General features: G+C 47.4%; 1 protein-coding gene and 1 long non-coding RNA gene across 2 annotated transcripts; one reads left to right on the forward strand and one right to left on the reverse strand.

Moving 5' to 3' along the window:
- Positions 1–14,238: 14,238 nt before the first annotated feature.
- LOC117183735 (uncharacterized) lies at positions 14,239–15,030 on the forward strand. The gene is made up of 2 exons (XR_004468887.1): positions 14,239–14,554; positions 14,611–15,030. It is a non-coding gene; the product is annotated as an uncharacterized lncRNA (long non-coding RNA).
- A 7,901-nt stretch (positions 15,031–22,931) lies between these two features.
- Positions 22,932–24,498, reverse strand: LOC117183673 (uncharacterized). Its single transcript, XM_033378366.1, has 3 exons — positions 24,400–24,498; positions 24,304–24,315; positions 22,932–24,245 (listed from the first exon to the last, which is right to left on the reverse strand). Exon 3 carries the CDS (start codon positions 24,229–24,231, stop codon positions 23,047–23,049), a length of 1,185 nt encoding a protein of 394 aa, XP_033234257.1. The 5' UTR covers positions 24,232–24,245; positions 24,304–24,315; positions 24,400–24,498; the 3' UTR covers positions 22,932–23,046.
- Positions 24,499–71,406: the final 46,908 nt, after the last annotated feature.

Raw genomic sequence — 71,406 nt, forward strand, 5'->3', positions numbered from 1 at the left:
CAGGGGCTATAAATTTCCCCCTCTGGAGAAAAGTTTTCCGCCAGCGGATATAAATTTCCCGCCACCGGAGATAAGTTTTCTGCCAGCGGACAGACGTATTTTGTCAGCAGAGATAAGTTGTCCGGCAGGGGCTATAAATTTCCCCCTCTGGAGAAAAGTTTTCCCCCAGCGGATATAAATTTCCCGCCACCGGAGATAAGTTTTCCGCCACCGGAGAGACGTATTTTGTCAGCAGAGATAAGTTGTCCGGCAGGGGATATAAATTTCCCGCCACCGGAGATAAGTTTTCCGCCAGCGGAGAGACGTATTTCGTCAGCAGAGATAAGTTGTCTGGCAGGGAATATAGATTTCCCGCCGCCGGAGATAAGTTTTCTGCAAGCGGAGAGACGTATTTTGTCAGCAGAGATAAGTTGTCCGGCAGGGGCTATAAATTTCCCCCTCTGGAGAAAAGTTTTCCCCCAGCGGATATAAATTTCCCGCCACCGGAGATAAGTTTTCCGCCACCGGAGAGACGTATTTTGTCAGCAGAGATAAGTTGTCCGGCAGGGGATATAAATTTCCCTCCACCGGAGATAAGTTTTCTGCCAGCGTAGAGACGTATTTTGTCAGCAGTGATAAGTTGTCCGGCAGGGGATATAAATTTCCCGCCACCGGAGATAAGTTTTCCGCCAGCGGAGAGACGTATTTCGTCAGCAGAGATAAGTTGTCCGGCAGGGGATATAAATTTCCCTCCACCGGAGATAAGTTTTCTGCCAGCGTAGAGACGTATTTTGTCAGCAGTGATAAGTTGTCCGGCAGGGGATATAAATTTCCCGCCACCGGAGATAAGTTTTCCGCCAGCGGAGAGACGTATTTCGTCAGCAGAGATAAGTTGTTCGGCAGGGGATATAGATTTTCCGCCACCGGAAATAAGTTTTCCGCCACCGGAGAGACGTATTTTGTCAGCAGAGATAAGTTGTCCGGCAGGGGCTATAAATTTCCCCCTCTGGAGAAAAGTTTTCCGCCAGCGGATAGAAATTTCCCGCCACCGGAGATAAGTTTTCTGCCAGCGGAGAGACGTATTTCGTCAGCAGAGATAAGTTGTCTGGCAGGGAATATAGATTTCACGCCGCCGGAGATAAGTTTTCCGCCAGCGGATAGACGTATTTTGTGAGCAGAGATAAGTTGTCTGGCAGGGAATATAGATTTCCCGCCACCGTAAATAAGTTTTCCGCCAGCGAAGAGGTGTATTTTGTCAGCAGAGATAAGATGTCCGGCAGGGGATATAAATTCCTCGCCGCCGGAAGTAAATGTTCTGCCAGCGGAGATAAGTTTTCCAGAGGGGGGGAGAAAAGTTTTCCGCCAGCGGATATAAATTTCCCGCTACCGCAGATAAGTTTTCCGCCAGCGGAGAGATGTACTTTGTCAGCCGAGATAAGATGTCCGGCAGGGGATATAAATTTCCCGTCGCTGGAAGTAAATGTTTTGCCAGCGGAGATAAGTTTTCTGCCGGCGGAGAAACGTAGGTCGTCTGCGGAGATAAGTTGTCCGGCAGGGGGTATAAATTTCCCCCTCTGGTCAAAAGTTTTCCGGCAGGGGATATAAATTTCCCGCCACCGGAGATAAGTTTTCCGCCAGCGGAGAGACGTATTTCGTCAGCAGAGATAAGTTGTTCGGCAGGGGATATAGATTTTCCGCCACCGGAAATAAGTTTTCCGCCACCGGAGAGACGTATTTTGTCAGCAGAGATAAGTTGTCCGGCAGGGGCTATAAATTTCCCCCTCCGGAGAAAAGTTTTCCCCCAGCGGATATAAATTTCCCGCCACCGGAGATAAGTTTTCCGCCACCGGAGAGACGTATTTTGTCAGCAGAGATAAGTTGTCCGGCAGGGGATATAAATTTCCCTCCACCGGAGATAAGTTTTCTGCCAGCGTAGAGACGTATTTTGTCAGCAGTGATAAGTTGTCCGGCAGGGGATATAAATTTCCCGCTACCGGAGATAAGTTTTCCGCCAGCGGAGAGACGTATTTCGTCAGCAGAGATAAGTTGTCCGGCAGGGGATATAGATTTTCCGCCACCGGAAATAAGTTTTCCGCCAGCGGAGAGACGTATTTCGTCAGCAGAGATTAGTTGTCAGGCCGGCGATATAAATTTTCCGCCGCCGGAGGTAAATGTTCTGCCAGCGGAGATAAGTTTTCTGCCGGCGGAGAAACGTAGTTCGTCAGCGGAGATAAGTTGTCCGGCAGGGGCTATAAATTTCCCCCTCTGGAGAAAAGTTTTCCGCCAGCGGATAGAAATTTCCCGCCACCGGAGATAAGTTTTCTGCCAGCGGAGAGACGTATTTCGTCAGCAGAGATAAGTTGTCTGGCAGGGAATATAGATTTCACGCCGCCGGAGATAAGTTTTCCGCCAGCGGATAGACGTATTTTGTGAGCAGAGATAAGTTGTCTGGCAGGGAATATAGATTTCCCGCCGCCGGAGATAAGTTTTCTGCCCGCGGAAAGACGTATTTTGTCAGCAAAGATAAGATAAGATAAGATAAGATGTCTGTCAGCGGAGAAAAGTTTTCCGCCAGCGGATATAAATTTCCCGCTGCCGCAGATAAGTTTTCCGCCAGCGGAGAGATGTATTTTGTCAGCAGAGATAAGTTGTCCGGCAGGGGATATAAATTTCCCGCCACCGGAGATAAGTTTTCCGCCACCGGAGAGACGTATTTTGTCAGCAGAGATAAGTTGTCCGGCAGGGGCTATAAATTTCCCCCTCTGAAGAAAAGTTTTCCGCCAGCGGATATAAATTTCCCGCCACCGGAGTTAAGTTTTCTGCCAGCAGAGAGACGTATTTTGTCAGCAGAGATAAGTTGTCCGGCAGGGGCTATAAATTTCCCCCTCTGGAGAAAAGTTTTCCGGCAGGGGATATAAATTTCCCTCCGCCGGAGATAAGTTTTCTGCCAGCGTAGAGGCGTATTTCGTCAGCAGAGATAAGTTGTCCGGCAGGGGATATATATTTCCCGCCACCGGAAATAAGTTTTCCGCCAGCGGAGAGATGTATTTTGTTTTCCGAGATAAGATGTCCCGCCGCCGGAAGTAAATGTTTTGCCAGCGGAGGTAGGTCGTCTGCGTAGATAAATTTCCCGCCACCGGAGATAAGTTTTCCGCCACCGGAGAGACGTATTTTGTCAGCAGAGATAAGTTGTCCGGCAGGAGCTATAAATTTCCCCCTCTGAAGAAAAGTTTTCCGCCAGCGGATAGAAATTTCCCGCCACCGGAGATAAGTTTTCTGCCAGCGGAGAGACGTATTTCGTCAGCAGAGATAAGTTGTCCGGCTGGGGATATAGATTTTCCGCCACCGGAAATAAGTTTTCTGCCAGCGTAGAGACGTATTTTGTCAGCAGTGATAAGTTGTCTGGCAGGGGATATAAATTTCCCGCCACCGGAGATAAGTTTTCCGCCAGCGGAGAGACGTATTTCGTCAGCAGAGATAAGTTGTCCGGCAGGGGATATAAATTTCCCTCCACCGGAGATAAGTTTTCCGCCAGCGAAGAGGTGTATTTTGTCAGCAGAGATAAGATGTCCGGCAGGGGATATAAATTCCTCGCCGCCGGAAGTAAATGTTCTGCCAGCGGAGATAAGTTTTCCAGAGGGGGGGGAGAAAAGTTTTCCGCCAGCGGATATAAATTTCCCGCCGCCGGAGATAAGTTTTCTGCCCGCGGAAAGACGTATTTTGTCAGCAAAGATAAGATAAGATAAGATGTCTGTCAGCGGAGATAAGTTTTCAGCCGGCGGAGAAACGTAGGTCGTCTGCGTAGATAAGTTTTCCGCCAGCGGAGAGACGTATTTTGTCAGCAGAGATAAGTTGTCCGGCAGGAGCTATAAATTTCCCCCTCTGAAGAAAAGTTTTCCGCCAGCGGATAGAAATTTCCCGCCACCGGAGATAAGTTTTCTGCCAGCGGAGAGACGTATTTCGTCAGCAGAGATAAGTTTTCCGCCAGCGGATAGAAATTTCCCGCCACCGGAGATAAGTTTTCTGCCAGCGGAGAGACGTATTTCGTCAGCAGAGATAAGTTGTCTGGCAGGGAATATAGATTTTCCGCCGCCGGAGGTAAATGTTCTGCCAGCGGAGATAAATTTTCCAGAGGGGGGGAGAAAAGTTTTCCGCCAGCGGATATAAATTTCCCGCCACCGGAGATAAGTTTTCTGCCACCGGAGAGACGTATTTTGTCAGCAGAGATAAGTTGTCCGGCAGGGGCTATAAATTTCCCCCTCTGGAGAAAAGTTTTCCGACAGCGGATATAAATTTCCCGCCACCGGAGATAAGTTTTCCGCCACCGGAGAGACGTATTTTGTCAGCAGAGATAAGTTGTCCGGCAGGGGATATAAATTTCCCTCCACCGGAGATAAGTTTTCTGCCAGCGTAGAGACGTATTTTGTCAGCAGTGATAAGTTGTCCGGCAGGGGATATAAATTTCCCGCCGCCGGAGATAAGTTTTCTGCCCGCGGAAAGACGTATTTTGTCAGCAAAGATAAGATAAGATAAGATGTCTGTCAGCGGAGATAAGTTTTCAGCCGGCGGAGAAACGTAGGTCGTCTGCGTAGATAAGTTTTCCGCCAGCGGAGAGACGTATTTTGTCAGCAGAGATAAGTTGTCCGGCAGAGGATATAGATTTCCCGCCACCGGAAATAAGATTTCCGCCTGCGGAGAGACGTATTTCGTTAGCAGAGATAAGTTGTCTGGCAGAGGATATAGATATTCCGGCACCGGAAATAAGTTTTCCACCAGCGGAGAGACGTATTTCGTCAGCAGAGATAAGTTGTCAGGCAGGGAATATAGATTTCACGCCGCCGGAGATAAGTTTTCCGCCAGCGGATAGACGTATTTTGTGAGCAGAGATAAGTTGTCCGGCAGGGGATATAAATTTCCCTCTCTGGAGAAAAGTTTTCCCCCAGCGGATATAAATTTCCCGCCGCCGGAGATAAGTTTTCTGCCAGCGGACAGACGTATTTTGTCAGCAGAGATAAGTTGTCCGGCAGGGGCTATAAATTTCCCCCTCTGGAGAAAAGTTTTCCCCCAGCGGATATAAATTTCCCGCCACCGGAGATAAGTTTTCCGCCACCGGAGAGACGTATTTTGTCAGCAGAGATAAGTTGTCCGGCAGGGGATATAAATTTCCCGCCACCGGAGATAAGTTTTCCGCCAGCGGAGAGACGTATTTCGTCAGCAGAGATAAGTTGTCTGGCAGGGAATATAGATTTCCCGCCGCCGGAGATAAGTTTTCTGCAAGCGGAGAGACGTATTTTGTCAGCAGAGATAAGTTGTCCGGCAGGGGCTATAAATTTCCCCCTCTGGAGAAAAGTTTTCCCCCAGCGGATATAAATTTCCCGCCACCGGAGATAAGTTTTCCGCCACCGGAGAGACGTATTTTGTCAGCAGAGATAAGTTGTCCGGCAGGGGATATAAATTTCCCTCCACCGGAGATAAGTTTTCTGCCAGCGTAGAGACGTATTTTGTCAGCAGTGATAAGTTGTCCGGCAGGGGATATAAATTTCCCGCCACCGGAGATAAGTTTTCCGCCAGCGGAGAGACGTATTTCGTCAGCAGAGATAAGTTGTCCGGCAGGGGATATAAATTTCCCTCCACCGGAGATAAGTTTTCTGCCAGCGTAGAGACGTATTTTGTCAGCAGTGATAAGTTGTCCGGCAGGGGATATAAATTTCCCGCCACCGGAGATAAGTTTTCCGCCAGCGGAGAGACGTATTTCGTCAGCAGAGATAAGTTGTTCGGCAGGGGATATAGATTTTCCGCCACCGGAAATAAGTTTTCCGCCACCGGAGAGACGTATTTTGTCAGCAGAGATAAGTTGTCCGGCAGGGGCTATAAATTTCCCCCTCTGGAGAAAAGTTTTCCGCCAGCGGATAGAAATTTCCCGCCACCGGAGATAAGTTTTCTGCCAGCGGAGAGACGTATTTCGTCAGCAGAGATAAGTTGTCTGGCAGGGAATATAGATTTCACGCCGCCGGAGATAAGTTTTCCGCCAGCGGATAGACGTATTTTGTGAGCAGAGATAAGTTGTCTGGCAGGGAATATAGATTTCCCGCCACCGTAAATAAGTTTTCCGCCAGCGAAGAGGTGTATTTTGTCAGCAGAGATAAGATGTCCGGCAGGGGATATAAATTCCTCGCCGCCGGAAGTAAATGTTCTGCCAGCGGAGATAAGTTTTCCAGAGGGGGGGAGAAAAGTTTTCCGCCAGCGGATATAAATTTCCCGCTACCGCAGATAAGTTTTCCGCCAGCGGAGAGATGTACTTTGTCAGCCGAGATAAGATGTCCGGCAGGGGATATAAATTTCCCGTCGCTGGAAGTAAATGTTTTGCCAGCGGAGATAAGTTTTCTGCCGGCGGAGAAACGTAGGTCGTCTGCGGAGATAAGTTGTCCGGCAGGGGGTATAAATTTCCCCCTCTGGTCAAAAGTTTTCCGGCAGCGGATATAAATTTCCCGCCACCGGAGATAAGTTTTCCGCCAGCGGAGAGACGTATTTCGTCAGCAGAGATAAGTTGTTCGGCAGGGGATATAGATTTTCCGCCACCGGAAATAAGTTTTCCGCCACCGGAGAGACGTATTTTGTCAGCAGAGATAAGTTGTCCGGCAGGGGCTATAAATTTCCCCCTCTGGAGAAAAGTTTTCCGCCAGCGGATAGAAATTTCCCGCCACCGGAGATAAGTTTTCTGCCAGCGGAGAGACGTATTTCGTCAGCAGAGATAAGTTGTTCGGCAGGGGATATAAATTTCCCTCCACCGGAGATAAGTTTTCTGCCAGCGTAGAGACGTATTTTGTCAGCAGTGATAAGTTGTCCGGCAGGGGATATAAATTTCCCGCTACCGGAGATAAGTTTTCCGCCAGCGGAGAGACGTATTTCGTCAGCAGAGATAAGTTGTCCGGCAGGGGATATAGATTTTCCGCCACCGGAAATAAGTTTTCCGCCAGCGGAGAGACGTATTTCGTCAGCAGAGATAAGTTGTCAGGCCGGCGATATAAATTTTCCGCCGCCGGAGGTAAATGTTCTGCCAGCGGAGATAAGTTTTCTGCCGGCGGAGAAACGTAGTTCGTCAGCGGAGATAAGTTGTCCGGCAGGGGTTATAAATTTCCCCCTCTGGAGAAAAGTTTTCCGCCAGCGGATAGAAATTTCCCGCCACCGGAGATAAGTTTTCTGCCAGCGGAGAGACGTATTTCGTCAGCAGAGATAAGTTGTCTGGCAGGGAATATAGATTTCACGCCGCCGGAGATAAGTTTTCCGCCAGCGGATAGACGTATTTTGTGAGCAGAGATAAGTTGTCTGGCAGGGAATATAGATTTCCCGCCGCCGGAGATAAGTTTTCTGCCCGCGGAAAGACGTATTTTGTCAGCAAAGATAAGATAAGATAAGATAAGATGTCTGTCAGCGGAGAAAAGTTTTCCGCCAGCGGATATAAATTTCCCGCTACCGCAGATAAGTTTTCCGCCAGCGGAGAGATGTATTTTGTCAGCAGAGATAAGTTGTCCGGCAGGGGATATAAATTTCCCGCCACCGGAGAGACGTATTTTGTCAGCAGAGATAAGTTGTCCGGCAGGGGCTATAAATTTCCCCCTCTGAAGAAAAGTTTTCCGCCAGCGGATATAAATTTCCCGCCACCGGAGTTAAGTTTTCTGCCAGCAGAGAGACGTATTTTGTCAGCAGAGATAAGTTGTCCGGCAGGGGATATAAATTTCCCGCCACCGGAGATAAGTTTTCCGCCACCGGAGAGACGTATTTTGTCAGCAGAGATAAGTTGTCCGGCAGGGGCTATAAATTTCCCCCTCTGGAGAAAAGTTTTCCGGCAGGGGATATAAATTTCCCTCCGCCGGAGATAAGTTTTCTGACAGCGTAGAGGCGTATTTCGTCAGCAGAGATAAGTTGTCCGGCAGGGGATATATATTTCCCGCCACCGGAAATAAGTTTTCCGCCAGCGGAGAGATGTATTTTGTTTTCCGAGATAAGATGTCCCGCCGCCGGAAGTAAATGTTTTGCCAGCGGAGGTAGGTCGTCTGCGTAGATAAATTTCCCGCCACCGGAGATAAGTTTTCCGCCACCGGAGAGACGTATTTTGTCAGCAGAGATAAGTTGTCCGGCAGGAGCTATAAATTTCCCCCTCTGAAGAAAAGTTTTCCGCCAGCGGATAGAAATTTCCCGCCACCGGAGATAAGTTTTCTGCCAGCGGAGAGACGTATTTCGTCAGCAGAGATAAGTTGTCCGGCAGGGGATATAAATTCCTCGCCGCCGGAAGTAAATGTTCTGCCAGCGGAGATAAGTTTTCCAGAGGGGGGGAGAAAAGTTTTCCGCCAGCGGATATAAAATTTCCCGCTGCCGGAGATAAGTTTTCTGCCCGCGGAAAGACGTATTTTGTCAGCAAAGATAAGATAAGATAAGATGTCTGTCAGCGGAGATAAGTTTTCAGCCGGCGGAGAAACGTAGGTCGTCTGCGTAGATAAGTTTTCCGCCAGCGGAGAGACGTATTTTGTCAGCAGAGACAAGTTGTCCGGCAGAGGATATAGATTTCCCGCCACCGGAAATAAGATTTCCGCCTGCGGAGAGACGTATTTCGTTAGCAGAGATAAGTTGTCTGGCAGGGGATATAGATATTCCGGCACCGGAAATAAGTTTTCCACCAGCGGAGAGACGTATTTCGTCAGCAGAGATAAGTTGTCTGGCAGGGAATATAGATTTCCCGCCGCCGTAGATAAGTTTTCCGCCACCGGAGAGACGTATTTTGTCAGCAGAGATAAGTTGTCCGGCTGGGGCTATAAATTTCCCCCTCTGGAGAAAAGTTTTTCGCCAGCGGATATAAATTTCCCGCCACCGGAGATAAGTTTTCTGCCACCGGAGAGACGTATTTTGTCAGCAGAGATAAGTTGTCCGGCAGGGGCTATAAATTTCCCCCTCTAGAGAAAAGTTTTCCGACAGCGGATATAAATTTCCCGCCACCGGAGATAAGTTTTCCGCCACCGGAGAGACGTATTTTGTCAGCAGAGATAAGTTGTCCGGCAGGGGATATAAATTTCCCTCCACCGGAGATAAGTTTTCTGCCAGCGTAGAGACGTATTTTGTCAGCAGTGATAAGTTGTCCGGCAAGGGATATAAATTTCAGGCCACCGGAGATAAGTTTTCCGCCAGCGGAGAGACGTATTTCGTCAGCAGAGATAAGTTGTCCGGCAGGGGATATAGATTTTCCGCCACCGGAAATAAGTTTTCCGCCAGCGGAGAGACGTATTTCGTCAGCAGAGATAAGTTGTCCGGCAGGGGATATATATTTCCCGCCACCGGAAATAAGTTTTCCGCCAGCGGAGAGACGTATTTCGTCAGCAGAGATAAGTTGTCAGGCCGGGGATATAAATTTTCCGCCGCCGGAGGTAAATGTTCTGCCAGCGGAGATAAGTTTTCTGCCGGCGGAGAAACGTATTTCGTTAGCAGAGATAAGTGGTCTGACAAGGGATATAGATTTCCCGCCGCCGGAGATAAGTTTTCTGCCAGCGTAGAGACGTATTTCGTCAGCAGAGATAAGTTGTCCGGCAGGGGATATATATTTCCCGCCACCGGAAATAAGTTTTCCGCCAGCGGAGAGACGTATTTCGTCAGCAGAGATAAGTTGTCTGGCAGGGGATATATATTTCCCGCCACCGGAAATAAGTTTTCCGCCAGCGGAGAGACGTATTTCGTCAGCAGAGATAAGTTGTCAGGCCGGGGATATAAATTTTCCGCCGCCGGAGGTAAATGTTCTGCCAGCGGAGATAAGTTTTCTGCCGGCGGAGAAACGTAGTTCGTCAGCAGAGATAAGTTGTCCGGCAGGAGTCTATATATTTCCCGCCACCGGAAATAAGTTTTCCGCCAGCGGAGAGACGTATTTCGTCAGCAGAGATAAGTTGTCAGGCCGGGGATATAAATTTTCCGCCGCCGGAGGTAAATGTTCTGCCAGCGGAGATAAGTTTTCCAGAGGGGGGGAGAAAAGTTTTCCGCCAGCGGATATAAATTTCCCGCCACCGGAGATAAGTTTTCTGCCACCGGAGAGACGTATTTTGTCAGCAGAGATAAGTTGTCCGGCAGGGGCTATAAATTTCCCCCTCTGGAGAAAAGTTTTCCGACAGCGGATATAAATTTCCCGCCACCGGAGATAAGTTTTCCGCCACCGGAGAGACGTATTTTGTCAGCAGAGATAAGTTGTCCGGCAGGGGATATAAATTTCCCTCCACCGGAGATAAGTTTTCTGCCAGCGTAGAGACGTATTTTGTCAGCAGTGATAAGTTGTCCGGCAGGGGATATAAATTTCCCGCCGCCGGAGATAAGTTTTCTGCCCGCGGAAAGACGTATTTTGTCAGCAAAGATAAGATAAGATAAGATGTCTGTCAGCGGAGATAAGTTTTCAGCCGGCGGAGAATCGTAGGTCGTCTGCGTAGATAAGTTTTCCGCCAGCGGAGAGACGTATTTTGTCAGCAGAGATAAGTTGTCCGGCAGAGGATATAGATTTCCCGCCACCGGAAATATGATTTCCGCCTGCGGAGAGACGTATTTCGTTAGCAGAGATAAGTTGTCTGGCAGAGGATATAGATATTCCGGCACCGGAAATAAGTTTTCCACCAGCGGAGAGACGTATTTCGTCAGCAGAGATAAGTTGTCTGGCAGGGAATATAGATTTCCCGCCGCCGTAGATAAGTTTTCCGCCACCGGAGAGACGTATTTTGTCAGCAGAGATAAGTTGTCCGGCTGGGGCTATAAATTTCCCCCTCTGTAGAAAAGTTTTTCGCCAGCGGATATAAATTTCCCGCCACCGGAGATAAGTTTTCTGCCACCGGAGAGACGTATTTTGTCAGCAGAGATAAGTTGTCCGGCAGGGGCTATAAATTTCCCCCTCTGGAGAAAAGTTTTCCGACAGCGGATATAAATTTCCCGCCACCGGAGATAAGTTTTCCGCCACCGGAGAGACGTATTTTGTCAGCAGAGATAAGTTGTCCGGCAGGGGATATAAATTTCCCTCCACCGGAGATAAGTTTTCTGCCAGCGTAGAGACGTATTTTGTCAGCAGTGATAAGTTGTCCGGCAAGGGATATAAATTTCAGGCCACCGGAGATAAGTTTTCCGCCAGCGGAGAGACGTATTTCGTCAGCAGAGATAAGTTGTCCGGCAGGGGATATAGATTTTCCGCCACCGGAAATAAGTTTTCCGCCAGCGGAGAGACGTATTTCGTCAGCAGAGATAAGTTGTCTGGCAGGGAATATAGATTTCCCGCCGCCGTAGATAAGTTTTCCGCCACCGGAGAGACGTATTTTGTCAGCAGAGATAAGTTGTCCGGCTGGGGCTATAAATTTCCCCCTCTGGAGAAAAGTTTTTCGCCAGCGGATATAAATTTCCCGCCACCGGAGATAAGTTTTCTGCCACCGGAGAGACGTATTTTGTCAGCAGAGATAAGTTGTCCGGCAGGGGATATAAATTTCCCCCTCTGGAGAAAAGTTTTCCGACAGCGGATATAAATTTCCCGCCACCGGAGATAAGTTTTCCGCCACCGGAGAGACGTATTTTGTCAGCAGAGATAAGTTGTCCGGCAGGGGATATAAATTTCCCTCCACCGGAGATAAGTTTTCTGCCAGCGTAGAGACGTATTTTGTCAGCAGTGATAAGTTGTCCGGCAGGGGATATATATTTCCCGCCACCGGAAATAAGTTTTCCGCCAGCGGAGAGACGTATTTCGTCAGCAGAGATAAGTTGTCAGGCCGGGGATATAAATTTTCCGCCGCCGGAGGTAAATGTTCTGCCAGCGGAGATAAGTTTTCTGCCGGCGGAGAAACGTATTTCGTTAGCAGAGATAAGTGGTCTGGCAGGGGATATAGATTTCCCGCCGCCGGAGATAAGTTTTCTGCCAGCGTAGAGACGTATTTCGTCAGCAGAGATAAGTTGTCCGGCAGGGGATATATATTTCCCGCCACCGGAAATAAGTTTTCCGCCAGCGGAGAGACGAATTTCGTCAGCAGAGATAAGTTGTCCGGCAGGGGATATATATTTCCCGCCACCGGAAATAAGTTTTCCGCCAGCGGAGAGACGTATTTCGTCAGCAGAGATAAGTTGTCAGGCCGGTGATATAAATTTTCCGCCGCCGGAGGTAAATGTTCTGCCAGCGGAGATAAGTTTTCTGCCGGCGGAGAAACGTAGTTCGTCAGCGGAGATAAGTTGTCCGGCAGGGGCTATAAATTTCCCCCTCTGGAGAAAAATTTTCCGCCAGCGGATAGAAATTTCCCGCCACAGGAGATAAGTTTTCTGCCAGCGGAGAGACGTATTTCGTCAGCAGAGATAAGTTGTCTGGCAGGGAATATAGATTTCACGCCACCGGAAATAAGTTTTCCGCCAGCGGAGAGATGTATTTTGTCAGCAGAGATAAGTTGTCCGGCAGGGGATATAAATTTCCCGCCACCGGAGCTAAGTTTTCCGCCACCGGAGAGACGTATTTTGTCAGCAGAGATAAGTTGTCCGGCAGGGGCTATATATTTCCCGCCACCGGAAATAAGTTTTCCGCCAGCGGAGAGACGTATTTCGTCAGCAGAGATAAGTTGTCAGGCCGGGGATATAAATTTTCCGCCGCCGGAGGTAAATGTTCTGCCAGCGGAGATAAGTTTTCTGCCGGCGGAGAAACGTAGTTCGTCAGCGGAGATAAGTTGTCCGGCAGGGGCTATAAATTTCCCCCTCTGGAGAAAAATTTTCCGCCAGCGGATAGAAATTTCCCGCCACAGGAGATAAGTTTTCTGCCAGCGGAGAGACGTATTTCGTCAGCAGAGATAAGTTGTCTGGCAGGGAATATAGATTTCACGCCACCGGAAATAAGTTTTCCGCCAGCGGAGAGATGTATTTTGTCAGCAGAGATAAGTTGTCCGGCAGGGGATATAAATTTCCCGCCACCGGAGCTAAGTTTTCCGCCACCGGAGAGACGTATTTTGTCAGCAGAGATAAGTTGTCCGGCAGGGGCTATAAATTTCCCCCTCTGAAGAAAAGTTTTCCGCCAGCGGTTATAAATTTCCCGCCACCGGAGTTAAGTTTTCTGCCAGCGGAGAGACGTATTTTGTCAGCAGAGATAAGTTGTCCGGCAGGGGATAGAAATTTCCCGCCACCGGAGATAAGTTTTCCGCCACCGGAGAGACGTATTTTGTCAGCAGAGATAAGTTGTCAGGCCGGGGATATAAATTTTCCGCCGCCGGAGGTAAATGTTCTGCCAGCGGAGATAAGTTTTCTGCCGGCGGAGAAACGTAGTTCGTCAGCGGAGATAAGTTGTCCGGCAGGGGATATAAATTTCCCGCCGCCGGAAATAAGTTTTCCGCCAGCGGAGAGACGTATTTCGTTAGCAGAGATAATTTGTCTGGCAGGGGATATAGATTTCCCGCCACCGGAAATAAGTTTTCCGCCAGCGGAGAGACGTATTTCGTCAGCAGAGATAAGTTGTCCGGCAGGGGACATAGATTTCCCGCCACCGGAAATAAGTTTTCCGCCAGCGGAGAGACGTATTTCGTTAGCAGAGATAAGTTGTCCGGCAAGGGATATAAATATCCCACCGCCGGAGATAAGTTTTCTGCCAGCGGAGAGACGTATTTCGTCAGTAGATATAAGTTTTCCGGCAGGGGATATAAATATCCCGCCGCCGGAGATAAGTTTTCTGCCAGCGGAGGAACGTAACTCGTCTGCGGGGATAAATTGTCCGTCGGGGGATATAAATTTCCCGCCGCCGGAGTTAAGTTTTCCGCCAGCGGAGAGACGTATCGTCGGCAGAGATAATTTGTCTGTCAGGGGATATTGTTGGATATAATTGTACCGTTTTAGTTTACCGTTCTATATATAAGCGATATATAAAACGGAGCTGATACAAGAGACACGTAGTGGTTCGGTTAAACGTTTATTTGAGAGTGAGTAAAGTGGTATATGCATTATGAGCACGATACAATACAGTGTTGCCAGATAATTGTTGCTTATTCAAACAATAGTATCGATTACATTTTTAACACTTCTTCTTAAGCTACATATTATCATTTTAAACTAACTACCGCATGTTTAACTTTGTCATTCCAAGTAATTTAACAAAGTCGTCGTGTTTTTTCTTGCTTAATAAACATTTTGTTAGTAGATCTGCAACATTGCCGTTTGTCGATACGTATTCTAGTATAATTTCATTACATTCTTCTTTTTCGCGATCAAAATGATACTTAATATCAATGTGCTTCGTGCGTTTGTGATGTACCGGATTTTGAGCAATATGTTGCGAACTGATGTTGTCGTCATAGATGGTTAAAGGCTCTGTAACAGTTGACCAACCAATCTCGTCGAGAAGTCTTCGTAAATAAATAGCCTCTTTAGCAGCCATAGATAGTGCTATGTATTCAGCTTCAGTGCTGCTCAACGCGACAACACTTTGCTTAGTTGAAGTCCAAGAAAAAGCACTGCCTGCTAGGAAGAATGCGTATCCACTATAAGATCTTCTATCGAGCCTGTCATTGGCCCAGTCAGCATCAGCGAAACCTCTTACTGGTTCACCACACTTGCGGTATGAGATGCCCAAATTCTTCGTACCAGCCAGATACCTTAGAATGTGTTTTGCAGCCGTCTCGTGTTCTGCATGGGGATCAGTATTTCGTTGCGACAGTTTGCTTACTGCGTGCAAAATGTCCGGTCGGCTCAAGACTGCTAAATACATAAGGGAACCAATTAATGACTGATATTGTGTTACATTTACCTTGACACAATTATCATCAATGCAGCCAACTTGATAGCCCGGGTTGAGCGGTGTGCTGACTGGACGGCACTTGCTCATGCCATACGTGTCCAATAGTCCTTGAATATGCGATTTCTGGCAAAACGAAATCGAACCCTGTTCACCGTCTCGCTCAATTTCCATTCCTAGGAAAAAGTTTATGGGGCCGCCATCGTGCATCTTGAAGTTTGATGCGATCTTCTTCTTAATTACGGCTATGTCATTTTTGTTTGGACATGCGATAATTAAATCGTCGACGTAGACTGCAATATAGCTGTATGTTTGCTCATCTTTCTTGACGTACAAGCATGCCTCGTTCTTACATCTCTTGAAACCCATGGTAGACAATACCTCGTCGAGCGTTTTGTTCCATACTCGCCCGGATTGCTTGAGTCAATAAAGTGCTTTACGCAGCTTTAGAACTTTTTCTGGATGATGCTTGTCGACAAAATTCTGGGGCTGCCTCATGTACACAGTCTCATAGAGTTTACTGTTCAGGTAAGCATTTGATATATCTACTTGATGCATATACAGCTGTTTTTCTGCAGCAATTGCGAACAACATGCGAATGGTCTCGTACCGAATTACAGGTGAAAACGTTTCCCAATAATTTACTCCAAATTGTTGCCCACAGCCTTGAGCAACCAATCGAGATTTGAACTTCTCGATGAGACCATCCTTGTTTCTCTTAATTCGAAAAACCCATTTGGAACCAATGGCTTTTTGTCCTGGAGGGAGTTCACACAATGACCACGTGTTATTTTCCTGTAGAGCGTCGTATTCCGTTTGCATTGATTCTTTCCAATTTTGAGAATGATCGCCTTGCAATGCTTCAGCAACTGACTGCGGTGTCTCAGTGTCATCCATCTGATTTAGGAAACTATTGAGCACTGCCTGGTACTGCTTTTTCGGTCGCCCAGGTTGACCGCTGCGGATGATTTTTGGTCTGCCACGCCCACGCTGTACTACATTCTCTTGTGGTGGCACCTCTTGACCACTCACGGAATTGTCGTCAGGTTCACTTGCGCTCAAAAACTCCTCCTCCACTTCGCTGGAGTCACTGCTGGAATTTGCATGATCAGCAATTAAAGGTGCATGTTCGGGCCAGCCGCTGAGGAATAACCGTAACTTTAGCATTATTATTGTATGAGCATAGAGAGCCGCCTACATATGTTGTAAAACGTTGACTTTCTGCAGAGCTGCTGCGCTCTCTCGCTAAAGGGGCTCTCTGCCGCCGCCACTTCGGCAACTACTTTGATCTGCTGCCGCCACTTCGGCAGTCACTTTGATCTAACGCCGTCGTCTATAGTTTAGTTCTATGCTAACCCCTCTGCGCATTGGTTGCATATCGATCTCGCATAAAGTACATCTGGCAATAGCAAGCAATCGGCTTCCGCTAAGCCACCAAGATTAAATATATTATATATTATAAAGTTTAACCCAAATCTCTTTTTATTGTGAAATACATACATAGGTGCCAAAAAAGCTTGGCATCTCAAACATTGGTGACCCCCCGACGTGATATAAAACCATTGCTTAATCGCGTTCCGTTAAAACACTTATTAATTATACAATATTGTGTTGTTGGGTAGTTTAACTACCAACAAATACATTTGTGTGCACATTAAAAACAGTTTAAAGTGCAAATTCAGTGAGAGTGCGGCTGGAATATTTATAGACAAATTCCGGTACTTTAAGCGTCGAATCTCTCATTCTCTGCGCAGCTGCAGCCGCGGTTCTTGACTTTTCGTGTCTTGCATTCTCGCTCTCGCGTCTATACATCGTCGCTTAAGCGGTATTTCATTTTCCGTTGTTGTGTCGATTGCACAACGGTTAACATGGACAACGATCCAAATACAGGCGCGGGCGGAAATATTGTGGTGGCTGATTCCAGACTGAGTCTGTATAAACGTAAAAGTCAGTCATTATATGATCGATTGCACAGGCTTGGCGAATCCTTCGCGGGGAATAAAATCGACAAGCTGACCGCCGCGGAAGTCGAGGTGCGCCTTGATATGTTGGCAGAAATTCGAGCGGAATTTAATAAGGCCCATAATGAGTTGGAGGCTCTCGATCAAAACGAGATTGGGAGTGAGCTGCGCGAAATCTTCGATACTCTTTTCATATCGTTGAAAGCTGAGTTGCTGGCTGCTGTTGAAGTAGGCCAGTCACACGCCGCTGCCAATTCTACCACTCTGCCAAGCCATTCCGGACATAGTACCATCATCATGGCTCACAAGCAGCGACTTCCTGAGCTGAAGGTGCCGAAGTTTTCTGGTGGATACGTCGAGTTCTCGGATTTTATGGCAATGTTCAAATCGGTGATTGAAGCGGATGCGGATCTCAGTGACATCGAGAAATTCCAGCACCTTCGCTCTTGCCTCGCTGATGCGGCTTTGGATTCGGTTCGATCGTTGGAGCTCTCCAGTGCCAATTATCGTGCGGCTCTGGATATACTTAATAAACGCTTTAATAACAAAAGACTTGTTTTCCAGGCACACATCAAGAAGATTCTTGGGCTAAAGAGGGTAGACTCGCCTTCTGCTAAAAGGCTTCGGGAGTTTTCGGATGCAGTCAATTTACACATGCGAGCGTTGCAGACATTGGGAACTGCTGAGGAGATTTCGGGATTCATGGTTATCAACATGCTGCTGCAGAAGTTGGATTCGAAGACGCAAACCAAATGGGAGGAGCACACATCGTCGGATGCTATACCTACCGCAGAGGAATTCTTCGAATTCTTGCAGCAACGCTGCCAGAAAATGGAGCGATTGGAATATGCTACAGCGACACACGCTAGTAGCGATCAGGTGGGAAAAAACCATTCATATACGCATGTTAAGAAAACGTTTGTAGCTTCCAACTCTTCCGCCGACCCGTCTGTATGCGTCTTTTGCCACTCAGCGGGCCATGGAATATACTCGTGCAAGATATTCGAAAATCTCTCACCGTTGCTGCGCCACAAAGAAGTGAAGAAGCTTTCCCTATGCTTCAATTGCCTAAAACCGGGGCACCGGACCCGCGCATGCAATAGTGGAAAATGTCGAGTATGCGGCGGTAGGCATCATAGTTTGTTGCACTTCGTTAGTATGCAGCCCACAACACAAGGCTGCCCAGGTATTACTCCTCCCGATCTGGCCGTTCAACCGGACACTCTTTCCGTTGCTCAAAATTCTGCTAGCAGCTCGTCTCTACCTTCGTCTACCTCTCTTGCTGCCCAAGGTCTTCACTCTGATGTCGTGCTTCTGGCTACAGCCGTGGTTCTCGTGAAGAATCGGTCTGGCGTTGTAGTTCCTTGTCGTGCCATCTTAGATTCAGGATCGCAGCTGCATCTCGTCACATCCAGGTTCGCCCAGCAGCTTCAGCTTAGGAGAACTCAATCGTCTGCACTTGTGTCTGGACTGGGCGATACCAGCGTTTCTACTGAGGGATCCACCATAAGCATTTGTATGCATTCTCGCACCTCTGCTTACACAACTACACTTACTGCTCTCATCGCCCCCACGATTACCGATTCTCAACCAAGTATGGCAGTAAATGTATCCGATTGGCGTATTCCATCTAACATTCAGCTCGCTGATCCTGCATTTTTCAATCCTCAACGGGTTGATCTTCTCATTGGTGCAAGCGTTTTTTATGATCTCCTCTGCGTAGGGCAAATCAAACTCACCGATGCCTCTTCTGCAGAAGACCCGGCTTGGGTGGATCGTATCTGGTGGTGGACAGAAGGTATCAAGCTCGGCGCTTTTGGCCACGCACAATTGTCCAGATTCGATAGCTGAGATGGGAGCAAGGTTGGATAAAACTCTTCGTATGTTTTGGGAAGTCGAGGATTGTGTGGAGGCTGGGTTGAATACCAAAGAAGAAGACGATTGTGAAGCACATTTCGTAAGCCACCTTTCACGGTTGCCATCCGGGGAGAATGCAGTTCGTCTACCGCTAAATAACAATTCTGATCGTTTGGGAGAATCTTATGCTCAGGCTTATCGACGGTTCATCAGTCTGGAGCGAAAACTGGAGCGTAATCCTACACTCAAGGAGCGGTATTCCGCCTTTATGAGGGAGTATATTGATTTGCATCATATGCACCAAGTCAACCCTGATTCCCGTAGCCTCTGCAAATATTTCTTGCCTCATCACTGTGTCCTAAAGGAGGACAGTACGACGACAAAACTCCGTGTCGTTTTCGATGGATCCGCAGCTACATCAACTGGATATTCTCTAAATGATGTGATGATGACAGGCCCTGTTATTCAGCCTGCATTGTTCAACATATTGATTCGCTTTCGAACATATCCTGTCGCTCTCACTGGGGATATTTGTAAAATGTACCGCTGCGTACGAGTGTCTCCACCCGACAATTTGTATCAGTGCATCCTATGGCGAGATTCCATCGAGTCCGAGGTTCAAGTCTACACATTAGACACCGTCACATACGGGACGAGGGCTGCATCATTTTTAGCGGTCCGCGCAATGCACCAGCTGGCCATCGACGAGGGTGAATCCTACCCTCTTGGCTCAGCTGCTCTGCGGCAGGAGTTTTACGTGGATGACCTCATTTCGGGCGGTAATTTGGTCGCACAGGTCATGGAAAAGATGCACCAAACATCAGCTTTACTGTCCCGTGGTAACTTTAGACTTAGGAAATGGTGCTCCAGTCACCAGGAAGTACTTGAGGGAACCCCTGAAGATGACATAGAGAAGTTCCTAAAGTTTAATGATGGAAGCGACATAGCCAAAACTCTCGGCTTAGCGTGGGACCCTGCTTCGGATCAGCTGCTTTTTGCCTTGTCCGCACTGGACACAACCTCAAAGCCATCAAAGCGGTCGGTTTTATCTACGATTGCGCGGTTCTACGACCCTCTTGGATTGATAAATCCAGTCATTGTCAGGTGCAAAATCTTCCTTCAGCAGCTTTGGAGAGAAAATTTGGATTGGGATGAAAGCCTACCCTCAGCGTTGCATTCAACTTGGATGGACTTGAGAAATAGTTTGGCAAGCATTTCTCGGATCTCATTTCCTCGCTTGGTTCTTCGTTCTAGTGTGGCTACAGAAGTTCACGGATTCTGTGATGCCAGCTTAGAAGCATATGGCGCTTGCGTGTATATCGTGTCCAGGGAAGCCCAGTCTTCGAGCCACGTTTTGTGCTCAAAGTCGCGAGTGGCGCCGCTAAAGACTATATCGATTCCTAAGCTGGAATTAAGTGGAGCCCATTTGCTTGCGAAAATCATGCAGAATGTAAAGGACATGGGAATCTTTACAGGTCGGTTCTATTGCTGGTCGGATTCGTCAACAGCATTATCTTGGATTAGGGACGAGCCAGCTAAATTTCAAGTTTTCGTGGCAAATCGAGTGGCATCAATTCAGGAGTTGACGGCAGACATGGAATGGCGCTATGTTCCCACATCTTTAAATCCTGCTGATATTCTCTCGAGAGGCTCGCTTCCCAACCATCTTATCCAGTCAGAGCTATGGTTTCACGGCCCATCCTTTTTGCTATGCTCCAAGGATAAGTGGCCTGTATCTCCTACTAACAACATAGTGTAAGGAAGCGATCCTGGGCTGGGGTACATATCTCAGTCTACTCCAGGGTCGAAATTACAGCAATATTTATAATTTGCCGGGACTCCGAGTTCGGGGCCGTCGACGGGACAGGGAGGCAATCCCCAGACAGGAGCGACCGAGAGGAAAGGGAACAGTACGGGGCGCGGCAGTGGCAACCGCCGGACCGCGCTTACGTGGCCCCGTCGGACTAAGAATTACTACGAGGGGCGGAGGTATCGGCAAGCATCGCCGGGAGGGCTTAGGCAATCGCCGGATAGCGCCCCCGGGATCCTGTCGAACTAAGAACTACTAGAAGGTCTTTGCTATGCGGGGATACCGACAAATACCACCGCGAGCACCTAGGCTATCGCCGGACAGCACTCGCGGGGGCCCCGTCGGACTAAGAATAACTACGAGGGTCGGAGATATCGGCCAGCATCGCCGGGAGGACTTAGGCAATCGCCGGACAGCGCTCCCGGGATCCCGCCAAACTAAGAACTACTGCGAAGGTCGTTGCTATGCGGGGATACCGACAAATACCACCGCGAGTACCTAGGCTATCGCCGGACAGCACCCGCGGGGGCTCCGTCGGACTAAGAATTACTACGAGGGTCGGAGACATCGGCAAGTATCGCCGGGAGGACTTAGGCAACCGCCGGATAGCGCTCCCGGGATCCTGTCAAACTAAGAACTACTGCGAAGGTCGTTGCTATGCGGGGATACCGACGAATACCACCGCGAGCACCTAGGCTATCGCCGGACAGCACTCGCGGGGGCCCCGTCGGACTAAGAATAACTACGAGGGTCGGAGATATCGGCCAGCATCGCCGGGAGGACTTAGGCAATCGCCGGACAGCGCTCCCGGGATCCCGCCAAACTAAGAACTACTGCGAAGGTCGTTGCTATGCGGGGATACCGACGAATACCACCGCGAGCACCTAGGCTATCGCCGGACAGCACTCATGGGGGCCCCGTCGGACTAAGAATTACTACGAGGGTCGGGGATATCGGCAAACATCGCCGGGAGGGCTTAGGCAATCGCCGGATAGCGCCCCCGGGATCTTGTCGAATTAAGAACTACTGCGGGATCACAAACTACTGGAGGGAATCATGCGGGGGGGGACGCCAACAGTCGTCACCGAGAACGCCTAGGCAATCGCCGGACAGCGGTCTCAGGCTCCTGTTGGGCCACGAACTACTGGGGGAATCACGCGGGGGCCCCGACGGGCATCCGGAGCGAATGCGGATCACCACGTGGGTGTAGCCAAAGAGGGAGACTCGGGCAAGAGGCGCGGGGAAGGGCGGAGAAGATGAAGCCCCTGGCATTCGGGTTCCCTAGCATATAGATTGTTGATGACCAGGCTATGTTTTCGTTGTATTCGTTACATTTCACTTTATTCTTCTTTGGTTCCCTACCTATCGCACCGCTCAGCAGCCCGCATGCACGTCTTGAGACTCGCTTACCCCTCTACTCCCACGCTCGCGCTTGGCGAAAGCCTCCTCTTTGCCCTGGGATTGCGGCGCCGGTGCAGGATCCCACCTCCGTAAACGTAGTGTCGATGCCGGATCCTTCGCGCACTGTTGATCGCGTTAATGTCCAAGTCGTCCGCCACGTGTGTTCCTTTTCTTCTCGCGCGCCACTTAGGTTTTTTCTTCCGTCAGCGCGTCCGATTCCTACCACCGCCTCTCATCTAACTGACTTCCTTTTTTCGTTTTCCCAGCTTCAGAGCCGGCGTTCTGCTGGCTCTGCCGATCCAGCGTCGGCGTGGGCGGCTAGCGTCGTTATTTCCCCTCTCTTTTCCACTGCTGGGGCGTCGTTGCTGGATTTGATTGCCGCTCTCAGCGGCCCTCTTCTGCCGCTGCTGCGTTGATGCTGTCGGCTTGTCTTGTCAGCGCTTCTCCTCGGCCGCTGCTGCGTCGATGCTGCTGGCTTATCTTGACAGCGCCCTCCTCTCTGCCGTGGCTACGTCGATGCCGGCGGCTCGCTGGATCCCGTTGTTTTTCCTCGTCTCCCTTTGGCCGCTGCAGCGTCGTTGTTGTTGGGTTATCTTGTCGATGCTTCCCTCCCTGCCTGTTGCTGCGTCGATGCCGGCGGCTCGCTGGATCCCGTTGTTTTTCCTCGTCTCTCTTGGGCCGCTACTGCGTCGTTGTTGTTGGGTTATTTTGCCGATGCTTCCCTCTCTGCCTGTTGCTGCGTCGATGTCGGCGGCTCGCTGGATCCCGTTGTTTTCCTCGTCTCTCTTGGGCCGCTACTGCGTCGTTGTTGTTGGGTTATTTTGCCGATGCTTCCCTCTCTGCCTGTTGCTGCGTCGATGTCGGCGGCTCGCTGGGTCCCGTTGTTTTCCTCGTCTCTCTTTGGCCGCTGCTGCGTCGTTGTTGTTGGGTTATTTTGGGTCTGGAAAGCCAGTGGCGTCCGCCGTGATCGCGACTCGCCCCCCTTTTAAGAAAATAGTAAGCTACGTGTGGCTTAGAGACCCCTCGGGCCGTATAATAAAAAATTAATAACAAGTGGCCTTCGTGGCCTTCCCCCCTCCCCCTTAACCTAAAACTGAACAGTCGATGCTTAAACCTAGAAAATAAAGAGTCAATGTTTAAACCTAGAAAATAAAGAGTCAACGCTTAAACCTAGAAAATAAAGAGTCAAAAATTTTAATTCCAATGAAATAATTTCGGGTCCCTCCAGTGGGAAAATGCCGGCAAGATGATGGGTGGAAAAAAATGTGGGTGGAGCGTACGCTCCCTCACACCCCCTCCATACTTCGGGGGTGCCGAAGAGTGACTGTGACAGCCCGGCTACGGGTGATTTTGATGCGGAAGCAGGTGCCGTCGTGGACCTCCAGTCGCCGGACTCCCAGTCGGTAGGCTCGATCGCGTAGGAACACAGTGATGTTGGATATGAGGTCCCGGGGCAACCGCCGCCCTGGCGCGTTGGTCCGCCATTCAGGGGGAGCCTCTGCCCATTCCGGGTCGTCCTGTACCGCGGCTACCGTAGGGTGGAGTCGGAGGATTTGCAGCAGGTCGGCCATCTCGCCATACTCCAGCGGGAGGCTCTCTTCGGAGCCGAAGTCGCGTACTTCCTCGTCGGGGCGTTGTGGGGGTGGTCCGGCGTGGGCGGCAAAGAAGGGGGGCGGGATATCAGCTGACCCCGACGGGTTGGCTGGTGCCCAATGCTGGTTTGCTTGCGGCGCGAAGTCCAGGTCCATGAGGGACCGGGAATCGGACCCTCCGTCGTCGCGTTGGGGTCCTGTTCCTTCCCCTGCATCGCCCGCGTTAGACACGTCAGAGTAGTGTGGCCCAGCGCCATCACCGGATTCGTCCTCGTTGCGTACAGCTGGAGGGGTGCCTAGTCGACCCTGACCGGCCAGGTCCCACTCGGCCCAAAGGGGCGAGTCCCATTCGCTTCCGCGAGCCACTGGGTGTCCGCTCACTTCGTACGGCAGCGTGGACGCCAGGCTTGGAGCGTTGCGCAGGATCGTCTCGTGCTCGTCGGTGTCCGTGGTTGCATTGTCGTCGTCTATGGCAGCCCCGTAACTCCCGAGCCAAAGGCGATTCAGGGCGGCGACGTCGTGATTGAGCGCCGAGCGGACACCAGCGGTTGCGAAACGGCCATCGGGCTCCACTTCCCCTTCGGCATCGGTCCGCGGGTCGTGTGTTTGTTGGTCGATCCACCCTTGGATGGCTGCCGCGCGCTGGCCCCATGGCATCCAGCCTGGTTGTCTGAGAGTCGCCTCTCCGACCCGCCTCAACTGGGCTTGGCGGGAGGTGGATGGCCCATCGGGGTTGACGATCCAGTCGCGAGTCCGGCTTGCAGTCGGTTCGTCGGCAGGCGCCGGGACTTCAGGCCGCTGGTCTCCGCTAGGGTGTCCCGTCGTGTCACCATTTGCCCCTAGGGGCCGAGCTTGCCTTCCATCTCTTAGACGCTTCATGTCTGCTGTCGATTCTAGGGAGAAAATGCCTGTCGGTTAGAACCTGCCTGTCTTAACTAGAAGTATTAATACCCTCCCCCTATCCTGCTTGAGCGGTGCGAGTAAAAAGATGTTTACATTGGATGCAGTACTTATCTAATCCCATAAGGGGATGTATGCGTAGCTTACGGTTGCGTGGGTCGCACCCCTTACGGGGCGAGGACGTTACGGTAGCGCACTACCGCAAGTGGCCCTTACGAAGTCGGCAAGTCATTCGGGTCTTTCCAGCGTCGTCGGGTCCTCCTCGGGGTGTTCCGCTCCGTGGAAGGCCTTTAAGTCGGCTAAACTCGCTGTTTTCCTTTGTTTGCCTTGTTGAATCTGCAGTCGAACTATGTTGGGAGATAAGAATCGGGTTACCTTGTACGGCCCGTCGTACTTAGGGGCCAACTTGGCCGCGAAACCGTCGGCGGCTTTTGATAGGTGATGCTGCCGAAGGAGGACTAGGGCTCCTAGTTCGGGTCGCCACTCGCGCCGTCGGAGGTCGTATGTTCTCTTCTGCTCTTGGGATGCCCGTTGGGTGTTCTCCTGTACGACCTTGAATACTTCCTGCAGTCGTGTCGCCTTCCCGCGGGCAGGTTCTAGTTCATTTCCTAATCCTGGGGTCACTTCGTCGTACAGGGCTCCTGGTAGCCTGGGTTCTCGTCCGAGTACCAAAAAGGCCGGGCTGAAGCCCGTGGTGTCCGACGTGCTGCTGTTTATGGCCAAGCTTAACTCGGGGAGGAGATCGTCCCAGGTCCGTTGGTCTCCGTCGGCGTATTGTACAATCATCGTCTTGATGGTCCGGTTTGCCCTCTCCGTCGGGTTTTGCTGAGGGGTATACGGCGCGGTGTGCTCGAGTTCCATTCCCGCCACCTCGCAGAATTTCCGGAAGGACCGACTAGTGAATTGTGTTCCGTTGTCGCACACAAACTTCCACGGGACCCCGAATCGGCAGAGTATCCTCTCTCGGAACGCCTTCTCCAAGTGGGCGGTTGTGGCTTTCCGGAGTGGCACAAGTTCCACCCATTTGCAGAATGAGTCGAAGAACACGAGGAGCATCGTGTTGCCGTGCGTCGAGCGTGGTAGTGGACCTACGAAGTCCGCGCAAAGGATGTCGAACGGGCCCTTAGCCTGGCGCGTATACATGTGACCTGCGGGTTTGTTCTGGCTCACCTTAAATTTTTGGCAGCTTTCGCAATGTTTCACGTATCGGGTCACGTCCCTGTAGAGTCCTGGCCAATAATATCGTTGGGTTACCCGAGTGGCGGTCTTCCGTATTCCTAAGTGTCCGGCGGTCGGGTGATCGTGGCATTCTTCTAACACTCGCCTACGATGGCCACGTGCGACGCATAATTTCCACTGGTGAGATTCTTCTTCGACTGGTCGGTGTCCAGGCTGCCGGTAGATCTGTCCGTTCTCGATTATAAATTCTCTGCATTCTTCGGGTCGTGCCTGGATACGTTTGAGCAACCTTTGTATCCAGGGGCAGGTGGGCAGGTCTTCTAGGGTTCGCTGTATGGTGTCGGTAGGTTGCCGGGAAAGAGCGTCTGCTACGACGTTCTGGCTTCCGCGTCGGTAAAGCACGTCGAAGCGATACTGTTGGAGTTCCAGAGCCCAACGAGCGATGCGACCGGTCGGGTTATTGATCGAGTTTAACCACTTCAAAGCGAGATGGTCGGTGATGACGTCGAAGTGGTAACCCTCCAGGTAGCATCGCAATTTCCTGATGGCCCAGACGATGGCTAAGCATTCCTTTTCCGTGGCCGAGTAGTTTTCTTCTGCTTTCAAGAGCCTTCGGCTAGCGTAGGCTATGACCCTCTCCTCTCCGCGGATCTGTTGAGTCAGGACTGCCCCTAGACCGTAGGCGCTTGCGTCAGTTTGTAGAGCGAACCTCTCCGTGAAATCCGGGCAGGCTAAGACGGGTGCTTGGGTTAACTTCTCCTTCAACTCCTCGAAAGCGGCCTGCTGTTCGTCACTCCAGATCCACCTTTTCTCCTTCTTCAAGAGGCTAGTCATAGGTTGTACAATCGCCGCGAAGTTTGGGACGAACCTCCGGTACCACGATGCCATTCCTAGGCATCGTCGAAGCTCCTTTATCGAACCTGGTGGGGCCAACTTCCGGACGGCGACGATCTTATCTGGGTCGGTGTGTATACCCCGCTCACTAATGACATGTCCCAGATATGCGATGCTTTTCTGGAAAAAACTACATTTCTTTTGGTTTAATCTTAGATTGGCTTCCCGCAGTCTTCGGAAAACCTCGCGCAGATGGTCGACGTGTTCTTCCAGTGCCGCTCCGATGACAATGATATCGTCGAGGTAAGCAAAGGCGTTGGGTTCCATCTGTGGTCCGATGACGCTGTCCAAGGCCCGCTGGAATGTAGCCGATGCTGAGTGTAGTCCGAACGGCATCACCTTCCAATGGAAGAGTCCTCGGCCCGGAACGGTGAAGGCGGTGCATTCTCGGCTCCCCTTGGCCATAGGGATCTGCCAATACCCGTTCTTGAGGTCCAACGTCGAGATGTAACGCGCGTTACGGAGCCTCTCGATGATGTGGTTGATCCTGGGCAGCGGGTAGGCGTCGGGTATCGATTGCGCGTTGAGCTGTCGGTAGTCTACGCACATCCGCATCTCGCCTGTCTTCTTTCCCACCAGCACGATGGGTGCGCTGTGGGGGCTTTTTGAAGCTTCTATCCGTCCGTCTAGCAGCAACTCGTCGACCTGAGCATTGATAATTTTCTGCATGGCCGGATTCTTGGGGAAGTACCTCTGCTTTATCGGCTTGTCGTCCTTCAGGGTGATGGTATGCTCGGCTATGTGAGACACGCCCTTCAATCCCTCGAACTTGGCCAATTCTTGCTTCAAGAACTCGGCTACCCACGGCGGGAGGGGTGGTTCGATGATGGGGGCTGTCGGTGGCGAGATTTCTTCGAGCGGGGCGCAGGTTATGACGGCGAGGTTTACGGCGATAGGGTTAGTCGAGCCTGACCTTCGAAAAGGGTTGCGTTGTCGACCGGCCGCGGCATCGGCTAAAGGGGCGAGTTGATAATCCGTTGGGGGTTTAGACGCGAGGTGGTCTACCTCGACCCGTCCATGTCCTTCAGGGCCGTCGTCTTCCAGGCGTAATGGGTCGCGTTGTGGAGCGAGGCTGGTTTCCTGCGGGGTCGTTTGCACTGGCTGCGCCGCACGGCTGGGCATGTCTGATTGGGCTCGCGTCGATCGGGTTGTATTTTTAGCGCCGCCGGGTCCGTCTCGGTCGGGGCTTTGATGCGTTGTCCTGGTATCGTTGCTGGGTCTGGCGTGGTCGAAACTTAGAAGCGTTGTCCTTGTATTGCGGTTGGGTCTGGCGTGGTCGAGACTCGGAAGCGTTGTCCTGATGTCACTTCGGGTTCTGGCGGGGCCGAGGCTTAGCAGCGTTGTCCTGTTAGGGATACTCTGTGTGGTTTTCGAGGCAGACGGACTGGCCCTGGGTGCGTCCAGCGGTGTCGCAGTCGTCTCCGGCGTGGTTTCGTTACTCTGGGTGTTCTTCGGGGCGGACGGACTGGCCCTGGGGGTGTCCAGCGGTGTCGCAGTCGTCTCTGTCGTGGCTTCGTTGATGATTCTGGCGTGGTCGTATCGAATCGTGGGTTGGGTTCGGGTTACGTTGCTGGGTCTGGCGGGTTCGAGATCTTGGTGCGTTGTCACTGGTACATTGCTGGGTCTGGCGGGTTCGAGATTCTGGTGCGTTGTCACTGTTACGTTGCTGGGTCTGGCGGGTTCGAGATTCTGGTGCGTTGTCGCTGTTACGTTGCTAGGTCTGGCGTGGTTGGGATTCAGGTGCGTTGGTTTCGTCCGGTGGGTCGCTGTAGGATTGGTCGAGGGGGTAGGAGCAGCGGATGCCGTCGCTGGACGTTCGTCACTAAAAGTAACCATGCGGGGCCGAGTCGAGGATGATGTGGGGATTGGGTTGGTTTCCCGGATCGCCCGCTGGGTCAACTGCAAGTACGCTCGGCCGCATTGTATTATGGTCTGGACGCCGCAAAGGAAATCGAGCCCCAGTATGATGTCGTCCACTACCATGGGTAGGACTAATAGAATCACCCGCGTTTCCTGTTGATCCAGACGTACCTTGACCGAAACTGCTTGCGTCACCTCCTTTGCGGTACCGTCTGCCAGGCGGACGGTAGTCCTTATATTCCGTGCGTTCCCTCCGGTACTTACTTCATGAGCGATGCGTTGGCTGACGAACGACCGCGTCGCTCCTGTGTCGAGGGTAGCTGTGAACGGTACTCCTTCGATGGTTACTAGCGCGGCGATCCTGCCTCCTTCCAAACTTAAGGGATGAGTTACTCCAGGGGGCCCTGGAGGTATGTCTCCGATCGGTTCCCTTACGAGCGGAGACTCGGTCCGTTTCCCGACTCGGACAGCCTACAGCAGTCGATCGTCCGGATGCCGCGGCGACCACACTCCCAACAGAATAACACTCGCCGATTCCTGCATGAACTGCTGAAATGACCTTCCTCTCCGCAATTCCGACAGGCCCGGCGTGTGTTCACCGGCGGATCTCCACCCTGGGTCACTACGCGGCTGGCCGTCTCGGCGCTCCGGGAGGGCCCGGTGTCGTCTGGAGGAGCCTGCTGCGGGGTGGCTAATCCGGGTCCTTGGTATGATGTCGTTCTGGGTTTCGTATCTGGGCGGTCGTAAGCGTGGCGGGTTTGTTCGCGGTCCCGCGTTGTCTCGTATGCTACTACCAATTGGGTCAGTTCTCGCAACGTCTCGAACTCATGTCTACGGGTGAACAGTTGGTATTCCGGCCGAAGGTTCTCGTAGATCCTGTCCAGCTCCCTGTCTGGAGTATACTGAGCTCGTTGCATCATGAGTCGGAGGTCGATCAAGTAGTCCTGAAAGGCTTCTCGGGGTCGTTGGTGACGGGAGCGGATCGTATCTTCCAAGCGCTGAAAGTATCGCGGGGGTAGGAAGAACTCCAAGAACTCTTTCCGGAACTCGGTCCATGGCTTGCCTTGCATCTGGAACGTCCTAAACCATCCTTCTGCCTTGCCAGTTAGTAGCCCGGAGATGGCTCGCGGCAGTTGTGCTGGACTCCCGCCACGTGAGTCGACCCTTTCTTCCAACCGTTCGATGAAAGCCAGCGCATCCGAGTGTCCGTCGAACTTCAGGCCCCAATTGCGCAGCTTATCGGCGAGGGCGGCGAAGGAGATTTCTTCTCTTCCGGGTCGCGAAGTTCCGGCTTCCTCGGGGAAGCGGTGCTGGTAGTGATTATCACCATGTCGTCGGTCGGTCGTGGCTTCAAGCCGGCTAGAGTCACTGTACCCAGGACCTGGAGCTGCGCGCGGGAACCCGGGAATTACGATGGATAGGGGCTGCTCCGCACAGATCCCTTCCTTCTGTTCACGTTGACTCGGTCCCGGCGACGGGGATGTGTTCCTCGGGTTCCTCGGGCTGGGCGCGCTGTCGAAGACCGTTCCGAGCTCTTTGATCCGCTTTTCGATCGCCGTCGGATGTTCGCCGCGCGAGATGAAGGCCGAGATCCGGCTGCGCAGTTCGTCCACTGTCCCGGTTTCACCGAGGCCGAATTCGACGGCGATGGCCTGCAATTCGTCCTTGCGCCGATACGAAATCCACTGTACCCCCATGTCGAAGCACGGTGTTCGAACTCGCACTTCGAAGTCTTTCGCGTTTCCGACGGTAGTATCACGTATTGACCCTCCGGTAGAACCTTTTTCTTCGGTAACGCGCTGAATACCGGAGTCCTTGGGGTTAGTCACGGAAGCACGGCGTAGGCACGGTTAACACGGTTGTACAGGGGGGCGTCCTTGGAGTCCTTGCTGTTTGGGGTCCTGGTCGATGGTCGTGGTTGTCGTCGGTCTTTATAGTAGCCTGGGGATCGACCCTTACTAGGCCGGTCGATGGTCCTTGCTATCGTTGTCCTTGGAATTGTCCTGACTGTTGGTCCTCGCGGGGCCGGTCAATAGTCCTTGCTACCGTTGTCCTTGGGATTATCCTTGTCGTCCTGGTCGTGATGGGTTCGTTGATTTAAGCGCTGGATCTCGTCTCGTGTTGATGGCTGGACGCTGACCGATCACTTTGAAGGCTGGGCATTTACTCTCTGCTTCGAACGCCGGGCACTGACTGCTTGAACGCTGGATACTGACTGCTCTTTGCTGACGCCGGGCACTGACTGCTTGAACGCTGGATACTGACTGCTCTTCGCTGACGCCGGGCACTGACTGCTTGAACGCTGTATACTGACTGCTTGAACGCTGGATGCTGACTGCTTGAACGCTGGATACTGACTGTTTGAACGCTGGATGCTGACTGTCTGAACGCTGGATACTGACTGTTTGAACGCTGGATGCTGACTGTCCGAACGCTGGATGCTGACTGTTTTTTTTGCTGACGCCGGGCACTGACTGCTTGACCGCTGGATGCTGACTGCTTGAACGCTGGATACTGACTGTTTTTTTTGCTGACGCCGGGCACTGACTGCTTGACCGCTGGATGCTGAGTCCGACATATATAGCCGGGACGGTCAGTCTACGGGAGGGTTCCGATACTCGTTCGGCGTCTACAGCTCACGACTCGCTGCTCGCCGCGTGCGTGTCGCTCTCTTTCTTGCGATCTCTGCCCAGCTTCGGCTCGGTTCTCTTTCTCTGCCGTCTCGCCACGGCGTTCTCCTCCTCGTGTGGGCTCGGCGGCCACGTGCTGACGCTATTGCTAGGGAGGTTAGGGAAGCCAGTCTCGGCTGTACGTGAATAATGGGCGACCTCGCGTGCGGTTTTCCAGAGATATACAGCTATTCTTGGCCTAATGATTCCGACTGGCCATGCTTGCGCGTGGTACCGTCCCGATTCCTTCTGCTACTCGTTTTCTGATCAACTGTTCTACTTAGCGCCCCAAAACATAACGGAATCCCGGAGTCCCTGCTCGGGCGCCATCTGTAAGGAAGCGATCCTGGGCTGGGGTACATATCTCAGTCTACTCCAGGGTCGAAATTACAGCAATATTTATAATTTGCCGGGACTCCGAGTTCGGGGCCGTCGACGGGACAGGGAGGCAATCCCCAGACAGGAGCGACCGAGAGGAAAGGGAACAGTACGGGGCGCGGCAGTGGCAACCGCCGGACCGCGCTTACGTGGCCCCGTCGGACTAAGAATTACTACGAGGGGCGGAGGTATCGGCAAGCATCGCCGGGAGGGCTTAGGCAATCGCCGGATAGCGCCCCCGGGATCCTGTCGAACTAAGAACTACTAGAAGGTCTTTGCTATGCGGGGATACCGACAAATACCACCGCGAGCACCTAGGCTATCGCCGGACAGCACTCGCGGGGGCCCCGTCGGACTAAGAATAACTACGAGGGTCGGAGATATCGGCCAGCATCGCCGGGAGGACTTAGGCAATCGCCGGACAGCGCTCCCGGGATCCCGCCAAACTAAGAACTACTGCGAAGGTCGTTGCTATGCGGGGATACCGACAAATACCACCGCGAGTACCTAGGCTATCGCCGGACAGCACCCGCGGGGGCTCCGTCGGACTAAGAATTACTACGAGGGTCGGAGACATCGGCAAGTATCGCCGGGAGGACTTAGGCAACCGCCGGATAGCGCTCCCGGGATCCTGTCAAACTAAGAACTACTGCGAAGGTCGTTGCTATGCGGGGATACCGACGAATACCACCGCGAGCACCTAGGCTATCGCCGGACAGCACTCGCGGGGGCCCCGTCGGACTAAGAATAACTACGAGGGTCGGAGATATCGGCCAGCATCGCCGGGAGGACTTAGGCAATCGCCGGACAGCGCTCCCGGGATCCCGCCAAACTAAGAACTACTGCGAAGGTCGTTGCTATGCGGGGATACCGACGAATACCACCGCGAGCACCTAGGCTATCGCCGGACAGCACTCATGGGGGCCCCGTCGGACTAAGAATTACTACGAGGGTCGGGGATATCGGCAAACATCGCCGGGAGGGCTTAGGCAATCGCCGGATAGCGCCCCCGGGATCTTGTCGAATTAAGAACTACTGCGGGATCACAAACTACTGGAGGGAATCATGCGGGGGGGGACGCCAACAGTCGTCACCGAGAACGCCTAGGCAATCGCCGGACAGCGGTCTCAGGCTCCTGTTGGGCCACGAACTACTGGGGGAATCACGCGGGGGCCCCGACGGGCATCCGGAGCGAATGCGGATCACCACGTGGGTGTAGCCAAAGAGGGAGACTCGGGCAAGAGGCGCGGGGAAGGGCGGAGAAGATGAAGCCCCTGGCATTCGGGTTCCCTAGCATATAGATTGTTGATGACCAGGCTATGTTTTCGTTGTATTCGTTACATTTCACTTTATTCTTCTTTGGTTCCCTACCTATCGCACCGCTCAGCAGCCCGCATGCACGTCTTGAGACTCGCTTACCCCTCTACTCCCACGCTCGCGCTTGGCGAAAGCCTCCTCTTTGCCCTGGGATTGCGGCGCCGGTGCAGGATCCCACCTCCGTAAACGTAGTGTCGATGCCGGATCCTTCGCGCACTGTTGATCGCGTTAATGTCCAAGTCGTCCGCCACGTGTGTTCCTTTTCTTCTCGCGCGCCACTTAGGTTTTTTCTTCCGTCAGCGCGTCCGATTCCTACCACCGCCTCTCATCTAACTGACTTCCTTTTTTCGTTTTCCCAGCTTCAGAGCCGGCGTTCTGCTGGCTCTGCCGATCCAGCGTCGGCGTGGGCGGCTAGCGTCGTTATTTCCCCTCTCTTTTCCACTGCTGGGGCGTCGTTGCTGGATTTGATTGCCGCTCTCAGCGGCCCTCTTCTGCCGCTGCTGCGTTGATGCTGTCGGCTTGTCTTGTCAGCGCTTCTCCTCGGCCGCTGCTGCGTCGATGCTGCTGGCTTATCTTGACAGCGCCCTCCTCTCTGCCGTGGCTACGTCGATGCCGGCGGCTCGCTGGATCCCGTTGTTTTTCCTCGTCTCCCTTTGGCCGCTGCAGCGTCGTTGTTGTTGGGTTATCTTGTCGATGCTTCCCTCCCTGCCTGTTGCTGCGTCGATGCCGGCGGCTCGCTGGATCCCGTTGTTTTTCCTCGTCTCTCTTGGGCCGCTACTGCGTCGTTGTTGTTGGGTTATTTTGCCGATGCTTCCCTCTCTGCCTGTTGCTGCGTCGATGTCGGCGGCTCGCTGGATCCCGTTGTTTTCCTCGTCTCTCTTGGGCCGCTACTGCGTCGTTGTTGTTGGGTTATTTTGCCGATGCTTCCCTCTCTGCCTGTTGCTGCGTCGATGTCGGCGGCTCGCTGGGTCCCGTTGTTTTCCTCGTCTCTCTTTGGCCGCTGCTGCGTCGTTGTTGTTGGGTTATTTTGGGTCTGGAAAGCCAGTGGCGTCCGCCGTGATCGCGACTCGCCCCCCTTTTAAGAAAATAGTAAGCTACGTGTGGCTTAGAGACCCCTCGGGCCGTATAATAAAAAATTAATAACAAGTGGCCTTCGTGGCCTTCCCCCCTCCCCCTTAACCTAAAACTGAACAGTCGATGCTTAAACCTAGAAAATAAAGAGTCAATGTTTAAACCTAGAAAATAAAGAGTCAACGCTTAAACCTAGAAAATAAAGAGTCAAAAATTTTAATTCCAATGAAATAATTTCGGGTCCCCCCAGTGGGAAAATGCCGGCAAGATGATGGGTGGAAAAAATGTGGGTGGAGCGTACGCTCCCTCACAATAGCAACTTTGGAGCTTCGCAAGAGAGGATTGCTAATCACGTCTCCACATGCCGATCTCACGTCCGGATGCAAATTTGCGAATTCATTCTTTCGCATGCAGCGCACATTCGCCTACATGCATAAATTTATACATCGTCTTAGGCATCAAGGACTCACCGTTTCTGATATTCGGCAAGGAACGCATCTTCTAATTCGACACATTCAGCTGGCAAGTTTGTGGATGGACATAAAGGAGATTCGGCGCAATGGTCAAGTCATGAAATCCAGTTCTATTAGTTCGCTCAACCCGTTCATCGATCATTCTGGACTACTTAGAGTTGGAGGTCGTCTTGGCAACTCATCGCTAGGATTTGACGCTCAGCACCCGCTCATTTTGCCAAAGGGACATTCCATTACCTTTGCGCTGATAAGATATTATCATGAAAGAAACCTCCATGCCGGACCTCGCGCCTTGCTATCCAAAATTCGGCTGGAATATTGGCCCATTGGAGGTGTTAAGGCAGTGTCAAGAGTCGTCAGCAGATGTGTGAGATGCTTCAGGACTAAGCCGCGCATGGTCGAACACATCATGGGAGACCTACCTAAGGAACGTTTGGAAGGATCTCGAGCTTTTGAAGTCACTGGAGTAGATTACTGTGGACCTTTTTTCTACCGATCAGAAATCCGCACAAGGCCTCCGATCAAGTGCTACATTAGCGTATTCATCTGCTTCACTTCCAAGGCTATACACATGGAGCTCGTAAAGGATTTGACCACTGCATCGTTTCTAGGCGCACTAAAGCGTTTTACTTCCACTCGAGGAAGGCCAAGTCAAATTTGGTCGGACAATGCGACAAACTTCGTTGGCGCCAAGAACGAGCTTCTGGAGCTAAAGAAGCTTTGTCTTAGCGAACCGCATATGAAGGAAGTCCACGAATCCTGCTTGGCTGACTCGATCGACTGGCGTTTCATCCCACCTCGCTCTCCGCATTTTGGCGGGTTGTGGGAAGCGGCCGTGAAGACCGCAAAATATCACCTGTACCGCTCAGTTGGACCATCTGTGCTTAGCTTCGACGAGCTGCGCACTCTGATCTGTCAGATCACTGCAATTGTTAACTCTCGCCCTTTGCTCTCGCTTTCAGAAAATCCTGATGATTTAGACGTTTTGACTCCTGCTCATCTGCTTTTAGGCGGCCCCCATGAGCAAATCCTCGAGCCTGACCTAACGAAGCTGAACTACAATCGTCTGGATGGCTGGCAGCGGGTCACCCAACTACAACAAATATTTTGGAGCCGTTGGCGCGAAGAGTATCTCACTCTTTTGCAAGAGCGCGCGAAGTGGCGCACCCCCGCGCAAAACATCTGCAAGAACGACCTCGTTCTGGTGAAGGACGAAAATCTTCCTCCAATGCGTTGGCCACTGGCTAGAGTGGTCGATGTCGTTTTGGGCAAGGACGGAGTGTGTCGCGTCGCTGACCTGAAGACATCCTCAGGAAACATCAGGAGGGCCGTCACTCGGCTATGTTTGCTGCCCCTTAAGGAATCTGTTGAGAGACTAGCTCCCAACGGGGGGAGTATGTTCGGGCCAGCCGCTGAGGAATAACCGTAACTTTAGCATTATTATTGTATGAGCATAGAGAGCCGCCTACATATGTTGTAAAACGTTGACTTTCTGCAGAGCTGCTGCGCTCTCTCGCTAAAGGGGCTCTCTGCCGCCGCCACTTCGGCAACTACTTTGATCTGCTGCCGCCACTTCGGCAGTCACTTTGATCTAACGCCGTCGTCTATAGTTTAGTTCTATGCTAACCCCTCTGCGCATTGGTTGCATATCGATCTCGCATAAAGTACATCTGGCAATAGCAAGCAATCGGCTTCCGCTAAGCCACCAAGATTAAATATATTATATATTATAAAGTTTAACCCAAATCTCTTTTTATTGTGAAATACATACATAGGTGCCAAAAAAGCTTGGCATCTCAAACAGTGCATATGAGTGTTGATCAGGAACTTTAATTGACTCAAGGCGGAGTATATTTGTCATGAAATCGTCATTTCGATATGAAATACCACAATTCTCAATGCTTTTTGTGTCAATCTCACCTTCTATAAATTTCACATCACGCCTTTCAATTATTGTACGGTTCTCTCGATCGTACAGGCGGTAAGCTTTTGCTGTAAAGGAGTAGCCGACAAAAATGTATTCTTTGCCTTTTGCCTGGAATTTGCTTCTTCTGGTCTTAAAGTAAACTGCCGTGGTAACAGCCTCTGCCCACAAGAACTCCTCCAGCTTTGCATGGATTAGCATACTTTTTGCCATCTCTACAATTGTTCGATTGGCTCTCTCGGCTACACCGTTTTGCTGAGGGGTGTAGGGAACCGTCAGTTGCCTTTGTATACCGCACTCGTTCAAAAAACCAGAAAATTCCTTATTTACATACTCTGTGCCATTATCGCTGCGCACAGCCTTTATTTTGTTGCCCGTTTGGCATTCCACAAAACTTTTGAACATTTTGAATTTTTCGAAAACTTGGCTTTTTGCGTGCATAATGTATACAAATATATTGCGCGAGTAGTCATCAATAAATGTCACAAAATAGCGATTGCCGCCGATCGATTTTACATTCATTGGGCCACATACATCTGGATGCACTAGCTCAAGTACTTGCTCCGTTGTACGATTTAACTTCTGTTGAAACGGCAATGCACATATTTTTGCTCTGTTACATGTATCACAATTGATTTCCATTTTCACATTTTCAAAGTTCATGCCATGAACAAGCTGTTTATCGTTCAACTGTTTTAAATCTTGGAAATTAAGGTGGCCAAACCTATTATGCCAATTCATTGCAGGAGAAATTGTGTTCAACATATAAACTGCACTTTTTTCTGAGCACTGTTTGTACACATACAAATTGTTTTCTTGCTTGGCTTTTATTATTGTTTCTCCTTTTTTATTTTTAATCAGTGCCACTTTTCCAATAAATGTAGTAGAATTCTCGAATTTAGCTGCTGTGCTCACTGAGAAAAAATTCATGTGTAATTCGGGGACGTATAACACATTTTGCAAGTTTATTAAAATATTTTCACCCTGAATTTTAACATTGCCAGATCCGGGTGATGAGACGAACTTATTTGTAGCCAACATTATCGATGTTTCCTTCTCGACATAGTTTAGGAACATGCTGCGATCGCAACACATGTGCGATGTTGCGCCACTATCTACTGTAAAATGAAATGTTCAATCCTTTTGGATGGATCGTTGGGGCTCAACCCTCCGATCTGTTTTATTGTGATTTATGTTCTGTATTTTACAATTGTGGTTTGGGCTTTTGTAAGCCAAAAGCCGCGGAGCTGCGCTGCCAGTGACGCCGGCAGCGGAGCGGCAGAACTATTTGTTCTTATCTCTTATATGTTAATATGTATATGCTCAGCGCTGTTGGCAGCGAGAGCGCGAGGGAAGATATATGTGTGTATGCATGTATATTAGTGCCGTCAAGTCATGGGAACATGCTGACGCTGCACTTGGGTCGCTCGAGGCATTCTTGAGTGAATCGTAATACGATCACCCAGAATGTCTGGGACTTTATTGTTACGTAAACACTGAAACAAAGTGTTACAGTGTGTATTCTTTAAGTACCGTCGGTACAGTGGGTATTCGAAATAATGAATACTTTACTTTACTTTAATATGAGCATACTACATCTCCCTCCTTTTGAAAAATAACGTAATATAATGAAGTTATTTTATTTTTAGCTTTTACTATATATGTATACGAGTTATGTATTCTTAAAAAGACAATTTATATATATATTTTTTTCTTTTTTTTTTTTAGTCAATTATTAGAATATTGAATTTTAATTAATATTGATAAAATTTAAAAAGGTTTTTGAATATAAATGCGGAATAGTATATTTTTATGGTTTATATTTATGTATGGCCATACCAAAAATTATTAATAATTGCAAATCTTTAACCTATCCTTATGTACTTTCTGAGTTTTGTTTTTATTATCGGAGATTATGACGTTATCTCTTTCTCCGATACTTTCTACTCTATATGGTCCTATATATTTAAAATCTAGCTTATGTCCTGTTTCATTTTTCAATAAAACTTTATCTCCTACAGCTAAATTTAAATCTTTTAACTTTAAGTCATAGAGCTGTTTATTTTTAATTTTATGCCCCTCGAGCATAATCCTTGCTCGTTTATATGCTATTTCTAATCTATATTTACTCTCTTTAGAGTAATCATCTAAGTTATATAGAGGTGCTATTCTATCTTTAGTATTAAATTGAACTGGTAAGTTTGAAGTCTTACCGAAAACTAGCTCATATGGACAATAATCATGTGCCATAGAGGGGGTTGTATTAAAACAATATACGAAGTATTGCAGCCATACATCCCAATCTGATTTGTCGGCTGAGATGTATGAGCGTATGAACTCGTTAAATGTTCTGTGGCTTCGCTCCACGGTTCCTACAGTCTGGTGATGATGTGCAGTAGAAGTTATGTTTTTGATGTTTAGATTTTTACATAAGTCTTCAATTATTGAATTTTTATATTCTGTTCCCATGTCCGTAATGAACGTCTTCATTGGACCGTACTTTAGAATAAAATTTTCAAAAATAGCTTTAGCTACTGTATTTGCACTTTTGTTTCTAATAGGTATGGCAACAAGGTATTTTGTCAGGTCACATATTAAGGTGACTGCATATTCATTTCCTTGTTCTGATTTAGGAAGTGGACCGATCGTATCCACTATTACCCTATCAAAAGCCATGTATGGTGTTTCTGTAATAGTCAATGGAGTTATTGTGTGCTTGGTTACTTTAGCTTTTTGGCATTTTGGACATTTTCGTATGTAATTGGTTATTTCTTTAGTCATACCTTTCCTAAAATAATGTCTTTTGACCTTGGCCAAGGTTTTTGTTATGCCTGTATGTCCTCCTTGTATGGGATCATCATGTAATGTAGACAGTATTGCTTCTTTTTCTTTTTCATTTTTAATTAGGGTCACCGGGTTGAGTAGCGCTACTCTTATTGTTCGTAATATTTTATTGCCCATATTTTTAAAATTATCTATTGAAATGTATTCAAAGATATTTTCCCACGGTGCCACTTTGAGTTGGCTGATTTTTTGTTTACCGGCTTGCGTTTCAAGCCTTTGGAAAAACTGACCTAAGTCAAGGGTTCCATTAGTATACAAATCGCTAACATCATATCTTGCAGTAATTTTTTTTCCATGTTTGAAAAAACATAAATTATTATTTACATGCAAGGTCACTACTTTACGTACTTCGTCATTGTTGATGACTTCATATACGTTGGGCTTTGAAGCTTTTGTTAGAGATTGCCTAGGCAATTCTATTTTTTCTTTTCCTGCGCAGGATTTCTGTCTACTCTGTTGCCTGGTAGTGACTTTCAGGACTTTATTTGTTTTTTGTATGTTTTTCAGGTCTGTGATGGTTATTCTTGATAACGCATCTGCTACATGATTATCTTTACCCTTTAGATACTCGACTGTAAAGTCGTATTCTTCTAATTCGAGCCGCATGCGTGTGAGTTTTGAGCTAGGATTGACCATTGAAAATAGGTATGTTAGTGGTCTGTGATCCGTTTTTACTGTAAAGTGTTTACCATAGATATATGGTCGAAAATGGGTAATTGCCCAATGAATTGCTGCTAATTCCTGTTCTGTAGTACTTTTGTTACTTTCACCTTTTGTGAATGAACGTGATGCATATGCTAATGGGAGTTGGAGTCCGTTATGGTTTTGAGTTAAAACCGCTCCACATGCTTGTTTACTAGCATCGGTGATTATGCAAAATTCTTTCTGAAAATCTGGGTACTGTAACAGAGTGGGTTCCATAAGTTTATCTTTTAAATATTGGAATGCATTTTGACATTCAGTTGACCATTCAAAGGGGACATTCTTTTTACATAATCTAGTTATGTGCCGGGAATAGTCGGCGAAGTTTTTAATAAAACGTCTATAATAATTGCAAAATGCAATAAATCGTCTAGCGCTGTCGGCATCATGTGGGACTGGATAGTTTTTGCTCTTTGCCTTTATAGGGGTTGTTGCTCATATTGCTCATATTTTTGAATTCGTTCGTTTCTCGTTACAATTGTTTTTGGTTTATACTTTTGTTCATTTACCATCTGATGGACTGATGGACCGTATTGTCCATTGGCCATTGGCCGTGTTGGAAGTCGGCCTTGGCCTGACCCGGAGCTGGTGCTACCGATGCCCGTCTACCCACTGATGGCTGGGTCGGGGACGGAGAGGAGGCGGTTCCGTGTGGCACGGGGCTGAGGTGGGGACCTGACGCGTCGGCGATTACACGAACGGGACACACACACCAATGCATTTTGAAGTTTTTATATTTTTTTTTTTTTACGATTTTTTTTTTTCAGAGTTTTTGCAGTTGTCCTGATACATTATCTACTAGGTCACCTTTAGGTTAGTCTTCCTTTTTTTTTTTGTTTTAGTGTATTTTTTTTTTTTATGTATTCTTTTTTTTTTTTTTTTTTTTTTTCATTGATATACTTTGGTCTGATATTCCTCCTTTGTCATTGCCAAGTCCTCTATGTTCGTTTTTAAACTGTATCTAAATTTTTTTTTTAATTATTTGCTATTCATTTATTCTTTTCAATAATAAAAAAAATTACTAAAAAATCTTTTTTTTTTCTCATGGACACACATATCTATTTACCCTTCCTTTTTTTTTTTTACTCTTTAAAATTTCATCAATATAAATTTTTTTTTTTATATATATTTGATCAAAATGAAGGAAGAAAAAAAATGTTAAGGGACATGTGATCGATTTACAGGTTTTTCATTATATAATTCAATATCGATCACATGGTTTTAGTAATAGCCTAACAGAGGTTAGTATTTTCAAGTTGCACTTTGAGGGTGCTTCAACTCGAGATAGAAAATTATAATTATTGGCAATATGAGGCATGGCATTTCTGCAGCTCAATTGCGTTACTTCGCACCAGGGCGAAGTTGATCCTTTGTTGGTGGGGGTTGGTTGGTGTCTCCTTTTTTTGTCGTGCCCGGTACTCAGCTATTGTGAATGGGCGAGGTTCATCGTTTGGGTACACTTTTAAAAGCCTCTTGTAGGCTGAGTGCATCCCTTTGCTCGGATGGAGCAGAATCTGTTGGTCCATCGACGGTGCAAGGGGCGGTCCTATGCCACTCGCACTTATATTATTGGCCTGTTGGTCCATCGACGGTGCAAGGGGCGGTCCAATGCCACTCGCACTTATATTATTGGTACTTGCTGGGTCTGGTGGGGCCGGTGCTGGTCTTCGCACAGGTTTTTATATTGCGTGTACGCTCTTTGTAGCGCGGGCTGTTAAATCTCCTTGGGTATTATATATTCCTGGCCGCATTGTAGCCGCCAAATTTAAGGGTATAAATTATAATGCAACATGGGTTTGTGCGTAATATCGTCGGCAGTCGTGCATGGGTCTGGCGAAACGGCTGGTTTGGTTTTCTGCTGGGTTTTTTTTTTCTTGGCACTGGCACTGGGGACAACACTATTTCAATAGTTTTTCCAATTCATCAATTTTCTTTTGACTTGGTCCGATTTTTTAAAACAAAATCACATAGTATTATATTTTTTTTTTTCGGCCATAATTTTAACACTTTTTTTGAAAAAAAATTTCTCTCTTTTTTTTTCTCAATCCTTAGATTGATCCATCGCGTAGGACATATCGAGTCCTGTCACGACTCGATATGTCCTGTCACGGTCGCCATGTAAAATGAAATGTTCAATCCTTTTGGATGGATCGTTGGGGCTCAACCCTCCGATCTGTTTTATTGTGATTTATGTTCTGTATTTTACAATTGTGGTTTGGGCTTTTGTAAGCCAAAAGCCGCGGAGCTGCGCTGCCAGTGACGCCGGCAGCGGAGCGGCAGAACTATTTGTTCTTATCTCTTATATGTTAATATGTATATGCTCAGCGCTGTTGGCAGCGAGAGCGCGAGGGAAGATATATGTGTGTATGCATGTATATTAGTGCCGTCAAGTCATGGGAACATGCTGACGCTGCACTTGGGTCGCTCGAGGCATTCTTGAGTGAATCGTAATACGATCACCCAGAATGTCTGGGACTTTATTGTTACGTAAACACTGAAACAAAGTGTTACAGTGTGTATTCTTTAAGTACCGTCGGTACAGTGGGTATTCGAAATAATGAATACTTTACTTTACTTTAATATGAGCATACTACATCTCCCTCCTTTTGAAAAATAACGTAATATAATGAAGTTATTTTATTTTTAGCTTTTACTATATATGTATACGAGTTATGTATTCTTAAAAAGACAATTTATATATATATTTTTTTCTTTTTTTTTTTTAGTCAATTATTAGAATATTGAATTTTAATTAATATTGATAAAATTTAAAAAGGTTTTTGAATATAAATGCGGAATAGTATATTTTTATGGTTTATATTTATGTATGGCCATACCAAAAATTATTAATAATTGCAAATCTTTAACCTATCCTTATGTACTTTCTGAGTTTTGTTTTTATTATCGGAGATTATGACGTTATCTCTTTCTCCGATACTTTCTACTCTATATGGTCCTATATATTTAAAATCTAGCTTATGTCCTGTTTCATTTTTCAATAAAACTTTATCTCCTACAGCTAAATTTAAATCTTTTAACTTTAAGTCATAGAGCTGTTTATTTTTAATTTTATGCCCCTCGAGCATAATCCTTGCTCGTTTATATGCTATTTCTAATCTATATTTACTCTCTTTAGAGTAATCATCTAAGTTATATAGAGGTGCTATTCTATCTTTAGTATTAAATTGAACTGGTAAGTTTGAAGTCTTACCGAAAACTAGCTCATATGGACAATAATCATGTGCCATAGAGGGGGTTGTATTAAAACAATATACGAAGTATTGCAGCCATACATCCCAATCTGATTTGTCGGCTGAGATGTATGAGCGTATGAACTCGTTAAATGTTCTGTGGCTTCGCTCCACGGTTCCTACAGTCTGGTGATGATGTGCAGTAGAAGTTATGTTTTTGATGTTTAGATTTTTACATAAGTCTTCAATTATTGAATTTTTATATTCTGTTCCCATGTCCGTAATGAACGTCTTCATTGGACCGTACTTTAGAATAAAATTTTCAAAAATAGCTTTAGCTACTGTATTTGCACTTTTGTTTCTAATAGGTATGGCAACAAGGTATTTTGTCAGGTCACATATTAAGGTGACTGCATATTCATTTCCTTGTTCTGATTTAGGAAGTGGACCGATCGTATCCACTATTACCCTATCAAAAGCCATGTATGGTGTTTCTGTAATAGTCAATGGAGTTATTGTGTGCTTGGTTACTTTAGCTTTTTGGCATTTTGGACATTTTCGTATGTAATTGGTTATTTCTTTAGTCATACCTTTCCTAAAATAATGTCTTTTGACCTTGGCCAAGGTTTTTGTTATGCCTGTATGTCCTCCTTGTATGGGATCATCATGTAATGTAGACAGTATTGCTTCTTTTTCTTTTTCATTTTTAATTAGGGTCACCGGGTTGAGTAGCGCTACTCTTATTGTTCGTAATATTTTATTGCCCATATTTTTAAAATTATCTATTGAAATGTATTCAAAGATATTTTCCCACGGTGCCACTTTGAGTTGGCTGATTTTTTGTTTACCGGCTTGCGTTTCAAGCCTTTGGAAAAACTGACCTAAGTCAAGGGTTCCATTAGTATACAAATCGCTAACATCATATCTTGCAGTAATTTTTTTTCCATGTTTGAAAAAACATAAATTATTATTTACATGCAAGGTCACTACTTTACGTACTTCGTCATTGTTGATGACTTCATATACGTTGGGCTTTGAAGCTTTTGTTAGAGATTGCCTAGGCAATTCTATTTTTTCTTTTCCTGCGCAGGATTTCTGTCTACTCTGTTGCCTGGTAGTGACTTTCAGGACTTTATTTGTTTTTTGTATGTTTTTCAGGTCTGTGATGGTTATTCTTGATAACGCATCTGCTACATGATTATCTTTACCCTTTAGATACTCGACTGTAAAGTCGTATTCTTCTAATTCGAGCCGCATGCGTGTGAGTTTTGAGCTAGGATTGACCATTGAAAATAGGTATGTTAGTGGTCTGTGATCCGTTTTTACTGTAAAGTGTTTACCATAGATATATGGTCGAAAATGGGTAATTGCCCAATGAATTGCTGCTAATTCCTGTTCTGTAGTACTTTTGTTACTTTCACCTTTTGTGAATGAACGTGATGCATATGCTAATGGGAGTTGGAGTCCGTTATGGTTTTGAGTTAAAACCGCTCCACATGCTTGTTTACTAGCATCGGTGATTATGCAAAATTCTTTCTGAAAATCTGGGTACTGTAACAGAGTGGGTTCCATAAGTTTATCTTTTAAATATTGGAATGCATTTTGACATTCAGTTGACCATTCAAAGGGGACATTCTTTTTACATAATCTAGTTATGTGCCGGGAATAGTCGGCGAAGTTTTTAATAAAACGTCTATAATAATTGCAAAATGCAATAAATCGTCTAGCGCTGTCGGCATCATGTGGGACTGGATAGTTTTTGCTCTTTGCCTTTATAGGGGTTGTTGCTCATATTGCTCATATTTTTGAATTCGTTCGTTTCTCGTTACAATTGTTTTTGGTTTATACTTTTGTTCATTTACCATCTGATGGACTGATGGACCGTATTGTCCATTGGCCATTGGCCGTGTTGGAAGTCGGCCTTGGCCTGACCCGGAGCTGGTGCTACCGATGCCCGTCTACCCACTGATGGCTGGGTCGGGGACGGAGAGGAGGCGGTTCCGTGTGGCACGGGGCTGAGGTGGGGACCTGACGCGTCGGCGATTACACGAACGGGACACACACACCAATGCATTTTGAAGTTTTTATATTTTTTTTTTTTTACGATTTTTTTTTTTTTCAGAGTTTTTGCAGTTGTCCTGATACATTATCTACTAGGTCACCTTTAGGTTAGTCTTCCTTTTTTTTTTTGTTTTAGTGTATTTTTTTTTTTTTATGTATTCTTTTTTTTTGTTTTTTTTTTTTTCATTGATATACTTTGGTCTGATATTCCTCCTTTGTCATTGCCAAGTCCTCTATGTTCGTTTTTAAACTGTATCTAAATTTTTTTTTTAATTATTTGCTATTCATTTATTCTTTTCAATAATAAAAAAAATTACTAAAAAATCTTTTTTTTTTCTCATGGACACACATATCTATATACCCTTCCTTTTTTTTTTACTCTTTAAAATTTCATCAATATAAATTTTTTTTTTATATATATTTGATCAAAATGAAGGAAGAAAAAAAATGTTAAGGGACATGTGATCGATTTACAGGTTTTTCATTATATAATTCAATATCGATCACATGGTTTTAGTAATAGCCTAACAGAGGTTAGTATTTTCAAGTTGCACTTTGAGGGTGCTTCAACTCGAGATAGAAAATTATAATTATTGGCAATATGAGGCATGGCATTTCTGCAGCTCAATTGCGTTACTTCGCACCAGGGCGAAGTTGATCCTTTGTTGGTGGGGGTTGGTTGGTGTCTCCTTTTTTTGTCGTGCCCGGTACTCAGCTATTGTGAATGGGCGAGGTCCATCGTTTGGGTACACTTTTAAAAGCCTCTTGTAGGCTGAGTGCATCCCTTTGCTCGGATGGAGCAGAATCTGTTGGTCCATCGACGGTGCAAGGGGCGGTCCTATGCCACTCGCACTTATATTATTGGCCTGTTGGTCCATCGACGGTGCAAGGGGCGGTCCAATGCCACTCGCACTTATATTATTGGTACTTGCTGGGTCTGGTGGGGCCGGTGCTGGTCTTCGCACAGGTTTTTATATTGCGTGTACGCTCTTTGTAGCGCGGGCTGTTAAATCTCCTTGGGTATTATATATTCCTGGCCGCATTGTAGCCGCCAAATTTAAGGGTATAAATTATAATGCAACATGGGTTTGTGCGTAATATCGTCGGCAGTCGTGCATGGGTCTGGCGAAACGGCTGGTTTGGTTTTCTGCTGGGTTTTTTTTTCTTGGCACTGGCACTGGGGACAACACTATTTCAATAGTTTTTCCAATTCATCAATTTTCTTTTGACTTGGTCCGATTTTTTAAAACAAAATCACATAGTATTATATTTTTTTTTTTCGGCCATAATTTTAACACTTTTTTTGAAAAAAAATTTCTCTCTTTTTTTTCTCAATCCTTAGATTGATCCATCGCGTAGGACATATCGAGTCCTGTCACGACTCGATATGTCCTGTCACGGTCGCCATGTAAAATGAAATGTTCAATCCTTTTGGATGGATCGTTGGGGCTCAACCCTCCGATCTGTTTTATTGTGATTTATGTTCTGTATTTTACAATTGTGGTTTGGGCTTTTGTAAGCCAAAAGCCGCGGAGCTGCGCTGCCAGTGACGCCGGCAGCGGAGCGGCAGAACTATGTGTTCTTATCTCTTATATGTTAATATGTATATGCTCAGCGCTGTTGGCAGCGAGAGCGCGAGGGAAGATATATGTGTGTATGCATGTATATTAGTGCCGTCAAGTCATGGGAACATGCTGACGCTGCACTTGGGTCGCTCGAGGCATTCTTGAGTGAATCGTAATACGATCACCCAGAATGTCTGGGACTTTATTGTTACGTAAACACTGAAACAAAGTGTTACAGTGTGTATTCTTTAAGTACCGTCGGTACAGTGGGTATTCGAAATAATGAATACTTTACTTTACTTTAATATGAGCATACTACACTACGCACCAAACTCTCTTTTGCTGCTCTCCGACAAAACAGTGCATTAAACGTCTTGCCTGTTCTCTTTGTCCATTTGTTTTGCTACCCTTTTTCTTAGATCTGCACTCGCTTGCTCGATGACCAGTTTTTTCGCATTTGAAACATTTTCCCTTGAATTGTTGCTTTACGCCTGTGTTCCCGTCGTTCTTGGTTCCGTTATTCTCGACATTCTCGTTTTCTCGCGATCTGCGCTGTGTATGTGTGTATACTGCTTGTGTGTCCGAATGATTTTCGCGCTCAGCCTTCTCCTGTTTTCTGGTGCCTTCTTCCAGCATTTTTACTTTAAGAGCTTCAAATTTTGGCAGCTCGTCACGCGTTTCAATCGCGACTACAAAATTTTCCCAAGATTCGGGCAAACTGCTCAATAACATGATGACTTTTAGCTCATCGTGGAGTTTTATGTCCAGTTCCGCCAATTTTTCAATTGTCTCTAGAAAAGAATTGACATAGGCGGACACATCATCGCCCTGCTGCATATTTAGTCGAATAAGTTTTTGATAAAGTTGCACCTTTTGGATGGGGCCTTTTGGCATGTGGAGTTCCTTTAATTTTTTCCATATGGCTTCTGATGTTTCGCACGTCTTTATGTGCACAAACTTCGATGCCTTAACATTTAAGGTTATGTACGCCATTGCTTTCTGATCCAATTTATTCCATTTCTCGACAGCTGCGGCATCTCCTCCACTGCCTTTTCCACAGACTACATCCCATAAATCTGTCATTACCAGGACACTTTTCATGGCCATATGCCATACACTGTAATTGCCCTCATCAAGTTTTTCGATTTGATTTGACAAATTCATGTTGCTAATTGTTCCGCGTGTGTGCACAAAATAACTGTTGACAATTTAGCACAACCGACACTCAAACCCAGACGCTTTTTAGTCTGTTATTAAGCCGAAACAACGAACTCTGGGCCCATAACCAATGTTGGATATAATTGTACCGTTTTAGTTTACCGTTATATATATAAGCGATATATAAAACGGAGCTGATACAAGAGACACGTAGTGGTTCGGTTAAACGTTTATTTGAGAGTGAGAAAAATGGTATATGCATTATGAGCACGACACAATACAGTGTTGCCAGATAATTGTTGCTTATTCAAACAATAGTATCGATTACATTTTTAACATTGTCTGCCAGCGGAGATAAGTTGTCCGTCAGCGGATATAGATATCCCGCCACCGGAAATAAGTTTTCCGCCAGCGGAGTGACGTATTTCATCAGCAGAGATAAGTTGTCCGGCAGGGGATATAAATTTCCCGCCACCGGAAATAAGTTTTCCGCCAGCGGAGAGACGTATTTCGTTAGCAGAGATAAGTTTTCCGCCCGCGGATATATTTCCCGCCACCGGAAATAAGTTTTCCGCCAGCGGAGAAACGCAATTCGGCTGCGGGGATAAATTGTCCGTCTGGGGATATAAATTTCCCGCCGCCGTAGTTAAGTTTTCTGCCAGCGGAGAATCGTTGTTCGTCAGCGGAGATAAATTGTCTGCCAGCGGAGATAAGTTGTACGCCAGGGGATATAGACTTCCCGCCCCCGGAAATAAGTTTTCAGCCAGCGGAGAGACGTATTTCGTCAGCAGAGATAATTTGTCTGGAAGGGGTATAGATTTCCCGCCACCGGAAATAAGTTTTCAGCCAGCGGAGAGACGTATTTCGTCAGCAGAGATAATTTGTCTGGAAGGGGATATATATTTCCCGCCACCGGAAATAAGTTTTCCGCCAGCAGAGAGACTTAATTCGTCAGCAGAGATAAGTTGTCCGGCAGGGGATATAAATTTCCCGCCACCGGAAATAAGTTTTCTGCCAGCGGAGAAACGTAATTCGTCTGCGGGGATAAATTGTCCGTCGGAGTTAAGTTTTCTGCCAGCGGAGAATCGTTGCTCGTCAGCGGAGATAAATTGTCTGCCAGCGGAGATAATTTGTACGCCAGGGGATATAGATTTCCCGACCCCGGAAATAAGTTTTCAGCCAGCGGAGAGACGTAATTCGTCAGCAGAGATAATTTGTCTGGAATGGGATATAGATTTCCCTCCACCGGAAATAAGTTTTCCGCCAGTGGAGAGACGTATTTCGTCAGCAGAGATAAGTTGTCCGGCAGGGGATATAAATTTCCCGCCACCGGAAATTAGTTTTCCGCCAGCGGAGAGACGTATTTCGTTAGCAGAGATAAGTTTTCCGCCCGCGGATATATTTCCCGCCACCGGAAATAAGTTTTCCGCCAGCGGAGAAACGCAATTCGGCTGCGGGGATAAATTGTCCGTCTGGGGATATAAATTTCCCGCCGCCGTAGTTAAGTTTTCTGCCAGCGGAGAATCGTTGTTCGTCAGCGGAGATAAATTGTCTGCCAGCGGAGATAATTTGTACGCCAGGGGATATAGATTTCCCGACCCCGGAAATAAGTTTTCAGCCAGCGGAGAGACGTAATTCGTCAGCAGAGATAATTTGTCTGGAAGGGGATATAGATTTCCCTCCACCGGAAATAAGTTTTCCGCCAGTGGAGAGACGTATTTCGTCAGCAGAGATAAGTTGTCCGGCAGGGGATATAAATTTCCCGCCACCGGAAATTAGTTTTCCGCCAGCGGAGAGACGTATTTCGTTAGCAGAGATAAGTTTTTCGCCAGCGGATATAAATTTCCCGCCCCGGAAATAAGTTTTCCGCCAGCGGAGAAACGTAATTCGTCTGCGGGGATAAATTGGCCGTCTGGGGATATAAATATCCCGCAGCCGGAGTTAAGTTTTCTACCAGCGGAGAATCGTTGTTCGTCAGCGGAGATAAATTGTCGGCCAGCGGAGATAAGTTGTCCGCCAGCGGATATAGATTTCCCACCACCGGAAATAAGTTTTCCGCCAGCGGAGAGACGTATTTCGTCAGCAGAGATAATTTGTCTGGCAGCGGATATAGATTTCCCGCCACCGGATATAAGTTTGCCGCCAGCGGAGAGACGTATTTCGTCAGCAGAGATAAGTTGTCCGGCAGGGGATATAAATTTCCCGCCACCGGAAATAAGTTTTCCGCCAGCGTAGAGACGTATTTTGTTAGCAGAGATAAGTTTTCCGCCAGCGGAGAAACGTAATTCGTCTGCGGGGATAAATTGTCCGTCTGGGGATATAAATTTCCCACCGCCGGAGATTAGTTTTCTACAAGCGGAGAGACGTATTTCGTCAGCAGAGATAAGTTGTCCGGCAGAGGATATAGATTTCCCGCCACCGGAAATAAGTTTCCCGCCAGCGGAGAGACGTATTTCGTCAGCAGAGATAAGTTGTCCGGCAGGGGACATAGATTTCCCGCCACCGGAAATAAGTTTTCCGCCAGCGGAGAGACGTATGTCGTCAGCAGAGATAAGTTTTCCGGCAGGGGATATAAATATCCCGCCGCCGGAGATAAGTTTTCTGCCAGCAGGGGATATATATTTCCCGCCACCGATTCTCCGCTGGCAGAAATCTTATCTCCGGCGGCGGCAATTTTATATATCCCCTGACGGACAATTTATCCGCTCTGACGAATTACGTTTCTCCGCCGGCAGAAAACTTATCGCCGCTGGCAGAACATTTACTTACTTTACTTATGGCGGCGAGGAATTTATATTACCTGCCGGACATCTTATCTCTGCTGACAAAATACATCTCTTCGCTGGCGGAAAACTTATCTTTGGTGGCGGAAATTTATATCCGCTGGCGGAAAACTTTTCTCCGATAACAGACATCTTATCTTCGCTGCCGGACAACTTATCTCTGCTGACGAACTACGTTTCTCCGCCGGCAGAACATTTACCTCCGGTGGCGGGAAATTCATATCCCCTGCCGGACAACTTATCTCTGCTGACAAAATACGTCTCTCCGCTGGCGGACAACTAATTTCCGGTGGCGGGAAATTTATATCCCCTGCCGGACAACTTATCTCTGCTAACGAAATACGTCTCTCCACTGGCGGAAAACTTATTTCCGGCGGAAGGAAATTGATATCCCCTGCCGGACAACTTATCTATGCAGACGAAATACGTCTCTCCGCTGGCAGAAAACTTATCTCCGGTGGCGGGAAATTTATATCCCCTGCCGGACAACTTTTCTATCCGCTGGCGGAAAACTTATCTCCGGTGGCAGAACATTTACCTCCCCGGCTTGACAACTTATCTCTGCTAACGAAATACGTCTCTCCGCTGGCGGAAAACTTATTTCTGGTGCCGGAAAATCTATATCCCCTGCCGGACAACTTATCTCTGCTGACAAAATACGTCTCTCCGGTGGCGGAAAACTTATCTCCGGTAGCGGGAAATTTATATCCCCTGCCGGACAACTTATCTCTGCTGACAAAATACATCTCTCCGCTGGCGGAAAACTTATCTGCGGTAGCGGGAAATTTATATCCGCTGGCGGAAAGCTTTTCTCCGCTGACAGACATCTTATCTTATCTTATCTTTGCTAACAAAATACGTCTTTCCGCGGGCAGAAAACTTATCTCCGGCGGCGGGAAATTTATATCCGCTGGCGGACCACTTTTCTCCCCCCCTCTGGAAAACTTATCTCCGCTGGCAGAACATTTACTTCCGGCGGCGAGGAATTTATATCCCCTGCCGGACATCTTATCTCTGCTGACAAAATACATCTCTTCGCTGGCGGAAAACTTATTTACGGTGGCGGGAAATCTATATCTCCTGCCGGAAAACTTATCTCTGCTGACAAAATACGTCTCTCCGCTGGCGGAAAACTTATCTACGCAGACGACCTACGTTTCTCCGCCGGCAGAAAACTTATCTCCGCTGGCAAAACATTTTTTCTTGGACGTTGACATGCAATGACTGCATCTTTCAAGAGGCGATGCAATTACTGCACCGTCAAGTGGCACGTGTGACACCAGCAGAAGGCTGTTACGCGCGGATCCCAGACAAAACGCAGCCCTCCTCCCGCCCAACCGACCGAGGGGCGCTGCCGCATGACGCGCGGTGCGTAGCCGAACCAAACGCGAACATGCAAGAAAGATAAATATTAGACTAACATTCGAGGAAAATTAGCACTAAACTTATTAAGAAATTAAGCATGCAATAAAATACAAAATACAAATACCACTACAGTTACTAATTAATAGAAAGGTGTGTAAGGATTAATAATTTAATAAGAGGAAGAGAATTAGTGTTGGATATAATATGGTAGAGGGAATTATAATCCGAGCATAAGACCCTAAACGGTTCATGCAAGGAATAATTCGATCTACAAAGTGGAAGGAACAACGGTATAAAATTTCTAGTCAGTCTAGTAGGAATCGTGAAGTTTATGCGGCTCAACAGATCAGGGCTGTGTATGTCACCCCTGATCAAGTTGTGCATGAATATCACACCAAGTATTTTTCTACGGTTCACTAAGGATGGGAGGTTTACTAATAGTAGTCTACTAGAGGAAGATGGGAGTCTTACACCCGCATCCCAGTTAAGGCCCCGCAGAGCAAAGAGTAAAAAGTTTTTCTGTACTGATTCTATACGGTCCTGGTGTACCTTGTACCGAGGGCACCATACACAGGAGCCGTATTCTAAGATCGGACGAACAAGCGAGGTGTAGAGAGTCTTTGTTATATAGGGGTCGTCAAATTCCTTTGACCACCTCTTTATAAACCCAAGCACGCCCATGGCATTATTTACCATGGTAGAAATGTGTTCGGAAAACTTTAACTTGGGGTCTAACATAACACCAAGATCATCCACCAGGGAAAATCTCTCAAGAGAGCCACCACATAGAGTATAGCCATAGGAGCCAACAAGGGTCCAAGAACGATGAAATGTCATAACTTTGCATTTCGAGGCATTAAGGTGTAACAAGTTTGCACAACACCATGACTGAAAGTTATTGAGATCGGATTGCAAGCGAGAATGAAATGAAATGTCCTTGTACTGGACACAGAGTTTAACATCATCCGCATACATAAGTACTCGAGAGTATGTTAATACTGAAGGCAAGTCATTAATAAAGAGTGTGAAAAGTAAGGGGCCTAGATTGCTGCCCTGTGGAACTCCCGAAGAAACCTTTACTTGTGAAGAGAGGGAGTTTTTGAAGAGGACTCTTTGAGAACTGGAACAAAGATAGCTAGAAATCCATTTCAGGAGGTTGGGCGGTAACCATACTGCCTCTTATGTGAAACGTCCGTTTTGGCTGCACACTCTCAGTTGGTAGTGGGGCCTTGACTTGCTCCAGAAGTTTAGGTCACATGCGAAACCAGCGCACGCACTTCTTTGTGATATTCGGTACAGGCTTGATACCTCCAATAGCTACCATCGCTGGCGAAGCGTTGTTAGAAGAAATTACGGACCATCATTAAGAAAATTTATGATGATAATGTATAATTATTGATGCGCTGCCTGGGTTAAGGCAACAATAAGAGATTATTTCCTTTATATTTCAAGTCTGAATTCTGAAGTCGCCCACCGATGCGGAAGAGTCCCATGGCGTCAAACAGTGGGTAGAAAGAAGGAAGCTTGCTTTCTGTTGGGATCGGCTTCTATAAACTGAGCGGGGGGAAAATGCGTAAGCTGAATGTTTTTATAAGTAAATGCGTTCCGTGCTCGATATTTGGAGTGATCGTGATTGGCATTAGCAAATGTAAAGAAATGTGAAGTCAGAGTTGCCGAAAAAGCTCAACAGCTTCCAACAGTGTTTTAGCGTTCATCAAGCGCTGGTCCAAGGAGTTTGACAGCCCGCACGTGACGAAACAACTGTATATCTCATTAGTACGTCCGATATAGGAGTATTGTTTTTTCGTGTATAGCCCGCAGTATAAAGGGCAGCAGGTTGTTATTGAATCCGTGCAAAAGAAATTGTGATTGTGATGGAAGATGAGTGACAGGCAGTTATGGTACTGTTTCCGATACTGATTTTATTGATAAAAATGATTCTTATTTATAGGTAACAAAAGGTACAAAAGTGCTGAGTTTGTAAAATATGTATATGTTGTGTGTATTACGGATAATTTTAGTGTCTGCAATCGCACCGCTGTCCTTCGCCCTCTGCGGAGAGAGTGCATTGTCAGCAGAACTCACTGCATTGGCTAGTGTGTTGTCGTGAGGTATTATATTACATGTTAATCCTCTAAGACTATTTTATAAAATAATAGAAGAAAATAATTCAAATAATTTGTTCTATAGTTAATTTCGGCTTCTGAACTCAAATATGTACTTAAAAAGAGTGTACAAGCATTCGTTTACCTGTAAGGTGAGAAAAAGTAAATAAGTGCCTGTAGGCACTCTTGGGGTTCTGAGTATAAAAAAGTAATTTCCCAATTGCGAGTTTAATTTTGTTTATTTTTATGATACTCCGAAAAACAATTTTTGTTGGCTGAGCAACATAAATGCAGATTGCATTTAGTGCAAACGCACTGCGTTTGTGAAGTTTTACAGTACTTGCACCATCTTCTTCCACTTTCTCGACCCAACCAGTCCGGAAAATGGTTTAGCTGGTCAAACCGCAAGTCCGATATTGGATGCTTAGATTTTTCACCTAGTTTGAGCACTAGTTTTGAAGGTCGCTGAGAGAGTGGAGACTGCATTCTCTGCTCTGTCAGACAGGATGGAGAATGGATTGTTCGTGAAGATCGATTGTTGAAACCAGTGATTGGACGACCTGGATAGTTTTTGGTTTGAAATGCCACCAGACCAGCAGCAATCGATTCCCGAAAATCAGGGAGTTCGATCAGATTGGTCGAGCATGCGTTCTCCTTTTCTATACGCCTGTATAAAACATAGGCGTTTGTTGCTGCCATATCGATTAAGTGGTAAAAAATTCGAGTCGCGGCATCCCGAGTTTTAGCTCTGATATGATAGCGGCCCATAAGTCCATCCATTAGGTCCACGCCGCCCATGTGAGCATTATACTCACGAATAATTTGTGGGCAATCAACTTCGATGTAACGCTTTGACTTTCTGTCGTACCGAGCAGTCTTTGCAGTTCCTTCATTCAAATTGGCCCTTGCAAATGGCTTAACACCCACGTAAGTGGACAGCAAGCGAACGGCCTTGTTGTCTTTCCACAGCACATTAGTTATGTCGACTCCATATGAGGAGCCTACGTACTCAGTCGAGAAACCCCTTGGCTCTTTGTTGATGGTACTATCGTTTGGCAGCTTGCAATCGGGGATACGATTTACCCGCACTGTTCCAAGGCTATAAATACCTTTCGCACGAAGATAGACCATCAAAGGGAGTGACGTATAAAAGTTATCAAAGTAAATAATGTGGTGCTTGAAACTTGTTACGGTTTTTGTTAAACGTACAACAATGTTGGCCGAAGCCCCAAGATCTGGGTGACCAGGCAAGATCACGTTATCACCTGCTCCGCTATAGATCTCAAAGCGGTATGCATAGCCAAAAGAATCGCACAACACAAATAGCTTGATACCCCACTTGTGTGGCTTATTGGGCATATACTGGCGCAAGTGGTGCTTCATTTTTGTGTTGCACATTTGTTCGTCCACACAAAGGCGCGCTTGCTTTGGCACGGAGTCAAACCTTTGGTTGAGACAGTCGACAAATCTGCGCGTGCGGAACAGTGGATCATAGCCTGGTTCCCCCTTTTTGATCCGCTCGCTTTCATCACTCAGTGAGAAGTACTGCTTAATTGCTTCGAATTTGCTTCGGGACATGGAGGTTTGTATAGGTCCAAACGCGTTTTTTCCCCAGTAGCTTTTCAGATTCGGGTAGCGGTAAATGGACATATATATCAAAATACCGATGTAATGGTGGATATCTTCATTGTTCACTTTGAACTTATTTGCTATGTTGTCGGTTAAAGCTGCACGCATTGTTTCCTCGACAATCATATTCAAGATTTCTGAATCGAAAAAATAGCAAAATAGCTGTAATGGAGTCTTGAGCTCCATTATTTCAGCTGGCAGCGAAGAGTCTCCTCGAAAGGCTATGTCGTTGACTTTCAACTGCATACATTGCTTTCGCCATATAATTTTAGTCGGCTCCTTTGTTATTGATTCAATACCTATACATAAATTAATTACTAACTTGTTTAACATATCGCAATTATGTTTGCTTACCAAAACCATTGAAGCCACCAGAATCTTCAATAGTTGTCAATGGCGATCTAGGCCTTTTTACGGTTTCCCGGGTAGACTTAGATTGTGTTATATTTTGCACATCGTCAACATTAGTGTCCATAAATGAAACGGTATTAGCATCCTCTAAAGCGGTGGTCAGAGCTTCTGCCACATTAAGGTCGTCGTCCTCGTCGTCACTTGATACATTTGACACTTCCTCATCCGACGGTACTGACTCAAGCAAATCCAACAACTGTTCATCAGTCAAGTCAGACAACTTGTAACGAACCCGCTTTGCCATTTATTCTAATATTTCAATTTCTATTAAGAAAAATCACACAATAAACACAAAAAAAACACAACAACTGCAAGTAGTTGAGAAAAAGCTACTAGCAACAAAATATAGCGTGGAACCCCAAAAGTGTCTCAAGACACTTATCACTATTTTTCTGCTACAACGCACATTTTTCTAATACTTGCATATCTGCAACTTGATTTTGATAGTAAATAAACTTACCTTTCTGGAAAAAAATTATGGACTGGATTGGTTTTATGTATTAACTTTTATAAGCAGAACAAAACACAAAATGCCGCAGGTCGAATTTGACGCGGGAAAAAACACATGTTCTGTGCATATGGAAATAAAAAGTACCGTTAAAAGCTTCTGAGAGCTTTCAAAGCTTCTTCACGTAATTGGTGTGTTTGTTAGTAACAGCCAAAAAATATTCAAATGATGTAAAAGCTCTTAGTTTTTTTACTAATGTGAATAATATAATAAGTGTCTCAAGGCACTCTTACGTGTTAGAGGGTTAACCGGCAGGGGATATAAATATCCCGAAGCCGAAGGAGATAAGTTTTCTGCCAGCAGGGGATATATATTTCCCGCCACCGGAAATAAGTTTTCACCAGCAGAGAGATGTATTTCGCCAGCAGAGATAAGTTGTCCGGCAGCGGATATAAATTTCCGACCACCGTAGATAAGTTTTCCGCCAGCGGAGAAACGTATTTCGTCAGCAGAGATAATTTGTCTGGCAGGGTATATAGATTTCCCGCCACCGGAAATAAGTTTTCCGCCAGCGGAGAGACGTATTTTGTCAGCAGAGATACTTTGTCTGGCAGGGGATATAGATTTCCCGCCACCGGAAATAAGCTTTCTGACAGTGGAGAGACGTATTTCGTCAGCAGAGATAAGTTGTCTGGCAGGGGATATAAATTTTCCGCCAGCGGAGAAACGTAATTCATCTGCGGGGATAAATTGTCCGTCTGGGGATATACATTTCCCGCCGCCGGAAAAAAGTTTTCCGTCAGCGGAGAAACGTAATTCGTCTGCGGGGATAAATTGGCCGTCTGGGGATATACATTTCCCGCCGCCGGATATAAATTGTCTGCTAGCGGAGATAAGTTGTCCGGCAGATATATATATTTCCCGCCACCGGAAATAAGTTTTCCGCCAGCGGAGAGACGTATTTCGTCAGCAGAGATAAGTTGTCCGGCAGGGGATATAAATTTCCCGCCACAGGATAAATGTTTTCCGCCAGCGGAGAAACGTAATTCGTCTGCGGGGATAAATTGTCCGTCTGGGGATATAAATTTTCCGCCAGCGAAGAGACGTATTTTGTCAGCAGAGATAAGTTGTCCGGCAAGGGTTATAAATATCCCCCTGTAGAGATAAGTTTTCTGCCAGAGGAGAAACGTAGTTCGTCAGCGGGGATAAATTGTCTGTCAGGGGATATAAATTTCCCGCCGCCGGAGATAAGATTTCTGCCAGCGGACAATCGTAGTTCGTCAGCGGAGATAAATTGTCTGCCACCGGAAATAAGTTTTCCGCCAGCGGAGAGACGTATTTCGTCAGCAGAGATAAGTTGTCCGGCAGGGGATATAGATTTCCCGCCGCCGGAAATAACTTTTCCGCCAGCGGAGAGACGTATTTCGTCAGCAGAGATAAGTTGTCCGGCAAGGGTTATAAATATCCCCCTCTGGAGATAAGTTTTCTTAAATTATTGGATATAAATTATCTGCCACCGGAAATAAGTTTTCCGCCAGCGGAGAAGCGTAATTCGTCTGCGTTGATAAATTGTCCGTCTGGGGATATAAATTTCCCGCCACCGGAAATAAGTTTTCCGCCAGCAGAGTGACGTATTTCGTCAGCAGAGATAAGTTGTCCGGCAGGGGATATAAATATCCCGCCGCCGGAGATAAGTTTTCTGCCAGCGGAGAGACGTAGTTCGTCTGCGGGGATAAATTGTCCGCCAGCGGATATAGATTTCCCGCCACCGGAAATAAGTTTTTCGCCAGCGGAGAGATGTATTTCGTCAGCAGAGATAAGTTGTCCGGCAGGGGATATATATTTCCCGCCACCGGAAATAAGTTTTCCGCCAGCGGAGAGATGTATTTTGTTTGCCGAGATAAGATGTCCCGCCGCCGTATATCCCACCTTCTTCGGATATTTCAATTTATGAGCAGCACTTGTCCGCCTTAACCGCTGTTTCTTCCTCGCTATCTGATAAAGATCGTATGATAGTTCTTGGTGACTTCAACTTGCCAGGAACTGTTTGGTCTTCGGTAAACGAGTCTAGTATCCTAGTGCCCATGTCACGACATGACTTTGTTGACGGCTTGCTTGACCTGTCCCTGTCTCAAGTCAATCATGTGAAAAATTCCTTGGGTCGATTGCTTGATCTATGCTTTGTATCGGATCCGACCATAGTGCTGTTAACCCGAGCCCTTCCTCTCACTATACCTGAAGACGCCTACCACCCTACTTTCGAGGTGTCGCTAGATATAGGACCAACTGTATTGGATCGGTCGAGTAGACTACCTGAACGTGTCCGCTGCTTTCGTAAAGCCGAGTTTAATAACCTAATTAAAGATTTTGATTGGTCCGCTTTGTACTTGTGCACTGATGTCACAAAAGGCACAAACATTTTTTACAATGCTCTTGGCACATTTTTTGATTCTTGTGTCCCGCTTTCTTGTCCGATTAGATCTGGAAAACCCCCTTGGTTTACCAAAGAGTTATCCAGTCTAAAAAACTTAAAATCAAGACTTTATAAAAAATTTCAAGAAGTGGGTTCTCCTACTTCTCACTCTCGTTATGTAATAGCTCGGTCAAACTTTTCAGTTCTTAATGCTCAATGCTATAAGAAGTACCTATCTCGTTGCAGGATACGTTTTTCTCAGAACCCTAAACAGTTTTACTGCTTCGTAAACAGTAAGCGTAGAACGTCCGCACACCCATCCTCGCTATCATTTTGTAATACGTCGGCAAATAATGATCAGGCAATTGCCGATCTTTTTGCCCAGTTTTTCCAAACCACCTATTCTGAGGAACGCTACTCTGGTCAACCGTACCCATACGGATTACCGAGGTCGAACGGCATTTTCAGTCCCTTGTTAAATGAATATTCCCTACTTCAAGATCTTCGACTAGTTAAGCCGGTGTTTTCACCGGGTCCAGACGGGGTTCCAGGTTGTGTACTCAGGTACTGCGCCGAGGCTCTGTGTGGACCATTGCTTAAACTATTCACCCTGTACATTGATTCCTCTTGCTTCCCTCCAATCTGGAAGGAATCGTTTATAATTCCTCTCCATAAAAAAGGTAGCAAGTCTGATGCAAAAAATTATAGAGGTATAGCAAAGTTATCCGCTATTCCCAAATTGTTTGAGAGGGTTTTAACTCCGCACTTGCAACATCTCTGCAAGTGACTTATATCTCCAACTCAGCATGGATTTATAAGGCGGCGATCAACCACCACGAACTTGTTAGAATTTACCTCTTTCATTATTAAAGGCTTTCAAGGTAACTTACAGACGGATGTTATTTACACCGACTTTAGTAAAGCATTCGACTCTGTAAACCATTCCCTTTTAGCACATAAACTTGACCTTTTAGGGTTTCCGCCCAACCTCCTGAGATGGATTTCTAGCTATCTTTGTTCTAGGTCTCAAAGAGTCCTCTTAAAAAACTCCCTCTCTTTACCAGTAAAGGTTTCTTCGGGAGTACCACAGGGCAGCCATCTAGGCCCCTTACTCTTCACACTCTTTATTAATGACTTGCCTTCAGTATTAACATACTCTCGAGTACTTATGTATGCGGATGATGTTAAACTCTGTGTCCAGTACAAGGACATTTCATTTCATTCTCGCTTGCAATCCAATCTCAATAGCTTTCAGTCATGGTGTTGTGCAAACTTGTTACACCTTAATGCCTCAAAATGCAAAGTTATGACATTTCATCGTTCTAGCCCTTTGTTGGCTCCCTACACCCTATTTGGGGGTTCTCTTGAGAGAATTACCCTGGTGGATGATCTGGGTGTTATGTTAGACCCCAAGTTAAAGTTTTCCGAACACATTTCTACCATGGTAAATAAGGCCATGGGCGTGCTTGGGTTTATAAAGAGGTGGTCAAAGGAATTTGACGACCCCTATATAACAAAGACTCTCTATACCTCGCTTGTTCGTCCGATCTTAGAATACGGCTCCTGTGTATGGTGCCCTCAGTACAAAGTACACCAGGACCGTATAGAATCAGTACAGAAAAACTTTTTACTCTTTGCTCTGCGGGGCCTTAACTGGGATGCGGGTGTAAGACTCCCATCTTACTCTAGTAGACTATTATTAGTAAGCCTCCCATCCTTAGTTAACCGTAGAAAAATGCTTGGTGTGATATTTATGCACAACTTGATCAGGGGTGACATAGACAGCCCTGATCTGTTGAGCCGCATAAACTTCACGATTCCTATTAGACTGACTAGAAATTTTATACCGTTGTTCCTTCCACTTTGTAGATCGAATTATTCCTTGCATGAACCGTTTAGGGTCTTATGCTCGGATTATAATTCCCTCTACCATATTATATCCAACACTAATTCTCTTCCTCTTATTAAATTATTAATCCTTACACACCTTTCTATTAATTAGTAACTGTAGTGGTATTTGTATTTTGATTGCATGCTTAGTTTCTTAGTAAGTTTAGTGCTAATTTTCCTCGAATGTTAGTCTAATATCTATCTTTCTTGCATGTTCGCGTTTGGTTCGGCTACGCACCGCGCGTCATGCAGCAGCGCCCCTCGGTCGGTTGGGCGGGAGGAGGGCTGCGTTTTGTCTGGGATCCGCGCGTAACAGCCTTCTGCTGGTGTCACACGTGCCACTTGACGGTGCAGTAATTGCATCGCCTCTTGAAAGATGCAGTCATTGCATGTCAACGTCCAAGAAAAAATGTTTTGCCAGCGGAGATAAGTTTTCTGCCGGCGGAGAAACGTAGGTCGTCTGCGTAGATAAGTTTTCCGCCAGCGGAGAGACGTATTTTGTCAGCAGAGATAAGTTTTCCGGCAGGAGATATAGATTTCCCGCCACCGTAAATAAGTTTTCCGCCAGCGAAGAGATGTATTTTGTCAGCAGAGATAAGATGTCCGGCAGGGGATATAAATTCCTCGCCGCCGGAAGTAAATGTTCTGCCAGCGGAGATAAGTTTTCCAGAGGGGGGGAGAAAAGTGGTCCGCCAGCGGATATAAATTTCCCGCCGCCGGAGATAAGTTTTCTGCCCGCGGAAAGACGTATTTTGTTAGCAAAGATAAGATAAGATAAGATGTCTGTCAGCGGAGAAAAGCTTTCCGCCAGCGGATATAAATTTCCCGCTACCGCAGATAAGTTTTCCGCCAGCGGAGAGATGTATTTTGTCAGCAGAGATAAGTTGTCCGGCAGGGGATATAAATTTCCCGCTACCGGAGATAAGTTTTCCGCCACCGGAGAGACGTATTTTGTCAGCAGAGATAAGTTGTCCGGCAGGGGCTATAAATTTCCCCCTCTGGAGAAAAGTTTTCCGCCGGCGGATATAAATTTCCCGCCACCGGAGATAAGTTTTCTGCCAGTGGAGAGACGTATTTTGTCAGCAGTGATAAGTTGTCCGGCAGGGGATATAAATTTTCCGCCACCGGAGATAAGTTTTCCGCCACCGGAGAGACGTATTTTGTCAGCAGAGATAAGTTGTCCGGCAGGTGATATAAATTTCCCTCCGCCGGAGATAAGTTTTCTGCCAGCGGATATAAATTTCCCGCCACCGGAGATAAGTTTTCTGCCAGCGGAGAGACGTATTTTGTCAGCAGAGATAAGTTGTCCGGCAGGGGCTCTAAATTTCCCCCTCTGGAGAAAAGTTGTCCGGAAGGGGATATAATTTTCCCGCCACCGGAGATAAGTTTTCTGCCAGCTGAGAGACGTATTTTGTCAGCAGAGATAAGTTGTCCGGCAGGGGATATAAATTTCCCGCCACCGGAGATAAGTTTTCCGCCACCGGAGAGACGTATTTCGTCTGCAGCGATAAGTTGTCCGGCAGGGGCTACAAATTTCCCACGCTGGAGAAAAGTTTTCCGCCAGCGGATATAAATTTCCCGCCACCGGAGATAAGTTTTCTGCCAGCGGAGAGACGTATTTTGTCAGCAGAGATAAGTTGTCCGGCAGGGGCTATAATTTTCCCCCTCTGGGGAAAAGTTGTCCGGCAGGGGATATAAATTTCCCGCCACCGGAGATAAGTTTTCTGCCAGCGGAGAGACGTATTTTGTCAGCAGAGATAAGTTGTCCGGCAGGGGATATAAATTTCCCGCCAACGGAGATTAGTTTTCCGCCACCGGAGAGACGTATTTTGTCAGCAGAGATAAGTTGTCCGGCAGGGGCTATAAATTTCCCCCTCTGGAGAAAAGTTTTCCGCCAGAGGATATAAATTTCCCGCCACCGGAGATAAGTTTTCTGCCAGCGGAGAGACGTATTTTGTCAGCAGAGATAAGTTGTCCGGCAGGGGATATAAATTTTCCGCCGCCGGAGGTAAATGTTCTGCCAGCGGAGATAAGTTTTCTGCCGGCGAAGAAACGTAGTTCGTCAGCGGAGATAAGTTGTCCGGCAGGGGCTACAAATTTCCCCCTCTGGAGAAAAGTTTTCCGCCAGCGGATAGAAATTTCCCGCCACCGGGGATAAGTTTTCTGCCAGCGGAGAGACGTATTTCGTCAGCAGAGATAAGTTGTCTGGCAGGGAATATAGATTTTATGCCGCCGGAGATAAGTTTTCCGCCAGCGGATAGACGTATTTTGTGAGCAGAGATAAGTTGTCTGGCAGGGAATATAGATTTCCCGCCGCCAGAGATAAGTTTTCTGCCCGCGGAAAGACGTATTTTGTCAGCAAAGATAAGATAAGATAAGATGTCTGTCAGCGGAGAAAAGCTTTCCGCCAGCGATAATAAATTAACCGCTACCGCAGATAAGTTTTCCGCCAGCGGAAAGATGTATTTTGTCAGCAGAGATAAGTTGTCCGGCAGGGGATATAAATTTCCCGCTACCGGAGATAAGTTTTCCGCCACCGGAGAGACGTATTTTGTCAGCAGAGATAAGTTGTCCGGCAGGGGATATAGATTTTCCGGCACCAGAAATAAGTTTTCCGCCAGCGGAGAGACGTATTTCGTTAGCAGAGATAAGTTGTCAAGCCGGGGAGGTAAATGTTCTGCCACCGGAGATAAGTTTTCTGCCGGTGGAGAAACGTAGTTCGTCAGCGGAGATAAGTTGTCCGGCAGGGGCTATAAATTACCCGCTCTGGAGAAAAGTTTTCCGCCAGCGGATAGAAATTTCCCGCCACCGGAGATAAGTTTTCTGCCAGCGGAGACGCGTATTTCGTCAGCAGAGATAAGTTGTCTGGCAGGGAATATAGATTTCACGCCGCCGGAGATAAGTTTTCCGCCAGCGGAGAGAAAAGTTGTCCGGCAGGGGATATAAATTTCCCGCCACCGGAGATAAGTTTTCCGCCACGGGAGAGACGTATTTTGTCAGCAGAGATAAGTTGTCCGGCAGGGGATATAAATTTTCCGCCGCCGGAGGTAAATGTTCTGCCAGCGGAGATAAGTTTTCTGCCGGCGGAGAAGCGTAGTTCGTCAGCGGAGATAAGTTGTCCGGCAGGGGCTACAAATTTCCCCCTCTGGAGAAAAGTTTTCCGCCAGCGGATAGAAATTTCCCGCCACCGGAGATAAGTTTTCTGCCAGCGGAGAGACGTATTTCGTCAGCAGAGATAAGTTGTCTGGCAGGGAATATAGATTTCACGCCGCCGGAGATAAGTTTTCCGATAGCGGATAGACGTATTTTGTCAGCAGAGATAAGTTGTCCGGCAGGGGCTATAATTTTCCCCCTCTGGGGAAAAGTTGTCCGGCAGGGGATATAAATTTCCCGCCACCGGAGATAAGTTTTCTGCCAGCGGAGAGACGTATTTTGTCAGCAGAGATAAGTTGTCCGGCAGGGGATATAAATTTCCCGCCAACGGAGATTAGTTTTCCGCCACCGGAGCGACGTATTTTGTCAGCAGAGATAAGTTGTCCGGCAGGGGCTATAAATTTCCCCCTCTGGAGAAAAGTTTTCCGCCAGAGGATATAAATTTCCCGCCACCGGAGATAAGTTTTCTGCCAGCGGAGAGACGTATTTTGTCAGCAGAGATAAGTTGTCCGGCAGGGGATATAAATTTTCCGCCGCCGGAGGTAAATGTTCTGCCAGCGGAGATAAGTTTTCTGCCGGCGGAGAAACGTAGTTCGTCAGCGGAGATAAGTTGTCCGGCAGGGGCTACAAATTTCCCCCTCTGGAGAAAAGTTTTCCGCCAGCGGATAGAAATTTCCCGCCACCGGGGATAAGTTTTCTGCCAGCGGAGAGACGTATTTCGTCAGCAGAGATAAGTTGTCTGGCAGGGAATATAGATTTCATGCCGCCGCAGATAAGTTTTCCGCCAGCGGATAGACGTATTTTGTGAGCAGAGATAAGTTGTCTGGCAGGGAATATAGATTTCCCGCCGCCAGAGATAAGTTTTTTGCCCGCGGAAAGACGTATTTTGTCAGCAAAGATAAGATAAGATAAGAAGTCTGTCAGCGGAGAAAAGCTTTCCGCCAGCGATAATAAATTAACCGCTACCGCAGATAAGTTTTCCGCCAGCGGAAAGATGTATTTTGTCAGCAGAGATAAGTTGTCCGGCAGGGGATATAAATTTCCCGCTACCGGAGATAAGTTTTCCGCCACCGGAGAGACGTATTTTGTCAGCAGAGATAAGTTGTCCGGCAGGGGATATAGATTTTCCGGCACCAGAAATAAGTTTTCCGCCAGCGGAGAGACGTATTTCGTTAGCAGAGATAAGTTGTCAAGCCGGGGAGGTAAATGTTCTGCCACCGGAGATAAGTTTTCCGCCAGCGGATAGAAAAGTTGTCCGGCAGGGGATATAAATTTCCCGCCACCGGAGATAAGTTTTCTGCCAGCGGAGAGACGTATTTCGTCTGCATAGATAAGTTGTCCGGCAGGGGATATCAATTTCCTTCCGCCGGAAATAAGTTTTCCGCCAGCGGAGAGACGTATTTCGTTAGCAGAGATAAGTTGTCAAGCCGGGGAGGTAAATGTTCTGCCAGCGGAGATAAGTTTTCTGCCGGTGGAGAAACGTAGTTCGTCAGCGGAGATAAATTGTCCGGCAGGGGCTATAAATTACCCGCTCTGGAGAAAAGTTTTCCGCCAGCGGATAGAAATTTCCCGCCACCGGAGATAAGTTTTCTGCCAGCGGAGACGCGTATTTTGTCAGCAGAGATAAGTTGTCCGGCAGGGGATATAAATTTCCCGCCACCGGAGATTAGTTTTCCGCCACCGGAGAGACGTATTTTGTCAGCAGAGATAAGTTGTCCGGCAGGGGCTATAAATTTCCCCCTCTGGAGAAAAGTTTTCCGCCGGCGGATATAAATTTCCCGCCACCGGAGATAAGTTTTCTGCCAGTGGAGAGACGTATTTTGTCAGCAGTGATAAGTTGTCCGGCAGGGGATATAAATTTTCCGCCACCGGAGATAAGTTTTCCGCCACCGGAGAGACGTATTTTGTCAGCAGAGATAAGTTGTCCGGCAGGCGATATAAATTTCCCTCCGCCGGAGATAAGTTTTCTGCCAGCGGATATAAATTTCCCGCCACCGGAGATAAGTTTTCTGCCAGCGGAGAGACGTATTTTGTCAGCAGAGATAAGTTGTCCGGCAGGGGCTATAAATTTCCCCCTCTGGAGAAAAGTTGTCCGGCAGGGGATATAATTTTCCCGCCACCGGAGATAAGTTTTCTGCCAGCGGAGAGACGTATTTTGTCAGCAGAGATAAGTTGTCCGGCAGGGGATATAAATTTCCCGCCACCGGAGATAAGTTTTCCGCCACCGGAGAGACGTATTTCGTCTGCAGCGATAAGTTGTCCGGCAGGGGCTACAAATTTCCCACGCTGGAGAAAAGTTTTCCGCCAGCGGATATAAATTTCCCGCCACCGGAGATAAGTTTTCTGCCAGCGGAGAGACGTATTTTGTCAGCAGAGATAAGATAAGATAAGATGTCTGTCAGCGGAGAAAAGTTTTCCGCCAGCGGATATAAATTTCCCGCTACAGCAGATAAGTTTTCCGCCCGCGGAGAGATGTATTTTGTCAGCAGAGATAAGTTGTCCGGCAGGGGATATAAATTTCCCGCCACCGGAGATAAGTTTTCCGCCAGCGGAGAGACGTATTTCGTCTCGTTTCCCACGCTGGAGAAAAGTTTTCCGCCAGCGGATATAAATTTCCCGCTACAGCAGATAAGTTTTCCGCCAGCGGAGAGATGTATTTTGTCAGCAGAGATAAGTTGTCCGGCAGGGGATATAAATTTCCCGCCACCGGAGATAAGTTTTCCGCCACCGGAGAGACGTATTTCGTCTCGTTTCCCACGCTGGAGAAAAGTTTTCCGCCAGCGGATATAAATTTCCCGGCACCGGAGATAAGTTTTCTGCCAGCGGAGAGACGTATTTTGTCAACAGAGATAAGTTGTCCGGCAGGGGCTATAATTTTCCCCCTCTGGAGAAAAGTTGTCCGGCAGGGGATATAAATTTCCCGCCACAGGAGATAAGTTTTCTGCCAGCGGAGAGACGTATTTTGACAGCAGAGATAAGTTGTCCGGCAGGGGATATAAATTTCCCGCCAACGGAGATTAGTTTTCCGCCACCGGAGAGACGTATTTTGTCAGCAGAGATAAGTTGTCCGGCAGGGGCTATAAATTTCCCCCTCTGGAGAAAAGTTTTCCGCCGGCGGATATAAATTTCCCGCCACCGGAGATAAGTTTTCTGCCAGTGGAGAGACGTATTTTGTCAGCAGTGATAAGTTGTCCGGCAGGGGATATAAATTTTCCGGCACCGGAAATAAGTTTTCCGCCAGCGGAGAGACGTATTTCGTTAGCAGAGATAAGTTGTCAAGCCGGGGAGGTAAATGTTCTGCCACCGGAGATAAGTTTTCCGCCAGCGGATAGAAAAGTTGTCCGGAAGGGGATATAAATTTCCCGCCACCGGAGATAAGTTTTCTGCCAGTGGAGAGACGTATTTCGTCCGCAGAGATAAATTGTCCGGCAGGGGATATATATTTCCCGCCACCGGAAATAATTTTTCCGCCAGCGGAGAGACGTATTTCGTTAGCAGAGATAAGGTGTCAGGCCGGGGATATAAATTTCCCGCCGCCGGAGTTAAGTTTTCTGCCAGCGGAGAGACGTATTTTGTCAGCAGAGAAAAGTTGTCCGGCAGGGGATATAAATTTCCCGCCATCGGAGAAAAGTTTTCTGCCAGCGGAGAGACGTATTTTGTCAGCAGAGATAAGATAAGATAAGATGTCTGTCAGCGGAGAAAAGTTTTCCGCCAGCGGATATAAATTTCCCGCTACAGCAGATTAGTTTTCCGCCAGCGGAGAGATGTATTTTGTCAGCAGAGATAAGTTGTCCGGCAGGGGATATAAATTTCCCGCCACCGGAGAGACGTATTTTGTCAGCAGAGATAAGTTGTCCGGCAGGGGCTATAAATTTCCCCCTCTGGAGAAAAGTTTTCCGCCGGCGGATATAAATTTCCCGCCACCGGAGATAAGTTTTCTGCCAGTGGAGAGACGTATTTTGTCAGCAGTGATAAGTTGTCCGGCAGGGGATATAAATTTTCCGCCACCGGAGATAAGTTTTCCGCCACCGGAGAGACGTATTTTGTCAGCAGAGATAAGTTGTCCGGCAGGCGATATAAATTTCCCTCCGCCGGAGATAAGTTTTCTGCCAGCGGATATAAATTTCCCGCCACCGGAGATAAGTTTTCTGCCAGCGGAGAGACGTATTTTGTCAGCAGAGATAAGTTGTCCGGCAGGGGCTATAAATTTCCCCCTCTGGAGAAAAGTTGTCCGGCAGGGGATATAATTTTCCCGCCACCGGAGATAAGTTTTCTGCCAGCGAAAAGACGTATTTTGTCAGCAGAGATAAGTTGTCCGGAAGGGGATATAAATTTCCCGCCACCGGAGATAAGTTTTCCGCCACCGGAGAGACGTATTTCGTCTGCAGCGATAAGTTGTCCGGCAGGGGCTACAAATTTCCCACGCTGGAGAAAAGTTTTCCGCCAGCGGATATAAATTTCCCGCCACCGGAGATAAGTTTTCTGCCAGCGGAGAGACGTATTTTGTCAGCAGAGATAAGTTGTCCGGCAGGGGCTATAATTTTCCCCCTCTGGAGAAAAGTTGTCCGGCAGGGGATATAAATTTCCCGCCACCGGAGATAAGTTTTCTGCCAGCGGAGAGACGTATTTTGTCAGCAGAGATAAGTTGTCCGGCAGGGGATATAAATTTCCCGCCAACGGAGATTAGTTTTCCGCCACCGGAGAGACGTATTTTGTCAGCAGAGATAAGATAAGATAAGATGTCTGTCAGCGGAGAAAAGTTTTCCGCCAGCGGATATAAATTTCCCGCTACAGCAGATAAGTTTTCCGCCAGCGGAGAGATGTATTTTGTCAGCAGAGATAAGTTGTCCGGCAGGGGATATAAATTTCCCGCTACCGGAGATAAGTTTTCCGCCACCGGAGAGATGTATTTTGTCAGCAGAGATAAGTTGTCCGGCAGGGGCTACAAATTTCCCCCTCTGGAGAAAAGTTTTCCGCCAGCGGATAGAAATTTCCCGCCACCGGAGAAAAGTTTTCTGCCAGCGGAGAGACGTATTTTGTCAGCAGAGATAAGATAAGATAAGATGTCTGTCAGCGAAGAAAAGTTTTCCGCCAGCGGATATAAATTTCCCGCTACAGCAGATAAGTTTTCCGCCAGCGGAGAGGTGTATTTTGTCAGCAGAGATAAGTTGTCCGGCAGGGGATATAAATTTCCCGCTACCGGAGATAAGTTTTCCGCCACCGGAGAGACGTATTTCGTCTGCAGCGATAAGTTGTCCGGCAGGGGCTACAAATTTCCCACGCTGGAGAAAAGTTTTCCGCCAGCGGATATAAATTTCCCGCCACCGGAGATAAGTTTTCTGCCAGCGGAGAGACGTATTTTGTCAGCAGAGATAAGTTGTCCGGCAGGGGCTATAATTTTCCCCCTCTGGAGAAAAGTTGTCCGGCAGGGGATATAAATTTCCCGCCACCGGAGATAAGTTTTCTGCCAGCGGAGAGACGTATTTTGTCAGCAGAGATAAGTTGTCCGGCAGGGGATATAAATTTCCCGCCAACGGAGATTAGTTTTCCGCCACCGGAGAGACGTATTTTGTCAGCAGAGATAAGTTGTCCGGCAGGGGCTATAAATTTCCCCCTCTGGAGAAAAGTTTTCCGCCGGCGGATATAAATTTCCCGCCACCGGAGATAAGTTTTCTGCCAGTGGAGAGACGTATTTTGTCAGCAGTGATAAGTTGTCCGGCAGGGGATATAAATTTTCCGGCACCGGAAATAAGTTTTCCGCCAGCGGAGAGACGTATTTCGTTAGCAGAGATAAGTTGTCAAGCCGGGGAGGTAAATGTTCTGCCACCGGAGATAAGTTTTCCGCCAGCGGATAGAAAAGTTGTCCGGCAGGGGATATAAATTTCCCGCCACCGGAGATAAGTTTTCTGCCAGCGGAGAGACGTATTTCGTTAGCAGAGATAAGGTGTCAGGCCGGGGATATAAATTTCCCGCCGCCGGAGTTAAGTTTTCTGCCAGCGGAGAGACGTATTTTGTCAGCAGAGAAAAGTTGTCCGGCAGGGGATATAAATTTCCCGCCATCGGAGAAAAGTTTTCTGCCAGCGGAGAGACGTATTTTGTCAGCAGAGATAAGATAAGATAAGATGTCTGTCAGCGGAGAAAAGTTTTCCGCCAGCGGATATAAATTTCCCGCTACAGCAGATAAGTTTTCCGCCAGCGGAGAGATGTATTTTGTCAGCAGAGATAAGTTGTCCGGCAGGGGATATAAATTTCCCGCCACCGGAGATTAGTTTTCCGCCACCGGAGAGACGTATTTTGTCAGCAGAGATAAGTTGTCCGGCAGGGGCTATAAATTTCCCCCTCTGGAGAAAAGTTTTCCGCCGGCGGATATAAATTTCCCGCCACCGGAGATAAGTTTTCTGCCAGTGGAGAGACGTATTTTGTCAGCAGTGATAAGTTATCCGGCAGGGGATATAAATTTTCCGCCACCGGAGATAAGTTTTCCGCCACCGGAGAGACGTATTTTGTCAGCAGAGATAAGTTGTCCGGCAGGCGATATAAATTTCCCTCCGCCGGAGATAAGTTTTCTGCCAGCGGATATAAATTTCCCGCCACCGGAGATAAGTTTTCTGCCAGCGGAGAGACGTATTTTGTCAGCAGAGATAAGTTGTCCGGCAGGGGCTATAAATTTCCCCCTCTGGAGAAAAGTTGTCCGGCAGGGGATATAATTTTCCCGCCACCGGAGATAAGTTTTCTGCCAGCGAAAAGACGTATTTTGTCAGCAGAGATAAGTTGTCCGGAAGGGGATATAAATTTCCCGCCACTGGAGATAAGTTTTCCGCCACCGGAGAGACGTATTTCGTCTGCAGCGATAAGTTGTCCGGCAGGGGCTACAAATTTCCCACGCTGGAGAAAAGTTTTCCGCCAGCGGATATAAATTTCCCGCCACCGGAGATAAGTTTTCTGCCAGCGGAGAGACGTATTTTGTCAGCAGAGATAAGTTGTCCGGCAGGGGCTATAATTTTCCCCCTCTGGAGAAAAGTTGTCCGGCAGGGGATATAAATTTCCCGCCACCGGAGATAAGTTTTCTGCCAGCGGAGAGACGTATTTTGTCAGCAGAGATAAGTTGTCCGGCAGGGGATATAAATTTCCCGCCAACGGAGATTAGTTTTCCGCCACCGGAGAGACGTATTTTGTCAGCAGAGATAAGTTGTCCGGCAGGGGCTATAAATTTCCCCCTCTGGAGAAAAGTTTTCCGCCAGAGGATATAAATTTCCCGCCACCGGAGATAAGTTTTCTGCCAGCGGAGAGACGTATTTTGTCAGCAGTGATAAGTTGTCCGGTAGGGGATATAAATTTTCCGCCGCCGGAGGTAAATGTTCTGCCAGCGGAGATAAGTTTTCTGCCGGCGGAGAAACGTAGTTCGTCAGCGGAGATAAGTTGTCGGGCAGGGGCTACAAATTTCCCCCTCTGGAGAAAAGTTTTCCGCCAGCGGATAGAAATTTCCCGCCACCGGAGAAAAGTTTTCTGCCAGCGGAGAGACGTATTTTGTCAGCAGAGATAAGATAAGATAAGATGTCTGTCAGCGGAGAAAAGTTTTCCGCCAGCGGATATAAATTTCCCGCTACAGCAGATAAGTTTTCCGCCAGCGGAGAGATGTATTTTGTCAGCAGAGATAAGTTGTCCGGCAGG

Source organism: Drosophila pseudoobscura, chromosome 3 (genome assembly GCF_009870125.1).
Source record: "Drosophila pseudoobscura strain MV-25-SWS-2005 chromosome 3, UCI_Dpse_MV25, whole genome shotgun sequence".
In the NCBI taxonomy this organism is placed as follows: Eukaryota; Metazoa; Arthropoda; class Insecta; order Diptera; family Drosophilidae; genus Drosophila; species Drosophila pseudoobscura.

Excerpts from the sequence above, each read along its gene's own strand:
- LOC117183673 (XM_033378366.1), bottom strand. The coding sequence starts at position 24,231 with ATGAAGCGTCTAAGAGATGGAAGGCAAGCTCGGCCCCTAGGGGCAAAT.